Raw genomic sequence first — 72,089 nt, 5'->3', positions numbered from 1 at the left:
ATGTCTCTATTCAGTGGCCTGAGAACGCCCTTCAATGTCGTTTGCTCTACATTTTTTGAAAATTCACGATATTTAAACACATTCCGCGTGAAAGCGCTGTTACGTTGGTTGGCAATGCCCGCGCTATAATGAGCGTGTTTGCTTCAGTGTTAAAGACCCGAGAAACCTCAGCCCGAAGTAAGTTCAGTACTTGGTTAGCGAGTGAACCAGTACCATCCCGTTGTCCAATCGATAATGCGAGAGACGTTGCGAAAGTAAGTTTCTTCATTTTTTGAAAGAAAGACGGTACACCTGGTTAAACAAGCAATCGCCATAAGAATCCATGCCCGCTGCTGGTTCAAGGATAGAAGGAGCGTCAGCGGAGGAGCAATGACGCATGCGCAGAGTGCCGAAGAAGAGAGAGCAGCAGCAGACTGCCGTGCCCGAGGTTATTCGAGTACAAATCACGACGGCAGACAGATGTATGCTGACAACGTGGTCGCCATAATTCGATTTATTTGCAAGGAATGCTGTTTTGAAGATGTTGGCTCTAACTCAATTTGAGAATTGTGGCATTTGAGTTTGTGGCCACTGTAATAGTTTAAATTAAAAGATCTGAGGCCGTCTAACTGGATGTAGGCCAAAGCGAAAGGCGTCAGAATGAAGCTTGGAGCGAAGATGACTTAGCGTAGTGCAATGCACGGAGCAGTAATAGTGTGTTACTAGCGCAAAATGCCAAAAATCGAATGCTCTTTACACAGTCAGAAAAGGAATAAGCACAACTGCTTACCATGGTGTTATGTGAAACGCAGTTCTCGGTGCGAACTTGTCGTGTGTATAGGCTTGGCACCAATGTTTAATTTTGTTTTTCTTTTTTGCTGGTATTATTTTAATGATGCTGCAACTGGTGTCTTCCCAAGTAAAAGGCAATGGACACCTTTTGGCCAAGACGATCCAACCCTTCCGTACAGCAGTCCCTTGCCGACCCGACGGAAGTATATGATAGAGAGCCGGAAGGTTCACCTGGAGCATAGGAGCGTTTTGTTTGCAATAGATATGATTATATGTACCCTCGGAGGCAGCGTTGTAATGGGTTCCGCATCATTAAAGCACTTCCCCTGCGTGTTCATTCTATGTTTAATGGTTTATTTATTTTTAGGTTGATATGACGCTTTACTTTTGTTTGACTAATCTGAACACTACATTCTGTAACTTATCGATGGACTAACTCACACGATTTGTAGTAATCCGGGATGAATCGATAACAAAGACGACAAAGATGGAGACTAAGAGGAAAGGGAAGACATGGACGACAGCCATGGCAGCTAACTAGTATAATTGAAATATTGAAGACTTTTACCGTTTGGGGGAACTATATATTTGGCGCAGTCAATGACAGGATTCAGATGTGGGGGACATTCTACCTCGCAAGACGGGAAGGCCACCCCCTCGTCACGCGCTGGGCTTTAGAAAGTGAGAACTTCCATGTGGCGCCGGAAGAACCGACTACACGAGGCCTACTCGAAACCATCACAAACTAAGCCAAGGAACCGATGAGCGACGTCACCGGAACAGGTACCGTGAGAAATCGACATGGAACTGGCAGAACTTGAAACTATGAGGAAATAAATCGCAAATAAGTGTGATGCTCGAAGCGATACAGAGAAAAACAAGCTGCCGCATCTTGAAGGCATGTGAAATGCGATAGCCCGACTAACGCAAGCGCTAATGCAGCACATGGAGCAACAGCAAGCAATTTTGAATGTACTTGCCGCTGGTGCGATACGCCGAGAAGCAGTGAAGCCAGTAAACGTTTGATGGTAGCACAGCTGCAGGTGCCGCCCTCAGGCTGGATTTTTTTCAGTATGCGCATGAGCAGAACCACTGGTTAGGTGACTCCGATCGGATACTTAGCATGCGCCCATACCTATGTTGCAACGCTAAAGGCCAAGATATAGTCCGGCGTTCTCGGCGCGCCAGGCCGCGGCAGGCGAAGTCGGATACGCTGCGCTAGCGACGCCAGGGGTGCAAGAAATTTGCTTCCTCTAGAGTTCGGCGTGCGCGCGCAGCTCGAGGCTGGCGCCATCTGTGCGTCCGGGAGCGCAACTTCACCGCCGCGGCGAACAGCTGTTTACATGGCGCATGCGCGTCTCGCATATACCCTGGCCATTCGGGTATCGTGCGCGCTTCTCGTTCCGCGCGCTGTTTGTGCGCTAAAATGAAAACTTTTGCGGGATGGCGTTAACTTGTCCTGACAGCCAGAAAAAAAAAACATAAGGTTTCACGTGCGAAAAGCACTTTCTTTCTGACCTGGGGTTCTTTAACGTGTACCTAAATCTAAGCACACGGGTGTTTTTCGCATTTCGCCCCCATCGAAATGCGGCCGCCGTGCCTGACAGCCAGAACATCGCACTCATATTGCTAGTACTTCGGCTACGTCAAAAACGGAAGCGGACCATGTATGTACATGCGAAAGCTATTCGACAAGCGCCCTCAACTCGGCGACTACCACCAGCTAGTACAGGAGCTGCGAAATGCAGCTTACCTGTGGCGAGACCACACTGCTTTCGTATAGCTTCCCACGCGTTGTTCTTGCGCTCTGTGTCGCGGTAGTCCATGCGTTTCACATCGTATACACGTGGAAGGTCAAATCGCTTCAAGCAGGCGTCCTCACTCGTGCTGTCATCCCACACGGATGTTGAAAAAACCACAGCCGCACTGTCAGTACGCTCGCCGCAGGCCGCCATTCTGCCTTCTGCTCGCTGCCGCAGCAGCGCGCAGTGCATTCTGGTCTAGCGGCAGCCGCGTGAAATAGAACACGCTCTATGTCCGCGCCGGCGGCGTTGTGCTCGTCAAGCGCGCCTGGGCATGCCGGCTACGCCGTGACGCCGGACTGTAGAGTGCGCGCTTTTCACCGACGTCGCTTAACCGCGACGCGCGTGGCCGCGCGCGCGCGTTACGCCGGACTATATCTTGCCCTTAAAGCGTGGTTATTATCTGCGCATCACAGAACATACGAAAGAGACATGGGAAACGCGGACAAAAATGTTTTATTCAGGCATTTCACTTCAACCCAGTCCACTTGCGGGATAAAGCAATCTTTTACAAGCAGAGACAGCAATTTGCTGGGCTATTACTTTGAGAACAGGCGTCTACAGCGATTGGCGGATTCCAAGCTTCCAGATTCCTGTGTCGTGTCGCTAGTGATTCACGGGATGACAAAAGATTGCCAGAGAAAAGTCAAGGTAAAAGCGCCGTCTACTTCTGAGAAGCTGCTCTACTGCTAAAAATATGTGTCCTTCGAGTCCAGGCCTCAGCATGCGTCAATACGCGAGGTGCAACACAAACCGAAGAGGGAAGAAGTTTTTTTTTTTAATTAGGGGGATTTACGTTCCAAAACCACTTTTTGATTATGAGGCATGCTGTAGTGGAGGACTCCTGAAATTTTGACCACCTTGGGTTCTTTAACGTGCACCCAAATCTAAGTACACGGGTGTTTTCGCATTTTGCTTCCATCGAAATTGCGCCGCCGTGGCCGGCATTCAATCCCGCGACCTCGTGCTCAGCAAGCCGAAGAGGGAATGGACACAGAACAGAAGATTACTCCACCAACATGAGTGTAATCTAGTGAAATTCGCTAATAACGTGTTCGGAAAATCGGCGAACGTCAGGACTTATGAGACGCAAGAGACAATATTCCATGTGAAATCCAACATTTTGTTAGTCCCAGTAATCGTGAATAATACCGAGATGCCCGCCGTCATTGATACAGGTGCCTCAGTCAGTTTGACTAATGAGAAGAGCGCTGACAAATACGATATCTTTGCAGGAAGAGCTGTCATTGGTCAAGGTTACGACTGGAATTGTCGAGAGCGAGCAAAATGGACGGATGCAAAAGCCATGTCATATCAAGAGTGAAGTTCGATTTTCTTTTATCCCGGCCTGACATGAAACCATTCAAGACGAACATTCTTTAGAACGACACCATCACCGAGAATTTCAACCTCATTCAGTTACAAGATAGGTTAATCACAAGCTCTGGCGAGGTTTCGTTGAAACTTCCGGAACTTTTGTGTGTCGGCACTTATCCTCCCGCGACGACTGCAATTGAAGTGCCTTTTGAACTTCGACACAAATGTGTTGTAAGAACGCCTAAGGGCTAAGCCATGAAGAGGAAGTATGGCTTAAACAGGAGCTGCAAGGAATGTTGGATTCTCGCATCATCAGACCTTCGACCTCTCCGTTTGCTTCACTCATTACCTTAGTATCAAAAGAAGACGGATCCTATCTCTCGTGCACAGATTACCGGATTATCAGCCGACAAGCAGACTTGTTCCCTTACCCAATGCCACGAATTGATGAAATAACTGACGAGACCGGTGGACGTCAGTGTTTTCCAGAATAGATCTATTTGAAGGTTATTGGCCAGTACGACTAAAAGAGGAAACCAAGGGGTTCACTGCGTTTATTACCTCTTTCGACATGTACGAATGTAACCGGCTGCCATTTGGGTGGAAAAACTCAGGCGCATGGTTCCAGAAAATGATGAACTCTGTCCTAAAAGAATTTACTGGCATATATTGTAGAGTGCATTCCGAAGACATACTCATATATTCAAGAACAGATGATGACCACATTAGTCATCTATCAGTGGTTCTAGGTGAATTGAGCAGGGCACAGCTTAAGATCAACGTCAGAAAGAGAGAACTCTTCTGCCAGAGGGTTGTTTTTCATGGCAGAATATTTGGTGGGAGTATTAAAGAAGGAAGTGTTCAGCGCATCAAGAGCCTTCCCAATCCCTTTGATCTGCAGTCTCTTTGAGTTTTCTTAGGCCTTGCTGGCTATTTCCGTTCCTTTAATATGATTATGCAACAAAGGCAAAATGTCGTACAGCCCTTACTCAAAAACAGGCCCCGTTTGTGTGATCTGATGACTGCGAGCAGTGTTACGCAAAACTTGCTGAAATTATTTCTGGAGACCTTGTCCTGACGCTCCCAGTCTTTAGCCTGCCTGTTGAACTGTACACTGACACCCCTCATATAGTACCGGAGCCACTTTATATCAAAGATATGTCAACAAGCCTGTTGCGAAACAACGCCAAGTGTTAAGATATTTTTCTTACTCATTTACAAAGGAGCGAGGTAACTAGGATAGGACAAAAAAACGAAGCATTGGCTCTAGTCTGGCCCTCAAATATTTCAGAAGCTATCTGCAAGGAATAAGCTTCAAACATTTTACGGATAATCAAACCCTGGCTCATCTCTTGCAACTCACACAGCCAAAATGTAGAGTGTCAAGATGGATGAGTGAGATTCAACAGTACACTTTCGAGGTAGTGCATCGCCCGGACCCACCAGGACGCAGATGCTCCGTCTAGACGTCACATAACAAGAGAAGTTGCCCATGAAGAAGTCAATATGAGCAAATTGTGAGGAGGAACGCAGGATATAAAGTTACAAAATGGAAACTTAGAAGTGCCCGAAACAGCAATGGCAACATACTGCGAATCTACCACGACAGTCCGGAGTCCGGAGGCCATGATATATTCAATAAAACATGTAGAAAGCTAAGGCAAATATTCACTTGGAAAGCCATGAAGACAGATGGATCACTAAATGTATAAAGACAAGTCACAACTTCTAACTTTGCAAAGCCAAGTTCAGGCCGCGTGAAAGCAAGATGGTCATGTCGGAATATTCGAATGTAACTTTCAAAACACTACGTCTTGATTTTGCTGAAGTCAAAAAGAAGGGCGACGGGGCCAAAAACAAACAAGCATTCCTAGTTGCATTGGACGCGTGTACGCGGTTTGTTGCTACTAAAGCTGGCAGAGAAGATGTAAATTGCATAACTTCTTTTCTAGAGAGGGATATCTCCTACAATCTTAAGGTCATAGTTGCGGCCAATGGATAGGCATTCCGAAGCAAGAGGCGTCGAGATGAGTTTTCCAGCACCCTATCACCCAGAGGTGAATTCTCTTCCAGAAAGGGTTACTAAGGGCATGAATACATTTCTAGCTCTATAACCCAACTTCAAAGGCGGCTGGAAGCAGCTGGTCGTCACCATAACCGATCTCGCACTATAGCCCTTCCTTCGCCGCTTTCTAGAAATCCTGCTGGTTACTTGCGGGCAAAGAACTCGATATACTTGAAAAAATAACACTTTGCACAAAGTCACTAGATTAGAACCAGAAAGAGACGTACCGCAACAGAATGAAAACGAACTTCGGCAAACGTCACCAGTCCAAGATGCACGATATTAAACCAGGAGACATGGTGCTGGTCCGAAAGGGGCTGGTCAAAGTGCCCCTTTGTAGGCCCATATTCAGTATTGAGAACCAGGGGATTGCACCAAGGGAAAAAGCAAGTGTAAGCACCAAGGGATTCTGAAGGTCGTATATTATCAAGGCCGCCAAAGAAAAACAGAAGAGGCGTCGATCGTTAATATTATTCATTATCATCCCAGGAGAGATGATAATAGAAGCTCGGGAGGATGTAGTGATCCGGGATGAACCGATCAGAAAGACGACAAAGGTGGAGGAGAAGAGGAGGAGGAAGACATGGAGGACCGTAATGACAGCTGGCTAGTATAATTAAAGCGTTCAAGACTTTTACCGGTTGTGGGAACTTTATAAGATTGTTTAATTACTCCATGATCATACCATTCCTTCAAAGAACAGTTCCACGTGTGCTTTTATGGTAACTTCACCTGACAGACTCATCGGACAGCCCACTCCGAGATCATTTTGTATCCTGCACTGCTCAGCCATGAGTCATGCTTGTTTAAAGGGACACTGAACAAAAAACAATGATTTGCCCTGTAATATTAAACCACCCTTCCGCAATGCCAGAGGCACAACTCTAACCGCAAGAAAATGTTTTGTAGGTCAGAAAAGGTTTAAAAACTAACGAGTATAGTGGCGACGCCACCTTGAAGTTCTTGCAACAGCTCGCCATGACGTCATGGATTTTGATTGCGTCTGCTAGTGTCTAGTTAATTATTTGGCCATAAAGATCTACTACATTGTGCTTTAAAAGAGACAAGGACTGAATATGGCCATTTACGGTAATTTTTTACTAAGCCAAGGCTTCCATATGTGAAAAAAGATCACCTTGAAATTCATGACGTCACACTGACGTACCGGCGTGCGGATTTTGGCGCTAAATTAAAGGATAATGAAACTTTGACCTTCATTTTCAATTATAATAATCAACCTGTCATCGCGAAATTACAGACAACACAATTTTCAAGCGCTACTTTATCACCCTAAATTGGTTTATTTTTGCTTTAGTATTCCTTTAACGAAGGGTACCTTGTGTTGAAGAATGATGGTCTGCTGCGAGAAGAGAGAGCAAAATTCTCAGTATCAATTGATTGAGAAATTGTCCGTGTGGTTGTACGTAGATTCGCAAGAAATATTAGCCACAAACGATGAAATTATGATTCCAACCTTGCATTCCCTGTAGTTATGAAGCTGTGATCAAATTAAAATGAAGTTCTTAAATTCAAATAATTTGTTTCCATGCACGCCTATTGCGTTACTTTTCAAGAAGTTTATTGTCATTATTTGTGTTTTTCTTTCATCTCTTGTGGCCGCTTTCCTCTGGTAATTCAGAGACTAAGGTGAAATTAGTGGCAAATTTGGTGGCGCTCGCAAGTCATTCAATTACCCGCTAATTGAATTCATGAGCTTTACGTGTCAAAACCGCGATATGATTATTTGTAACGCCGTAGCAGCGGACTACATAATTTTGACCACCTGGCGTTCTTCAACGTGCAACGTACGCGACCGCTTCTCTTCCATCGTCGTCTCTCTGTCGGCGTTTCATCATCATCATGTCAGAAACGTCATCCAATAGCCGTCATTGTAATTTCATGACATCATTCCGACTTCGACGTTCCATCGTAATAATGCTGTCATCAATCAGTCACGATTATGCCGCAGTTTTCGTGCCACCGTGCTCGTACAATCGTTGTACTATTGCCGTGACGCCATCGGGGTGGCTCTATTGTCATAATTCCTGCTGCGTCATTCGATTCTCATCACGCCGTCGTCATGACGCCGTCATCGTCATGCTGTCGTCACTATGTCGTCGTCACCATTTTACAGTTGTCATCCCATTGCCATCATGCTGTAGTCGTTGCGGGTCGTCATCCTACGGTCATCGTCGCGCCTGCACGGACACACGGTTGTGTCCGACCCCGGCAATCGATTGTCATGACAAATTGGGCCGGTGCGGTGAACAGTGTACGTCACATACAATCGAAGCAAGAAAAATCTCAGAATGACTGCTACAGATTCTAAAAAAATAGGTGTCTTGCGGAATACGGTGCGTCGCTACATTGCTTGAATGCTAAACGCACCAACGTCTACAGTCATCGTGATATGGGTTCTGCCGGATTTTTTTTTCATATCAGAAGTAATTTTTCTTTTATGTATGCCGTTTAAAGAAGAAAACTGTGTGCCTGAGTCTCACATTCAAAAGTCCTTCGTCTATCTACAGGCTGTCGTGCGCGCTGAGAGCATTTTCCTCTTTACAATTTTCAGATATTTCATTTCCGTCTGCTATAACCTTTGTTGTTGAAAACGCTTGGTTGTACGACAACACATAAGACTCCCCCCCTCCACCAGAAAATGAAATAATACTGTACCAAAGCGTGCGGGAGCCTTCTGTCGCTTCACTAAATTTTTTTCTGCTCGTTTACGAGGTTTCCTTCTTTCACGGGAACCTTATGAGGAAAGGAAAACGCCTACCCAAAACTTGACTGACAAAACAAAGCATCAGAAATTCATTTCCATAAACCTCACGCACTGCTGATGTTTATGGCGAGTGTGGTGCCCACAAGAGTATCCTGTTCTGCGAGAAGAAAAGACACTATTCATTTTTTTTTCTTCTCGTTCTTTAGCTATGCACCTGCCAGCGTTTAAGCTGTGACCACCACAACGCTTACAGTGTGAAAGCACGTATCATGGCGCTCGGTGGTCTTGAATGATGCGAGTCGCATCGTTGGAAATGTGGATATCTATATGCAGGACTCCGTTGCCGCGCTAATTAAGACGAGAAAAGGCCCTCTCTTCGTGGCGCGTAGTGGCGAGCGCTTCTTTGTTCTCGGGACGGGCCTCGATAGGCCTCGCCGTATGCTGTGAGCCAGCAATGACAATGACGAAAAGCTCTCATTTTGATTACGATCCCGCGTGCGATGTCTTATTGCGCACCAATTGTTCAGACACGTCTTTGAGCTTTTGACATCGCTCGCGACATTTGGCGTGAAAAACGAAATCGCTCTTACTAAACGGCGTACGTTCCGGGGGAACGCTGTTTTTTTTTTTACTGCTTTAAACTTTATTGTCTAACGCCGGAAGTATGGTATGTGTAGTTCCTACCATGCGTGCGGGCTACTAAGAATACGCTTCTATGTCGGTATTCAATATACTGTGTGGTGCAACTTGTCCTCACTTTTCGTCCGTGTATGTTTCCTTGTCTCTGAGGCTATATGCGAGTTTCGTTTACTCTCGTTATCCAATGGTGCCTGAGACTTCCGTATGCTATGGCGCTCCTTTTTCATGTCACCCTACTTCCCCACATTTTTATTTGCATCATGTGACATACTGTAGCTCTCGACGTCATATGTGTCTAAATGTCTTGATATATTTTCGTTTCAGTTAAAAACAACAGCAGGTAAAGGTTTATATCGCTTATTTAGCAGTGTATCTCTATCTCTCATGAACAGTCATATGGTTTTGTCGCTACCACAATCTTCGAATGTCGCCTGTGAGATGTAGTGCAATTCTACTTCTTGAGCTGGATTACTCTAACGGTTGGACGTTGGCTTATGAGAAATTGAAATAAAATATAAATTGTTTATTAAATGTTTTCTAATTAACCTTTAAACGAATCGCTTCCCGGCACATACTTAGATTTAGGAATTGTAGCTAGTGTCTTCGAAATTCACATATACTTGTGACCAATTCTGGGCATGCCACCACTTTTGAGATGCCCGTTCCGAAAGTCTGCGGGGAAATGCATTGGCGTTCCAGTAATTCTGTTAGCTTCATTGTATGAAGGGGTGTTCAGTTCAAAAAAACAAAAAAAAAATAAAACAACGATGCATATTTTCTGCATGTTTTATATCGCTTTTCTTAAAATTCAGGTTATAATTAAAACATCGTTTCAAGTGGATGTGCTTTATTAAAATTTCTGGCTTCAACTTGCTGATTGGAATACGTGCGCTAATGGCACTTAGTTTAAAAGTTCATTGGCGAAATTTCGTTCATTATTAAAATATTTATTTTGATTTCCTCCGCAGCTGCACTACAAGGATTGCCGCCGGTGACCATGCACCAATCAAGAAAACTTCCATCATATCGCTATTTCTTTGAAGCACTTCCAGCGCTCCCATGTCATCAGATTTCAGCACTCTGCAAAGCGCAATGCCTTAAGCGGCCTACACGCAGCTGAGTAGCTTCACTGGAAAGCGTGCAGAGACTAGTAAAATTATCGAACAGATCATACGCAACAGAAGTATAAAAGTCTTCCTATGGCAACTCTACGCAAGACTACTAGTGTACACAAGACCAGTGGTTTGAAATGCTGGCATAATACTTCAAAAAACAAGCTCTCCCAGCCTCTCCGAGGGTTGATTCTATTGAACTATTCCTGAATACCAGGTGTAAAAAAAATGGCAAGTCCACTACAATGTGAGTAAACTATTTTACTTAAGCTTGTCCCAGAAATAAGGAGAGGCCACTAATTACTAAATAATAATGGTCAATCGGATCTTGCTGATCGTAACCCGATTGATCGTAAGGTGATTACAGACGATACTTTATCCCACAATAATGACGAAACGAAAATTCGCACCAGCGTTTCACGTCCCCCTTACCACCATCTGGTCCCTTTCTTTGAGTAAGAGATGGGACCATTCTATGAGGAAGACTAATTTATTTTTTTGGTTTATAGCGTTGTTATTCCGAGCGCAAGAGCAATTTGTACAGGACTAATGAACACTCTTGAGGCGACGATGTGATTATGCTGTGCCTAAAGCACCGCGGACATAAAAGAGCCGCCTTGATTGTCCTTTTGAGGGCACCTAATTTGTCTCCTAGGCATTCCAGACGGCAATAAAGCCATGAAATCGCTACGAAGGAACTGCGTTCATTACATTCTACCGGAGCCAGCAAAGGCGGAAGCCGCGGCAAAGGACGTGCACACGAAGAAAATGAAATGACGTTACGACTGAACGCTATATTCTCGGAGGCGGCTTTTTCTTTCTTTTTTTTAGTACCGTCCCACGACGTTTTCTTTCTGCCACGTGCCATTCGTGAAGCTTTCTTATTGCTCAGGGGTGCTCCGATGTCGGCAGTTCCTGAGCGCTGGTACGTCCTTTCATCTATCTTACGTCCCCAATATTTGCAATTATGATCGTTCGCTTTGACGAGCACGCTTTTCCTTTGTCATCTCTCAGAATATCTAGAACGATTGTGAAATGTCAAGGCCCTAAGGGAGTAACAGCACTCCTAACGCGACATTCTCGTGCCGAGGGGCCGGTGGGATTTGGATAACCCTAGCGTCTGATTATGTTGGCTATATTTGCTTACGTGTAAGTGGCACGTGGCGAAACGGCTGTCTTAGTCACAAAGAGGGCAAATGATGTGAGCTTCTTGTTTATTTCAGCATCAACGACAACATGATATTACGCTTTTTTTCGGAAATATTAGCCTTACCAGCAAATAAAACATGATTAAGACAGCTGGCCACCTGCACGGATAGCAAATTAGCAATTCGAGCGTACGTAAGGCCACGGGCAGCTTTTAAAGAAGAGAGAAAAGTTCGCGATATTGTAAAACCCCTCTCGGAAAATCGTGCATAACATTTAACTGTATTTTAACAGCACGCGTATTTATAGCAATACAAAACCAGACCGAAAAGAAAAAAATCCTTATAACGACTTTTGTAAGGGTAGTTCAAGGAGCGCCAGCGCATTGCCAAGTACAGTGCTTCGCTGCGGTGCCTTACCACGCGAATTCCAAGGCAAGGCGAAGACCGATAGGCTTTTCACAAAGCTCCGAACGAAAGAACTCATTGTGCGGACCCACTGCCTCAATTGGGTAAGTGAAACATATTCTGACATGGGCCTTTTCGTGGTCCTTCAAGGACTCTGCGAAAATGCAGAGCGTCTTTTCAAAAGTTCGATTGTTCAAGGGCTTTCCGTATTCACACAAGAGCCTCTATTATCAGTTACGTTGCAATAATGGTCGTGCGGCGGCCATCTACGATTTGCCCAAAACTCGCAACAGTGGACTGCTGCTACGACCAATTGCAGTGCTCGCTAGAGCACCTCTTCTGCGACTGTCACGTTACGTGCGGAAAGTAATTGCACCCTTAGCAGGAACAACGGAGACACACGTTCTCGACATGACTGTTTTCATCAAGGAGGTGAAGGAATTGACCCTGAACGATGAGGACGTACTCGTTTCCTTCGACGTTTGCTCGCTCTTTTTGACCGCCCATGTGATGTTTACCGTCGAAACTTTCAAAAAGCTCCTTCAGAAAGACCCAATCCTACTTGACCACGCACCGTTCCGCATGGATGAGGTTCGTGCACTCGTTCGCTTCTGTTTGACTAACGCGTACTTGACGTCTAAGGGTGACTTCTACCAGCAAATGCTCCGTACTGCTATGAGTGCATCGGTTTCTGTAAAAACGGGCAACGTAACGATGAAGAATGTCAAAAGAAGGGCCCTGGAGTCTTCCGAGCCTAGTCCAAAGCTGTTTCTTCGCTACGGAGGAGGCTGCTTGCGCGTCCTAGACAGGGAGCACGTTCAGCGTTTTCTTCAGCACCTGAACAACGTGGAAACCTCTTTACAGTTCGCAGCAGAGGTAGAGGTCGTTGGCTTTGTACCGTTCCTCAACACACTGGTGAACCGGTCTTCAAATGGTCTGTCGTTTATTGTGCCCCGAAATACCACACACGGGTGGACACATCGACTTCAAATTGATGCACCCTACATCTCACAAGCGCGCAGACGGACAGTGCAGCCGTGTTCTGAGAAAGGCACCCTAACAGTGGAACTTAAAAATATAGATGCTGACCTGAAGCAAATTGGTACCAGAAGTAGCCTATGCGGAAGCTCACGAGAACCGCCTTCAGGTTGTCAATGTCAAAGAGAAGCATCCACAAAGATGCTCTCGAAAAAGTGTGCCACCATCCCCGATATGGCACAAATACGTGAAGCACTCCTGCGAGTTTTTCAAAAACACGCAGCGTGCTTAAAGCACCCATGCCGAACAGCAAACTAGCGCAGGATCTCGTCAAAGGGAAGGACGTTCAGCCCCGATGCAAGTTTCTTAGTGTGTACGAGATACCAAGCGCAGATTGCATTTTTTTTACGTGGTTGTGACCGGAAACTTGAACAGACCTTTGAAGCAGCATCGCAACGACGTAAAGAAGGGACACACGCGGCCAAAATATTTAGCGCAGCACGTGCAAGCGTCTGGACGCAGCGTTCATGGGACGGCGCAGCCACAGCTGCTGTTGAGAGGCCGGAATGGGTCATCACGGCTTCATCTAGGATCGCTCATTATTCAAGCTACTTCGTTAACAAAATGAACATCAGTCTTCACCCCATTTATGCGAACTCACTTAGTCCCATATTCAAGCGTACATGAACTGTTCCACCGATGGCTGTTTTCCTTTTGTGTTTTGTGAACAAGGTTCCTGTAATGGCACCAAAAAAATTTCGTTGTTTGTTGGTCTGTGCATAGATTCATGATTGCTGTACTAAGACATGGTGGCGATCAGATATGGTGCAGGCTACTTCTTGGCACTTTAATAGTCGGTATATACAAGGCACAGCTACAGTATCACGCGCAAGTTAAAATAACGCCATGAGATTACAACGAAGCTGTCAAAACAATAATTTGAACCACAATATTACGTAACATGGTGACAATAGAAACACCGAAGTGAAGATACGAACCCCAATAATGCCACATTTACACAGTGACTGTTTTAATATTGAAATCTCTTATAAATGGAAGATACCTTTTCATGCGTTAATAATGAGCAACAATGCCTCTGTCTTCCAGAACTTTTTTTAATGCGAATATTGCACATCGCAATTTTGTGCCACAGGCCCAATACTTTTTTTTAACTCAGTGGGTCACTGTCTAATGTCGTTAAAGACGATTTAGGTCAGAGTCTTGGTGCGTCACTGAGGAATTTCACTGAGGCCAATCTTGTGTAAATATCTTGTGTAAAATAAATTGAGGCCCAGCCGCAATCGATGAATGAGGGTTTATTGTTTCCACCTAAATGTAATGGTATGTTGAATTTAACGTTCCATTCCACGTGTCCCTCTACACTTTGACTATTCTTTAAGCGCAAATGCTCCCAGCTAGACAGCCTATTAGGCACGAAACTTGGCCGAGTAAACGGCGCTGGATTCGTAAAATTTTCTCCAATTTCTCAATAATAATAATAATAATAATAATAATAATAATAATAATAATAATAATAATAATAATAAACTCTCAGTATTTCTATAAAACCTAATACATTCATCAGGCCTGCCAAAGCCACATTGGGCTTGACTGGCAGAGCGTGACAGGCAGCGCAACTGTTACAATATCAAGAAAAAGAGAGAAGAAAAATAAGAAATACAGGGAAACGATAAATGTATATACATACACTAATACTCACATTGTACGCATTTATAATAGGTGTACGTACATGCACATATACAGGTTTGAGAAGCACATCTGGTGCATACAAGTATCATCATGCATCATGATTACACTGTGCGGCGCAAAATGCGTAGATGATTATAAATAACAAAATGAGTCAAAACCACAAATGCTTCAATGAAAGCTGTGCAGGAACAAACTTTCTAGTCATATTTTTAATCGAAGCCACTCTGTAGGCGTAATAGAGAAGGAGGTAAGCGAGGTCTATTTCTTTACGTGTTATAGCCGCTTAAATCCGCACGTTTTAGCGCTTTCTTGAGCTTGTATTTTGATGTTGACTGCAGCGCATTACGGGGTAAATAATTAAACAACGCAGGAACGTAGTATTCGCGCATTCTCTTGCGGTATTTTGTTGCACAACGAGCTATTTGATAACGCCATTTTGGTCTAAGGCTACGGCGAGTTACATATTGACGCGTGTACTTATCTTTATCGGGCGACCACGTTTCGCCGCCTAACAAATGTAATCGCACAGCGCGGGATGCGCCTGCATGTATCCGAAGTTTCTGGAAAGTTATCGATGCTTCTATCTGGCTGTCTGTTGTCGCCGAACCCTGTCTTATCTGATTTCATCGCGTAACGCGAATGGTGTAGAACTTTGTGGAAGGCACGCGGGTCCGAACGGTTAGTCAGGAACATTCGACGACTGCAGTATAAAAGCCGACGCGCTCGACCCGCTCATCAGATTTTCGACGATCGCCGACTGTGTTCGCCGCTATCGTTGTGCTTTAAGTGTACCCTGTTTTGTGGGCACAGGTTCGCCCAATAAAAGCTAGTTTGTCTTTCACAGTACTGCTACTGTGTTCTTTAACGTCACTACCACGTGACAATATGGTACTTTATAACGATTGTGCCAGAAATGTCTCAGGGCTATTGTCTGCAGTAGAACCGAAGAAAAATCTGGCATGGATAATGCCTTAAAAATGTCGGTGTCGCCTTCAAGACACAAGTCATAACCTACAACTTTTAAAAGGGAGCCCATTAGTAAGTTAATTCTTTTTGATAACGAAGAGCACAATGTCCGTAGGCAGTAATTCCGTATCGGACAACACTGTATCACAACGCATGCGCTGTGGTTTTCCTGACTGATATGGGCATGAGGTGACGGATGTTATAAGGTAAGCAAAGCACTGAGCGAATCTTCTGACAGACATAAGAAACATGCGAATTCCATGACAGATCGCTGTCAAAACGCAAACCGACATATTTTACGGATGATGTGTAGTCGGTAGGAGCGTAAGAACATGGATTGCAATGTGGCTTATGTAATGTTACTTCCCTAGTCAAGTGTGCCCTTTTTAATGGACTTCGAAAGCAGACAAGTTGTGTTTTTCATACTTTAATGTCGATTAAATTTGTGCGTGTGTGTGTGCGTGCGTGCGTGTGTGTGTGTGTGTGTGTGTGTGAGTGTGTGTGTGTGTGTGTGTGAGTGTGTGAGTGTGTGTGTGTGTGTGTGTGTGTGTGTGTGTGTGTGTGTGTGTGTGTGTGTGTGCGCGCGCGCGCGTGCGTGTTCTTTTTTTTTGCTTCGCTTTGCTCCTTTTCGTTCATCCCTCATGAACTTAAGTAAGGCAAACCTTTTCAAGTGCTAACCTCTCTACCATTCACCCTTTCGTTACCGCACCTACAGAAATCGATCAATTTGATGGACAGTCTTTTTATGCGTTGTTAAGCACTTCCGTGTGAATTCTCCTACTAGCGACATCCTGCTCCGTCAGATATGACGACTGAACGTATCTATTTCCCAGATTTGAACATTTTTGGCAGATTGGGGGGGTCGGGAAAATTAAAATTAGGAGTGTAGGTATCGTTGGAACTAACCTCCAGTTCTTCTAGCACTTCCCGAGTAAAAAGACGCAATATTTGTGCGTTGATTTACTCGGCAACCTAATCTTTAAGTGACAACAGCAGCGAGGATACATGACAGAGCAGCAAAATCTGACGTATAGGCTGCTTTAACGATGTGACAAGCAGCAGTAGACGTTCATGACTGCATGGTATTTTTATAATTGTGCTCAACTAATATGAAGTGCCACTTTAATTTCCCTCTCGGGGTTACTTTTATCCATGAGCGCTTCGACAGCGTACGTAAAAATTATTGCGAGTAATCCTTCGCGACGTGTGGGGTTTTCACTCGCGCAAGAAAACGCAGTCGATGTCGGACCGACCTTCGACCGAAACATAAGCTATCTAAGCTGTACATAGTGTACACCGCCTCTATTACTGCCTTCGTTCATTACTGAGCAGCACAGTACGGGAACTGAACAAAGTATGCGGAGGATCCGGCGTCAGTTGAATGAACACTTGACCACTTCGCTTGCACAGCAAAGCTGATCGAACACAATAATCAAGTATTAGAAGGCTTCTGCTTGTTCTCTGAGTTGACAATCGTTGTTTCGCAAGCCTAAATAATGCAGTAAAAAAAACAATTCAGGTGCCTGCTGCAATGAGCAAGCACAAATGTTCCTTGTACAATGCGAACTTACCCGTTTTTACATTTGCGAAGCTACTTCTTTCGCGCATGATATGGGCGTCACTATGAGTAGTATTTGACGCCACTGACGCTGTGACACTATTTGATGACAACAAATCTTCATGACAATTTTTGCGTGAGGTGACTTACAAAAAGTTGAGAACTGGGAATGATTTGCATATTTGTATACTTCCAATATTTTTTTTTACTCTCAGTACTGATACTGAAAATAGGAAATTATTACTTTCATTCGTTTATGTTTAGGTGCTTCTTTCTTTGAAACAGCAGATAAGGATTCTGAACAATTGCATGAGCAATTAATACTAGTACATATTCCTCCGAACAAGCAGTCATCAGGCTATAATTTTATGTGTCGCAGTATACGTTGTGCTACTACGTCTTGAAATAGGATGCTTAAACACAAGCACACCAAAAATGAGCAACTTTTTAGCGGTTGCGAAATGCGAAAGCTATATTTATTTATTTATTTATTTATTTATTTATTTATTTATACATACTTTCAAGGGCTAGTAGGCACAACAGAAAGGAGTGGTGAAAATATACAATATTTGCAGTACAGCACATGAATGGAAAATAAGACTATAAGGCACTTTGAACAGCGATATTGAAGTTAGTGGTGTCACAAATGGAGACTGCGGTGGCAGGCAGGTGGTTCCATTGATCGGCGGTTGTTGGCGAAAAAGAATGGTACAAATTAGTTCGACAAGGTGGCACTTTAGTTTTGTGTGCAGGGTCGATGCGAGATTAGATGCAGCTGGGTGTACTGACGAGATTTTCTTTAAGAGAAGGGTTAAAGTAATATATTCCATGAAAAAGAGAGAGACGAGAGTACTTGGGAGGTAACGAGAGGTCAGGTAGATCCAGTGTATTTTTCATGGACGTGAGCTAGAATGACGTGAATAATTTGAGAGAATAAAACAGGCGGCGCGGTTCTGAATGCTCTCAGCTAAAATGGCAAAATTGGTATCAACAGGGTCCCATAAGGCACAGCATATTCTAATTATGGACGGGTGAGTGTATTGTATTGAGTAAGCTTTAGTGGGGTGGGCTGCTGATGCAAATGTTCTTCTCAAGTAGCCTAAAGCCCAGTCGGCATTACATATTCAACATGAATATTCCATTAAAGGTTTCTAGTAATATACAGGCCAAGATACTTATGGAAATCAGCAACCGACAGGGCAGTAACATTAACAGAATGCGGGAACATATCAGAAGGGATATAGCTAGAGAATACGCGCATACTTTTGCATTTAGTTGTGTTAGGATGCATTAGCCATTTGTTGCACCAGTTGGATACACTCTCCGGTTCGTCCTGTAGCTTAGCGGAATCAGAAAGGTTAGTTATTTCGCGATAGATGACACAATCGCCCTCGAACAGCCTAATGGTTATGCATTAGAGATACGGTCAGGAAGGTCAATAATGTAGATGAAAAAAAGCAAGGGACCGAGTATACGATCCTTGTGGAACACTGGATGTTAGGGAGCAAGGCTGGACGTAAATTCGTTAGCGGTTACATACTCGGTCCTGTTATAGAGGAAAGTCTTTAGCCATGCAAATAGCTTGGGGTTGCAATATTAAGGAGGGAAAATATAAAGATCAGTAAATCGTCAGAAACGGAATCGAAAGCTCGCGAGGAGTCCGGAAATACGCAGTTGCTCTCAGTTTTCTCATCTGCATTATTAAGCAAATCGTTCGTATAAGAAAGAAGCTGCGTTTAACAGGAAAATAACTTTCTAAAGCCATGCTGCGTGGTTTTAAAGAAAGAGTTGGTCTCTAGAAAATTAATAAGTTGCGAATAAATTATATGTTCCAACATTTTACTTAGTGTGTATGTTAAAGAAACTGATCGTTAATTATTAGCGGAATGGATGTGTCCTGATTGATGAACCGGAACCACCCACCTTCCAGTCTTTGGACAGCGCAGAAAGCTCTGAAGACTGGTCAGAAATCTTCGATAAAATAATAGATGAAAACAATTCAACGCATTTTAGCATTTTTTTGTTATTGGAGTCAGGGCCAAAAGACGAAGAAAATTTTAAACTGCTTATAAGTTTGCCAACGCCCACCCAGTGAGAAAAGATCCGATCGATAGGCGGAAAACTTGCGTGCGATAAAAGTGGCACAGCAGTTTCGAGCGACTGCTGAAAAAATGAGGAGAAGGTGTCATTCTAGATATCACATCACTCGTGGGGCAAAACAGGCATGTCAGATTGAATGAACTGCAGGACATTCTTTTTAGTACCTGTTTGTTTAGTTTTTTAGTACCTGTTTAGTACCTGTTTAGTTTTAGTTTAAGTTGGAGAAGTATGGGAGAGGCCTTTGCCCTGCAGTGGGCGTAACTAGGATGATGATGATGATGATGATGATGATGATGATGATGATGATGATGATGATGATGATGATGATGATGATGACAAAAGACCAAAGCTTCCGTGGGTTAGAAACCAGAGACGATGTAAGAGTATTAGTCAAAAAAGTTTGTTTGGCATTAGCTAATGCCCAACAAAATTCATCGGCAATGTGGCGATGATGGAACCAGTGATCATGATGATTTGTAACTTTGGCGTGGCGAAACACCCGCTTTTTTTGTTGTTGCTGTTGTTGTTGCTGCTCTTGCGCAGTCACTTTAGCTAATTATTAAACATCGCCGAACGGTGATTAGAAGGAAGCCTTCTTTTAGCCACGTAGCGACCAATTACAGACAGAAGTCTGTTTTTATACAGAAACCAATTTTCATCTACAGTTCCTTGTAAGAAGTTCACAAGGTAGTTTGCAATGAAAACTCAAACTCGGCACTTTTTGAACAAACATCGGCTCTGTTGTAATCTAGTATAATTTTCGAGCTTTGTTTTAGTGCTAACATGAGCCTTAAGAGTGAAGCGGATCATTAGAGAGAATAAAACAAGTTTTCAGGTAGCTATAGTCATTTAACACTTCGTAGGGTACGACACCACCTGATCATCAAATGGTCGCTTATTCCTTGCAGGAACGTTAGGAGAGAAACCAAGTTGGGTGCAGTGGTAAGAATAAGATCCAATGTGTTGGCAGAAGTCTGTGTAGATCGCGTAGGGTAGTGTGCAAGTTGGATTAGATTAAAACCGTGGCAGAGGTCTAAAAATTTTGAAAATTGCGGAGAACACTCTTTAACAGTAACGGAATCATTCGGCTACACAACATTCAGAAAATTGAAGTCCCCAAGTATAAACAAAGGCGACGTAGGGTACCTTATATTAATATTATTAATTGCGTCATGAAGTTCGTCACAAAGCCGAATAGAAGCACTAGGCGGTCTATATTAGGTACAGAAAATAAATTCACGGTTTGTAATGACCACTCGTGCACACCAAAGTTCTAATGATGAAACAAGCAGAATGTTTTGCGACACAAGAGCATCTTTGATAGCTATCAAGACTCCTTCTCCTGATCGAATGTCGTGGTCACATCGGTACAGATTATAACAGCTTTCGCAATCCAATATTTCACTGCTGTTTTCTTTCTTTTGGGAGAAAGCCACGTTTCAGTAATAATAACAATATCAGCGGAACAAGAATCAATGACCAGTCTTTCTCTCCTTCTGTCTTGGGTGTCGATAATGTGCCTCTTTCGACGGCTTGCGTATCGTACATAAGCCGTAAAATAGTGAGAACAAACCGTCCGAAAAGATCGTCCGCATCACCCGAGACTCCGCATTGGGTAAGGCATTTGCTCTCATCTTCCACCGTCTAGCCATTGTCGGGCTGTCACCATCCCCGTCATTATCGTTCTCGTTTATGCTCGCCATCACTACTCCGACTGTGGCTGTTCATACTTACACTAAGTGTGACACTAAGTGTTAACACTTAGTGTCTTACATTCCGTGAATGTTCACAATTTTTATAACTCACTCCTTGCCACATTAGTGACAATACCTCATCGTGATAAACATGGCGTGGCTTCTCCGGCATTCGTGATGATGACGCTCAAAGGTTGTTCCCAAATCGGCTTATCTTCACTACTGTAGTCCTCTGTTTCATAGCAAGTAGCCCGCGAAATATTCAAGGGCCCGAACTCCCAAAGCTTTTCGTTCGAAAGGTGTCTTTGTTATTGGCCGGCAGCCTTTGCTAGTAACACGTTCATAATCAGGGTTGGCTTGGAATTTTCTATTTGAAAACGATCCTAGTGTAAGATATTTCTGTGAATACAGTGTCCAGGTTCTCGATTATTGAAGCAATGACATTTTAATCCAAATGTAGTATCGACCGAAATTGTAAGCATCGAGTCAAATGTGCGGTGGGTTCTTGTTCGGCACAGCATAGGCGATAGTGCGCGCTGTAACAGTGGCGCGAGCACTGCAGGCGCAAAAAACATTAAGTTCAAATAGGGAAATGTAGCATGTTGCTCTGGCAAGAGAGGTTTCTTTATAGAACTCCAGGGTTTAACTCTTTCGTTGCCGGGCCTACAGAAATAGATCTATTTGACCAGCATTTTTTCTAAAGGTTTTATACATTTCTGTTTGAATTTTTCTGCCAGCAGCGCAGTACATTGTCTGAAATGACGACGAATATTTTACTATTGGTCAGATATTACCATTTTTGGCAGATTGGAGAGTCTGCGACTAGATAGATCGTCGAAACTCGCCAGATGGTCGCAGCTAAGACAGCGCATGAATAGAAAATGAATCAGGCTCATTTAAAATGTTTGCTCTCTCTCTCCCTCCAGTGCTTCTAGCCCTTCCGCTATCAAGCAATGCAAAGGTGGCGCTTTGGTCGACTCAGCCCCTTAATTTTTTTTTAAATGACACCATCACTGAAGACACAGGAGCTTCTGCCAGGCTGCCAAATTTTCCAATCCGATGTGTCAAACAAAAGTAGAACCTCATGAGTGTGCTGAGCTGGGATTGATCTGCATAATATACACTCACCACCACCGATAGCAAATGAGCTGGGAAAGAATACACAAGGTGGGGAATTATTACAAAATTGTAGGTATAATTGACCGTGTTCCTGTCAGGTCTTCTCCTTCCAAGTGCTAGGTCTTATCGGTTCTATGGCTGTCTTATCCATACGTTATCGTATTCTGAATTTGATCCAGCCTTTTCTATAGTCCCCGGGAGGTAACAATTAAAGGCCTTTCAACGATTCATTACGGACAGCAACAAGCTTCGGTACTAAACCACGATCTGATTATGAGGCACGTCGTAATGGGGGACTGCGGGTTCATTTTGACCACTTGGGATTCTTTAACGTGCCCCCACTGAACGGGACACGGGCGTTTTTGCAATTCGTCGAAATGCGGCCGCCGCGGCCGGAATTTGATCCCGCAACCTCGTGCTTAGCAGAGCAACACCGTAGCCGCTAAGCCACCGCGGCGGGTACAGAATGAGCTTGAATAAGGAAATGCGTAATTGTACATAAAATGACGTTCGGTAATTTGTCTAGCGCTGCAGCCACCCATGAACAGCGTTTAGCAACCAAAAATGAACAGCAGTCCTGCTCAACCGCAGTTAGAGGGGCCAGTTAGGGATTGCGTGCCGGCAAATTTTGAAGCGTGTGGGTTAAAATGAAAGTCGGTTAAGCCCCCAAGTTCTACCTGTTTAGGGGCGTTCAGAAAACCACTTACAAAGCTTCCTCGACACCCTGGGATTATCCAAGTCGGCAGCTGTTTTATATTTGGAAGAAACGGGCGCCATATGGATGAAGTTGAGAGTATGACGGAAGCCCGTCTGGTCGGGATGATACATACTTAAAAGGAAGAGGTCTGGACACCGACCAAAAATGGTTTAAAAGAGTTATTTACGTTTCGGCTCCCCCACGGGAGCCTTGTTCACAATGAAAGAAGCGGCAGAGCTGGCGCCCCTTTTTATGTGCGTCTCAAAACATGATTAAGGCACCTGGCATACATGGGCGGCAGATTGCCTTCGTTGCGATTAAGAGTGTGCGCCGTGGTTTGGATGATTAGGGACTCAAGATAAAGACGCGAAGAATGATTTCGCTCCTTCGCAATCACACGAGATTTCTCCCAGTTAATCTTATGTGATGTGGCTGCGCAGTGTTCGGCCAAGGCATTTGATGCAACGTGTCGTTTCTGGACGTCATTCATGTGTTGCTTAAGTCTTGTTTTGAAGTTGCCGGTTTCACCGACGTACACATATCGACAGTCCGCACACGGAATGACATACACCACGCCTGGGAACTTGTCCTTTTCCAATGGGTCTTTCACATGCACGAGCTCGTGTCTAAGTTTCCGGGAGGGCACATGCGCAGCCTGCACGTCATATGACCGCAGGACGCGTGCAAGAGTTTCGCTTATGCCGGGGACGTACGGAATCGCAGCCCGTCTTTTGGGGGGGTCCAGACTGGGTGGGTACTGTGCCAGCCAGCTGACGCCCTACCGAGTCAATGACGTACACAGGGTATCCACAAGCCATTAATTCGCTCCGCACAAGTGCATTGTCCGCCATGTGGTCTACCGCTGTTGTGCACACGTTTTTTGCCCGACGAAGAAGAGAGCCGACAACAGACCTCTTTTGCGAAGCAGGGTGCACCGATCTGTAGTTTAGGTAGCGGCCCGTGTGAGTGTGCTTCCTAAACACCTTGAATAACAGGTTCGGCCCATCTCGCTGCACAAGGGTGTCCAGGAACGGCAGTTGCCCTTCGGATTCCACTTCAACGGTGAACTTGATTGCTGCTTGTATATTGTTTGCACGCGTCCTGCGGTCATATGACGTGCAGGCTGCGCATGTGCCCTCCCGGAAACTTAGACACGAGCTCGTGCATGTGAAAGACCCATTGGAAAAGGACAAGTTCCCAGGCGTGGTGTATGTCATTCCGTGTGCGGACTGTCGATATGTGTACGTCGGTGAAACCGGCAACTTCAAAACAAGACTTAAGCAACACATGAATGACGTCCAGAAACGACACGTTGCATCAAATGCCTTGGCCGAACACTGCGCAGCCACATCACATAAGATTAACTGGGAGAAATCTCGTGTGATTGCGAAGGAGCGAAATCATTCTTCGCGTCTTTATCTTGAGTCCCTAATCATCCAAACCACGGCGCACACTCTTAATCGCAACGAAGGCAATCTGCCGCCCATGTATGCCAGGTGCCTTAATCATGTTTTGAGACGCACATAAAAAGGGGCGCCAGCTCTGCCGCTTCTTTCATTGTGAACAAGGCTCCCGTGGGGGAGCCGAAACGTAAATAACTCTTTTAAACCATTTTTGGTCGGGGTCCAGACCTCTTCCTTTTAAGTACGGGCGCCATATGTATTGCTCTTGCAGTTGTCCGAGTATATTTATTGTTGTTTTGGTTCTGGCTGTTATTGTAAACGCCCATCAGCGTGCAGACTCACGTCTGAACACTGGCACTAAACAATTATTCAAATGAGTGACTAATATTCTCAGAACGTATTATCATTATCAAGCGCGTCAAACACAACGTTCGCCTGCCTAAAAACGGAAACTACAGTAAATGCATGGGAATGAAGCATGTGGTTATATATTGCGAAATGTATAGCTGGTTCTCTGTAATGGAAAATCAAGCTACTGTGAATGGGTTCAATCATGCAGCGCTACTTATTCCCGAAAGGAACTCGAAAAACTAACTCAATTCAAACTGAATCCGATGATTTGAGTTGACCCTCAGAATCTGCTCATTTTGTATTGCGGATCGTGATCACTCGGTCGTCAGAATCGCGCGGTAAAAAAATATCAAATTTCAGCTGCTCACTGATTTTACGCGTGCGTGACAAACGGCCCTATAAGAGCGCTAGAAACTGCATACGGCCGCGAGAGCACGTTGTTTGTTTGTTCGTTTGTTTGTTTGTTTGTTTGTTTTTCTTGTTTTGTTCTTTTTTTAAAGCTTCTGCCTCGTCGTGGTTCGCTTTGCATGAATCGCTCCAATTACGCTTCAGACATGAAAGGTCCGCTGTTCTGACAGTGAGAGAGCGCGACGTTTGTACACGACACCCGATTCTCGTTTTAATAACTGCCGGGAGCAAGACAGCTCAAGAGCGTGATAATCGGCACGCGGGTATCTTGCGCTAGCTCTTTGCTCATGATGGTTCAACCCACCCACTCCTATTTTATTTTTATTTTGTGCTTTTCCCTGCGCTTTTGAAAACACCGAACAAGCAAGTGCCGCTTGAAATTTGAAATTTAAATGAGGCAGGCGAGTTCAAACTTGTTCACTGTACTATTGCTTTTGTTATCTGTTTGTTTGTTTGTTTGTTTGTTTGTTTGTTTGTTTGTTTGTTTGTTTGTTTGTTTGTTTGTTTGTTTGTTTGTTTGTTTGTTTGTTTGTTTGTTTGTTTGTTTGTTGTAATGCCTGAAGAGAGTTTCATATCGCGACCAAACGCATATAAAGCCCCAAATAAGATAGAACGAGATTGAGGGAGAGAAAAGCTTTTCTTCGTTTCCTTATTTCGTACTTTTACTTGCAGAAACAATCGCTAATTATGGTAGAGAGGATTACGTTATAGCGGATGGCTATGATTTCATACGGTAAGCCGTGTTACTTGTGCATGGTACAAACACCCACCCGCACAGAAACTCGTTTCGGAACCTGAGTGCAACGGCGTTGTAGAAGTACCACACCAAAAAGCAAATAAAACGGTATAAAGTTATTCTGATACGCTGTCGCCTTTGTTAGCTGACACTGGTTCCTTCTCGGATTCTCTTGGCCGTAATGAAATCAAAATAGGTAATAATAAGCCGAGTTCAGACATTCTTCCGACTCTGGACTCATTTACTACGACCTCAGTTACTCAACCAAGTGAATCCAAAGCTAAGAAGTTTGCGCAAGACTCTTGCAGTTCAGCGCACTGTCCCCCGTCTACATGTACAATGGCAACAGCCAGTTGATCACGACGCGGGCAGTGACGTCATGAGATGACCACTTCGATGCCGGACCCTTTTATTTCCCACATTGATACTGAACCAAACAACCCACAACGGGGGTGTTGTGAGTTAAGCGGAACTATATAGTTTATAAAATTACGCTTACGTGTTGCAGGGTCTTACTTTTTGGATTGTTTACATTTATCCCTGCTTTGAAATGTGCGAGGCTTCTGCGGTGCGACGACAATTATGCGGCTTCGCATGCATTATACCCCCACACTAGTTAAGTTTGCACTGTATTAAGGTGCATTTCGCTGTCGTATGTAGAGGTAAGCAAATTCTTCGCAAGCGTCCACCATGCAAAGAAAAAAAATGTATGCAGGGTTGACAGAAGAAGCGCGAAGAGGCAGACAAGAGGGACATCCTCAACATGTAACAGTGATAATGCGTAGTTTTATTTAAAAATATACGCCCTTTCCAAAGCCACAAACTGGAGCACAGTGAGGTGTCAGCATGATCTGGCGCGTTGTCGTGGGCAACAGTGCACAACTGGTTTCTTGCATACAAAATTATCGACAAAATTATTCTTAATCGTGGGATTATCCAGTTCCTTTTAAACCGACGAGATATCTCGGTATTTGTGTGCGGGCGTAAGTTGTTATTACGAAATGTTGGTCTTTAATTCGTGTAGTCTTCTTTAACATGCGCAAATACGAATGGTAGCTGATGGGGTAGCCTAACTTTACATTTCCTGAGGGATCCTTTCGCACAACTGTAAACCTATTGCCTCATTTGACTCCGTTTTACCTCGCCCTTCCTATTTACTACGCCGAATGAATGATTTGCGAGGTAACCTAGGCAGAGTGCAATTTAAGTATATGAGGGAAGAAGAAGGCTCTCAACTCAGTTAGAACGCAACGTAATACAAGTATCACTCTGGCGTAGAAGAAAATTTTGGTTTGGTAATTGGCAGTCAGCGCGTCCACATGAACCCAACTAAAACGGATCAAGTAAGTTTGTCGGTCTAAGACTTGCCTGGCGGATTCCTGTAACGGCTAGCCGGTCTGGCTAAGCGGGTATCGATCAGGGCTTCGCCAGCGATGTTGACTGTGCCATTGGTTCACAGCCAACAGCGATTGCATGGATGCGTTGCCTTATCTCTGACCTCAACGAAGTCTGCCGCTACACTCCCGAGCCGTCAGGAACGAGTTCATGTAAACGCTGTCAAGTCGGGGCTGTCTGAGCTCGACTTCTGACTGTAACCGCTCCTGGCCAGTTTATGCAACTACCGCCAGTGGTGCTGTTCTCGTTACCAGGCATGAGTTCTAGGTTGGTATAACACGACTGTCCTTTTGCACGATTACCTTTCGCGTTTACCATGTATTGTACATGGCCGACCGATCCTGCTTGTAAAGTAGACGGAGGGCCGCTCAAGCCACTGACGAAGCTCTAAAATTAAAGCAACTGTGATAGAACCGTTACATTATAGAGGCCCTGCTCAAACCTGATCCAGGAGAAGGTGAGTGGTGAAGTTGGATTACAATTCTTGTAAAACATCTTAACCTCAAAAAAAATAATTGCTGATCCATGACAACACAAACGACGTTTAGCGATATGGAGGCAATCCTTTTAAAGCAGCGCTATCAGGTCCTGTGTGGTTTTTCACGCGGACAGACGACAGTCTGAATACTCGTAACAACGCGAGCTTGTTCAGGGGCTGTGCTGTCATAATTATGAGGTGTAGCTTGACGCGCGATCACTCAAGATAACGCGACGCGTAGCTGTTCCCTTGGTGAATGGGCCAAGTAATCACAGGCTCCTTGGTTCAACATCTTTGGTTCAAGTTACGTGAAACACACTGTAGATTCTAACTCTTTGGACCTGCTGCAAACTTATTTTTTTCGCGCACTTTAATTTTTTCCGCCCTTTACTATTTCTACATTCTAATTAAAAACAAGTAATTTACCCTACGCTTCCCGTGGCTTCATTCTCCGTTGCCTTCATGTGATTGTGACCAACAAAATTTTGGCGCCTCGGTTTCCCTTCTTCTCGTTCATGACGGGATTTCTGAGTGGGTGTGCAATGAGATGCATGTATTTCTGTGACGTCGCACTGTAATTTTCCCGTTTTCCATTAAATAAAACCAAAATGCGTTTGTGGAGATTAGTAGAGCACAGGCGTCCGAACCAAATGACTTCAGTTTCGAGCTCACCTAAATTCGGGAAATTGTCTACCGCGCACGTGGTTTTTCGGGAGGTCACATGGAAATTCGCGTTTCACGGAAAGTACGTCATCGCCCGACTTGGCGCAACACAGGGCAACGTACATGTGTCGACTCGGTGTATACGCACAGCGTTTTGTTCACCCTTACCAGTGTGCTGGTTGCAAGCTAGCTTTTCTACGAAATTACGCAAGAAGACAAAAGAAAATATGGTGTTTTGCGTGCCGAAACCGCGACCTGATTATGAGGCACGCCATAGTGGGGGACACCGCAAATATAGACCATCAGGGTCTCTTTAACGTGCACTGAAATACAAGTAACCAGGCGTTGTCGCCCCATCGAATTCCAGCCGCAGTGGCCAGAATTCGATCCCACGACCTCGTGCTTAGCAGCCCAACATCATAAGCACTAATACAACAAATGGAACCTAAATATATTCAGTTCTACAATGTAGCACTTTTAAAGTCATCATTCCTTTATTAAACAGAATCGATTGCTTTGGCTGTTTCCGCCGTTTTATATATAATAATTTTCGTTGTCTCTTACGACCCTTGTTGTATTCGGAAGGACACTTCGATCACCGACAGCCATCTCCGAGCATTGTGGCGTCTTAAGAATAATATGCTGTGGTCCGTAGGGACACTGTGTCACTTTTCGCCGTCGCAAAATATTTTCTTGCCTATTAGGCCACGCTCTCAAAATCTACTTTTCTTTCAAGGGTTACATACACTTCAATGCCGTATGCTTTCAAACCTCTTATGAACACATATGTGCAGCCGCAGATACCATCGTAACGTATAATTTGGTTTATTAATCAAGTAGTCCTAAATATATTCTTTTTTATTGCTTGCTTGTCTCGGCGAGCGCGATCCTACGGGGCACTCCATTTACACGGAAAGCCTTATACTTAGTTCCCAACTGCTTAGCACCGTGAAGGATACGAAAGGTCAGGTGAGTACTTTACTTTTCTATCTATACACAGTGATGTTGCATACTTTATTCCTCTTTGTGTTCGGGGTAACTTAATGCACGCGTCACGCAAATCGGCTGAAGAATTTCCTGGGTACACTGAGAAGCGAAACCCTAACTAGATTCTCTTCCTCAGCAACATTCACGAGTATCAACTTGAAAGGCTATATACGTTTATTGCTGCGCGCTTTTGCAGCTTTCGCCGCTTTCAGAGCTCCAGCGGCAAATTTCCGGTGTGGTTCCAGTCATGGTAAACAAATGTTCAGATAGACGCTTAGATTGGCTGTACTTTTTCGGTTCCGGCGCAAGAAAGTGACGAAAAAAAAAAGTTACCACATGATTCAATCAACTCGACGAAAAACAACGTCCACTTAAACCGGCGCGTTTTCTTTTCCCTTCTGTGAGGAACAGATAAGCGCAAAGTAGAGCGTGTTTACCGTTCTCTTCTTTAACGTGCAGCAAGTGCATATCCGCTCTATCCGGCTGGCATGTGTTGAGGTTAATCACACAGGAAGTTCAGCTGATATGGCGAGCGTTCCCTCCTAACTTAATGGCGTTACAGAAAACAGAAAAGATCCGGGCAACAAGAAGCTGAGAATGAACAAAATGAGTTTAAAAAATAAACTTACACTGGGAAATAATTTGCCTGTGTTATCAAGCGGCTGCGGAATGGAATAGGGACACGGCGTTGATGGACTTCATTATTTTTCACAGGATACAATGTTCTTCTGTACACTGATAGTGGATGATGCCGCACACAAAAAATAAATTACAACTAAAATCAACCTCGGTTGATCCCATCCAAACAGAATAGATAGTTGGCGGCTAGAGCGTCGGCTATTCTAGGCGTCACAGGTTCAATCCCACCATCGGGCACTTTAATATTCTTTTAGGAAATGAACCGGGACAAGGACCCACCTACCGACCGAAAAGTGTCTCGGATAACATAAGCAACGATTTGCGTTCAAACCGCTTGTGCGGTAGTACTTTCAAGTCTAAGACATTGAACTGACGTAGCGGCGCTGGTAAAAGGAACGATTGTACCACGGGACAATCATGGTTTTCTTTGTAGGAAACCTAAAACAAATGAACGCGTTTATCTGATTGTTGGAGAGGCCACTTTTTCTGGGATATCTTTCAAATAACTTCAAAAACTGCTCCCCCATAGATAGCTACTGGTCGATAGCAACGAAGGCACGTCATTTGACATGATAATGTTCCTGGCCTTTCATATGTATTTGGTTGTTACGAATGGCCGATCGTCATGCAGATCTGGACGTGAAGCCAGAAAGTTATTTCCGTGAATCTGTAAGCACAATGGTTCAGGCATATACACTGCATGAACCGGAACCGAATGGGACTACTAGGTTATACAGGTTCATGTTACATGCAAAAAAAAATTGATTGATTTCTTTCTCGGCCCCATTCTGGGCTGTTATATCTCTATACTGCATATCTGTGTGAACTGAATGAAGGCGACTACCAGAAAAAGCTTTCGATCTGAAATTGATACGATAGAACTGTGAGCTTCACTTACTCTTTAATAATCAGGCTATTACTGCAGAATCAATAGCCAACTAGTCTTTGTAGACTACTTCATCATTAGTTTGGAAGAACATCTTGCTGGTCGAGTTGACGTATGGGTACGCTAGGAAGAGTTGCGCGTATGAAAGGTTGAACACAGGAAAAAAAACGAGGTAGACGGAAAGAGCGCAAGCTATCCACTGGTTTTCATTATTTCCCAAGCTGAACATATAGGCAGTGTTCACACTTGACAAAAAAGGAAGAAACATACTTCATCAGTCTAGATTGATTTAGTGCTTGTCTTTGGTGTGACGTTAAAGAGACGGTGGTCTGTGCCGCTTTGAGACACAAATCACGAGGTACACGAAATGAGAGAATGGTAACTGGTATTCATGCAACTTCTATTACGTAAAAGCAAGTCTTCAATGGCTTGCGTTTTGCAGCCTGCCGCTCAGTACGTCGACATTTACGTCATAGCCAGCAGATCCCAGCGGCGGCGTCCAATCGCAGACTGCCCTCAAAACAGACAAGTTTCCTCGGGCCCCGAGTAAATCGGGCCCCGACTCGCAGGTTGCGAGATTCCAACAGGCTGACAACAAAGGTACGTGCAAGCGTGAATTTTTTTTAAATTATCAGTTGTAATTTTCGGAACTGCTTTTGCATAAGAACGAACACCTTTTGCGGAACCTGCACTAAGGTAGACGTGCAGGCTTGTACCGTTTGTATAATGCCTTCTGGTGTACTTGCTTGTTCCTCTTCTTTTTTCTTCGTGAATATTTTCCAGCACTGTGCCACAGCGGGCAATGAAAGTTATACGCTTTTATACATTCCTTCTGATGTTGCGCATTATGTTTTAAAGTATGTGGCTGAATATAGGGTGTTCGTCTAGTCACTTACTTCTATATGATGAAAAACGACTCGTTTTATTCGAACCTACGTAAACTAACAGCGGGAAACGATCTTATCATAGTAATTGTGGCATTACGATAATCGGACGTGTAAGCCTAGATTTAACTGAACGGGCGGTGAATAAATTTAACAGTCTTGTCATTGTAATTAGCAGCATTACGAAAAGCGTACAGAAGTGCTCAAGATACACACAGGAACAAATGACGTATGTTCCAGAAGACGCATTGTTTCAAGTTCAACTCCGGTTTTCTTATCCATGTACACATAAAACATCGAAATGCTCGCATTTGGGAATCACTGGGTCGAAATGTAAATTAAGTTTGTTGCATTTCAAAAATTAAATTCTAGCAACCGCAGGAGGAAAAAATTTGAGGTCATCAATGTTTGTACAGCAACTGTCACAAATTGTCGAGTTTCAAAAAAAGATTGAAGGACCAAGTTTACAAACCCGCAGCTTTGCACCACAGACATATATCGCAGTTCTGTAAACTGCATATGTTGTTGATCTAAAGCAGGTAAATTTTATGCATACACTACAGCTTGCGAAAAGTTTTTACAATGCTTACAATGGTTTCGCAGTGTCATATAACAGAAGTTAGACAATATAGGGCTATGCTTCACAATGTTCTATAAAGCATCAATTTCTCTCCACTTAGTATGGCTGATTAGGTGTAGTTTGCTGCATTGTGAATCTTTATTTTCTACTGAGTTACAAATTCGAATACCTGTCACTTTGCTTTTAGTTTTCAATTTTACAATATTCAATCATTTTCTTTTTAAGTTGACGCCCTCAATAAAAACCTATGCTTGCTATACAGACACTATATTTAAACGTTTTTTTTTTCTTTATGTACAACAAACATCAAATTTCGTGCGGTGCGTGCCGAAAATAACGACTTTTTGGTTGCCAAGTATTTAGATAGAAGCTCCCAAGGCCTTGCTGCTAAGCTAAGAACCTGAACCGGAGGCCTCGTAATCGAATCCTCGTCTTTGCCAGACGGGTTTTTTCTCCGGCTCAGTGACTCCGTCTTGCTTGGTGCGACTGGTCAGCTGAGAACCTATTGTGTCCAGCCTTCCCTTTACCGCCTGGTTTGCTTACCACCAGCGCCAACACAATGCGAGATCATGGCGGTGTCTGGCTACGAGACAATTGAGTTTGCAGTCTGTGGGCGCCGGCCTCCATGGTTGCCGCGTTTGTGGTTGCGCAAGTATGCTTGCTCTCGACGTGCTGCCCGACCAAGCGCAAATACAATCTGATGTGGTAGAATTGAGCATTTTTCTGTGCTACTTTTTGCCTCATCTTCGTTTCATGATGCGCGCCATCGACAGCCAGTGTTTGCCTCCATGTTAACATTGTTCGGTGCTTTATGTCACCGGCTCAGCAATTGCGCCGGCTGTTGCTGCTTTTGTTGATGAATATTATTACGATTATGATGATGATAATGACAATGATGATAAATTTCTTTCAACATATAACCCGCACACGGCATTTATTGCTCTATTAAACACTATCAAGCACAGATATTCCCACCGATTTCCCAACACGCGACATTGCCAAGACGTAAATGACTGTGCCCCCCAAACATCGTTACGGAGGAACTTCAGGCATTTTTTTCTGGTTTTCGTTGCAAGTGTCATCATAAGTGCTGGTGTAGAAGTCGGTAGTACAGTGAAAATTTTCCCACCAGAAATTACTTCCCATGTGGCTGGGAAGAAATGTAATACTCGCATAAGCTCACATGAGAAAAATACATGTGGGGCAGATATATCTTCATCGTCGTCATCGCCGTGCCAATGTCCTCATCAGCACGTGGTCGTTGTTACTTCTTTGTAGCCAACTTAATTATCAAGCAAGCTGCATGAGCTTGACCTAACTTCCCAGTACGGAAAGCATGGCTGGCAGATAACTAGTAAAATTTTCTTTTTTCTTTCTTTCTTTAATTGTTTTTAATTCTTTCGGCTGCTTCCAGAAAAACTAGGTATGTGTTGCTTTAGTAACTTAAACCCCATAAATCAGGACCCTCGTCATTACACAGAGAAAAAGATAAACTTTTACTGTTGCTCCTAGATAGCTGATGAGCAAGTGGATTCAGTTGAATCCTCTTCTTTCATTCTAATAGAGTGTAGATGAGATGTACAATAGCCACCATTATATAAAAAAACGGGATTATGTTCAAAGCCGATAATTGTGCTTGCGTGTGATTGCAATAAGGAAGAGTCTCATTAACGGGATTCTGTGAGACAAAAGCAACATTAAAATTGGCAACGGGTGACCTTCTGACGGACTGTTTGAATACACATGCGACGTCCCCTCTCATATTGGCGGAGAGCGTGCACTTCCATATATATTTAGTCCTGAACTGCGGGGGCTGCAGTCATCTGAAAAGGGTTGATGATGCGAGAGGTAAGTGGCGTATAGAAGCTTAGGAGGCGAAAGCGAATGCAATCAACTATTAGACTCTGGTATTTTTATACATTCTAGTCCTACGAAGAACCCATTCGTGACAAGGAGATGGGGTTTCATATTAGCGTTGAAGCTGACAATTCTGCTGAGGCCTCAACACAGGGTGATGTTATTGATGTCACAGTTGAAAAAAAAAGCTATAGGGGAGCCCCCCCCCCCTTTTTTGTTTTGGTGACGTGTGCCAGGGAGAAATCGGAATGGTATTTTTTTTTACATATGCTCCAACCTTAAGTGCGCGATGGTAAGAGTGGCATTCCACTTATAGAAAATACAAAAAGCAACAGCAGCAGGCACAATAAAATTGTCAGATGTACAGATAGCAAACAAGGCACGATAAAATTATTTCATGAAACATCTTTAGGATAGATTACTTACTCAACTAGCCCAAAAACCTAACCAGCAGTGATCCACCGATCCCACCCGATAAACTATACTTTTGTTCAACGTTCCAAGAAAACCAGAAGCTCAGTACGCGCATGATAAAACGGGTACAGGTTTAGTCCATGACGGTGATGACTTATGTTTTGTCTGGCCGAAGTTAAATCGCGGAGGTCAGATCACCGATAGGAGAGGCTCGCAATCCCTAAGAGGAACTTCATTGATTTGGCATAACGACGACAGGAGAGTGCGGTGGTGGTGGTGGTGGTGGTGGTGGTGGTGGTGGTGGTGATGTTGAAGCAGGCGGGGTTAGCCTGGCATACATAGCCGGCAATTGTTCCGCCTGATCCTCCTTCGAGTTGAGATCAGTGGTATGTCACCAGATGTCGATGAGCCCCGTGTCTCGCAGGAAGGCTATCAGCAGTCGTTGCGCTCTCTTCCTGAATGCCGCGGGCCCTCCGGGGAAAACAACGTCTTCAAAGGTCCTGTGCGTGAGACCGCTTTGTTGTAGTTCGTCGACCATCGCTTTTCTTTCTGTGTCAAACTGCGGACATAGCCAAATGAAATGTTCGATGTCGCCAATGTCACCACAGAAAACACAGAGTGGGGAAGCGCGAAGCCCAGTTTTGAATAACCAAGCTGGGGTGTACGCGGAGTCGGTCCTGATGCGGTATAAAAGCGTCGCTTGTTCGCGTGTAATGAGTCACACAGCCATGAGTCACACAGGATTCGTGTGGATTCTTGTACATCTCTCTAAAGTGAAGGCGGATTGCACCCTTGGGGTTTCGAAAAGCTTTTGGAGCTTTCACTTTTGGGACGCGCTAGGCGTGCAAGGGCGTCAGCTTCCTCGTTTCCATCAATTCCTACGTGTGATGGAATCCACTGAAACCTTATGTTAAATCCTTTGCTGGTTAGGTCGTCGATCAGTGCCAGAGACTGCCTTGTAAATTTCTCTAGAGGTAGGCCCCGATGTAATCTCTGTAATGCTGACTTGGAATCCGTCAGCACCACGACATCTCGTGCAGAAAAGGCCCGTAGTTTCCGCAAAGCCGCGGTGATTGCGGCGCTTTCTACTGTTGTAGAGGAAACTACGCGATCCAGTCGGCCAGACCATGACACATCAAGGGATGGTATGTAGAATGCCGCTGCACAGCTATCTCTTTGTGCGCACACCGAACCGTCTGTGTACACTTGTAGATGGCTTTGAAACACAGTGCTCAAGTGGTCCAGAACAATGAACTTGACTTCGGCAGTTGAAATGGTGCCTTTCGTCGGTAGGTGGGGTACATTGAGGCTACAGGTAACGTCCGGAAAAGACCATGGCGGGTCAAGGCGACTTCGTTTAGGCCATTCCAATCCTAAAAATCGGAAGGTGTTCAGCGCCGCATGGAAATGTGAGCGAGTTCTTGCTCTTAGCCGCCGGAGAAGCGCCATGCCTGCGGTCAGTTTTAAAGAAGGTATTGCAAGGGATGGCTAGAACTTTCCCAGTTGAGTAACACATAAAACTCTGAGCGTTTTCCTTTCTTTTTTTTGCACAGATTAATTTTCAATTTTATCGCATTCCTCATACCAGCACCAGAAAACGAAAGTTGGAATCAGCTAGCGCAAGACAGGTGTACTTGAAGACCGCTGGGAGAGGCCGTCGTCCTGCAGGACCTCGCAATATGCTGCTGCTGCTGCTGCTGCCGATGATGATAATGATGATGATGATGATGATGACGACGACGACGGCGACGATCAGCCATGCGCGCAGTGAGTCGCGTAGTCAGGTGGCGTACCAGCTACGGAGAGCGCATGCGCCAAGCCGGCGGCGGCGGCGGCTAGCGCACGAGGCGGTGGCGGAGCTCGGCGCACCGGGTCACGTGATGCATTGCCAAGGCTACGGTGCAGCTGCGGTGGTGGTGGTGATAAACTTTATTGAAAGGGGGAAGGGTGAAGCGGGACGGGGCTGAGAATTAGGCTCAAGTAAGGCCCTGGGCCTGCTTGGCCTTTTCCGCCCAGTCCACCAGTTCAAGTTGTCGGTCGCCGTCCCCGGAACTGAGCCAGGCTGTCCAGTCAGTCTCGCTGCTGACGGGGGGATGAGAGAACAGTAAAACGAAGGTCAAATTGCTGGCTACGGCTAAACTCGGCTTGACTACGTTAGTAAAGCTTTCGCTTTAGAGCATTGGTGGCGATGAGTTTCGAGCCTGTGACCTTACACTAAGAAGCCGAGTGCATTACCGACTGGGCTAAATCTGCACCTCTGTTTTTTTTTTTACTTTTGATTGTATAGAATTAGGAGAAGTTTCATAGGAAAATTAGCTAAATTACCTGTATACACAAATTTTAAAAAATCCACAGATGCCACACAGTCCCCAAAATTCAAAAATCAGGCAAATAAATACAAGCGTCAAGATGCGAAATCCACTCAGGGACCCGATCAAAGGTTCCAACCACACTACGCACTGGAGCTGCCTCGTTTTGAAAAACAGACCTTGTCGCGCGAGGTAGCTCGGCATGTCTGTCAATCACGGGGCTTCTATTAATGAATAGAGTCCTAATAACACAAAACAAATCATATCGGGTATTACTTATTGTCTTTTGGAAACGAAGGAACCAGATACCGTAAAATGTGAGAGGAAGGTATTTTCTGATAGTTCTTTGTAAAATGTCCCATAAATGAAATGCGTCACAACAAAGAGTAAAGCAATGTTCTGTTGTCACAGGTTGATTTCAAGTTGCATAGGTTTACGTTTAGGTTTACGTTTACGTTCAAGTTGCATAGCTTTAGTCACTGAGTATGTGCGTATGCCAGCTCTTGGGCAATGCTCCAGATTGGGAATGTCCCACTACGATTCGTACGTATAACCTAAACATTTCGTGTTGGCTCCTTCATGCAATTAAAGTACACCGATTTGTTAATACAGATGTTAATTATATTTGACGGATTGTTTAATTTATTTATCCGACTTCGTTATTTAACCATTCGGTATTCACCGCGGGGAATGTGCCTGTTCTTGGCCAACCTTCTAGAATGCACCAACTGTGACAAAAGAGGTACATAATCCCTAAACGTTCCTCAGTACGTGTCGTACTTTTCTGTGCCTCCATACACCACTCATCCCCATACTTCCCTCAACAAGCATCATGCATCGCCTTCCTCCTTGTCACATCACTGCGTATACGTCTCACACTGTGCATTCGCCTGAATTAAAGCTTACGTTTCGGCATAGCTTGTGAGCTACGCAGAGCATAAACATAAAAAAAAAAATTCCATGACAGTAAAGTTGCAGCCTTTGTTGGGCATGAACAAAAACAATCCGTGAGATTAAACGTTGCATAGGATGAAAGAAAAAAAACATTTGTCCGCATAGCTGTTAGTCCTAAAGCATTTAATTAAGAGCTCATTTAAATAGATTCCGATATCTTCCTTAGATCTGCATAACTTTATAAATTCAACATCTGTGTTTGCCAGAAGGGGAACACATTTCCAGTGCAGGCTAAATTTGTGCCTCAAGCCACAAGACAGGAACGGTAACCTTCATAAACTTTTGTGCAACACATCTCCATGGCAAGCAGTATAGTCTTCCTGACCTAGTATTGTCATAAGAAGCCAACAAACACTGACACCAACGACAACATAAGGGAAATTACTTGTGCTTAATAAATGAAATGAAGAAACGATAAATTCATGGAGATTGAAGTGGATGAAAAAACAACTTGCCGCAGGTGGTAACCGAACCCACAAGTGGATGAAAAAACAACTTGCCGCAGGTGGGAACCGAACCCACAACGTTCGCTAGGTTGTGGGTTCCACTTTTGTGATGCCTACACTCTGTACATGAATAAATGTTAACTTTGAAAGCGCTCCTCTGTTCGAGGGATGACAGCACTACACTACATGTATCCGTCACTTGCATAGCACTCTCAGCCGAAGTGGACTGGTGGTAACAAAATGCTTATTTATGTTAGGGACCTCATTTGTAACGCAACGCTATCAGAATACTTTTTGTCCATCCGTTATGCAGTTTGAAGTTTATTGAATACTTAGTGCAGATACAAAAATATTGATATTTAGTACAGAAAAAGATCCGATAGTGTAAACACTTTAGGGGGACATTTTATAAAGTTAAAAAAAACACTAACACTATTTGACAGCAAAAAGGCAGCGAATTATAAGAATACAAAAATGCAAATACAAATGCAAATACATAATGAGGCAAAAAAATAATACCATGGAAAATATAAAACGATAGGGATAAGGCTTAAGCTGAAGTAAGAAACGAAGCAAACAGTATTAAAACGACAGAATTGAAGTTGTGTTCTAAAGGTCATATTTAATAAACGGAGATATAGGTTAAACATGAAATTGTGAAGGTGATGTTTGAATGACGATATAAAAAAGGCACATTTAATGTTAAAAGACAATGAATTCCAAAGTTTGATTAAAACAAATGCTACTCTTTGTGAACCATAGTTCGTACCTTAGGGATTATAAAATTGTGCAAAAGATAAGGTGCTGAATGATAGCATCGTGGTAAATGTTCAACATTTCTCTTTGGCACTTTGTGTTATTCAATACACATAGCGCATCATATGTTTTCATTGTAAGCACTGTTCAAATGCATGCTCAGTCCTGAGCTCATTTTGTCCCGCACTACCTGACGTAAATGAAAGACAGCTCAGGCACCCTTCAGAGAAAGAGGCAGAAAGAGATAAATTTTATTTATCCAAAGGCTGACAGAAACAGCATTCCACCTTTTATTTTACTGTTCTACATAAAGGTAGCTATTAAAATTTGACGCACGTATTTGTCAACAGAGAAGCTGCTTGAGTTGCGCACCGAAGAGTACGCGTTGTCATCCACCTTGTCTTTGTCTCTTAAAGTGCCACTCTTTTTTTTTCATTTCATCTTCTCCTTCAACTCGTTTATATTATTGAGTTCGGCCCATTGCACACTCATTGTGCTTGTGGTTCTGCGGCACAACGTACAGCTCACGTTACGAGTTTACCTAAAATCGTTTTAAACCTATGTCGCGAAGTCAAAGTAGAAGACGTGTGATGCACCCCGATGCAGTTCGTTCAAGCTTCAGAGTTACCCACGAGTACCATATTACACACAAATTTGTCATGGCGTCGCAACTCGTAACTTATTCCTAACTCGTAGCAAAAAACTCGTCCGAAACCTGTTTCTTTTGGTTCGTCGCCATTTAATCCACTTTTTGAAAAGTCGTCTCGCCCTTCTCTGTGCCGTTTTACACAGCGGCGCCATTTTCCCCCTCTAATACATCCCTAATCTAATCTTGACTGATCTCACGAGGGAAAAAGGCACTTTATTGAGAGAAAGGTGGAGAGGTTGCCCTGAGTTATGGCGTGCCTGTATCTTACGACTCAAATCTCTTCTCACGACGACATAGCACAGTGTCTTAAGACACCGTGATATCCGACGTCCTTTTTTCTCCATTCAAGCGCGCCTAATTCAGATGGCCAGACTGGCGTGGCAGCAAAAGTGGGCCCATAAAATCCGACTCTGTTCTGAGTGCGCAATACTTGACCAGTAAGACTAGCGCTTCCAATGGAGATGTGTTGCAGAACACTGTAAAATGTTACCTTCCCTGTCTTTATGAGAGGCGGTGCCACTTTTCCCGCCCTGGAAATATGTGCCCTTCTCGTAAACACAGAAGCCTTCGAAATAAGAAACTAAGCTACCCGCCTTTCAATAACTTTTAGAGAATCCCACTACGCACTGACGTGCATTCAAGGTGATCCTCAGTGAAAGTGGGGCTGACCAAAGGATTAACAAAACGAGGGCAGGGGATAAGCTTGGTGGTGGATGCCCAAGGCACACTTCTGCATCCCCCATCGAATATGTAGCACCGTTGACGCCACCACGCCGCTTACCAAAAAGCCGTCTTCTCTAAAGCCTCCCCTGCCCTTCCCTCCCCTTCCCGTAGAATAATAAACGCCGAATACCAAGCGCGATATAAACAAACGGCAGCGATAAGCACCTCAATGGGCATACGAGTCATGGCATGAAGCAGCTATCTGAAAAAAAAGCACGGTGGGCGAATGGCTGACAAAATTTTATCTCACGTGATAACGGGAATGACAACAAGAGCTGAAGATGCCTGGTAACAGTTCGAACCAGCTGTTTTCTAGGGCCTGTCTTCCCTTCCCTCCGATTTTCGGCAGGGTTGCTTGTAGGCAAATATAGGCTAGCTGACCACAGCTTTTCAAGGAAACGCTTTCTCTCTCTTTCTCTTTCTGTCCACTGAACTCGGCAGCACGTTGTTATCTCTTTTTTCATACGATCACCATGATTAAGAAGTTGACAAAACGTGACATTAGACGTTCAAATAGTATTTAGATAACGAAGAATAATTCAAAGAATAACACCCCCAGAATTCACTTCATAAAATATAACAAATTGGTAATCTATGATTTATACAATTTAAAAGTTCTGTTACATTGTCGCTGCAAATTTAGAAAAATAAAGATATATGTTATGATGTGGGTATACGTGTGGTTGTTATCGGGTACATTGCATGTTACAGTCACTGAGGTCGCATTTCGTAGCTTGTCAAGTTATATGGCAAAAGGACGAGAAGCTTACTGACTTTGTACGTGCATACTAAAACTTTGTACGTGCTTTGTACGTGCTAATACTTTGTACGTGCTAAATAACAAAGCCTGAAAAACAAAGTGCATATTAAAAAGTTTCACTTTCAACTGGTTTCATTAACGATAGCTTGACTTTTAAGTAAAGCCATTTGTCTGCATTACCGTGCGCGTTGAAGCACGAACACACCTGGACATTGTTCTCCTCCTGCCGATCAAATTTTGATTCCAAAATAAATTGAAAAAAAAATTGCGAGCAATTTTTTTATAAGAAAGAACTACGCAAAAGAGCAAACGAAGAAAAAAAGATTGCTCATTGCTCTGGCAATTTATTCGAGGCTATGGTGCTTCTTAAAAGGTCGTAACAAACGACAGAGGAACCTTTTCAGTTTGGCGACTCGTACAAATCGCTGTCCTAAAGCTGCGTTTCTTCCAAGGCGATGTATTCGGTCTAAACAACTCTGCGATATGCATAAAAAATACAGTAAAAATAAATACCATAGCATATAAGCCCAGACCTGATAAAGTATTCTTTCAAACTGAGATGCATAGTGCAAAAAAAAGATGACGCAGGGACAAGCAGAACACATAGCGCTCGTCCTGTGTTCTGCTTGTCCCTGCGTCATTTTTTTTTGCGCTATGTATCTCAGTCTGAATGTATCCCACCAACACGCCCAAACTTCTTCCCTGCTATTCTTTCAAACTCTATTTTCGTTAATTTGGCCAGCTATTTATTATTTGAATAGAACACCAAGCTGGAACCTCCTCTCTATAATTTCGTGACGAAACCAGTGGTCGGTACGTCAGCGTGGCGTCACGAATTTCGTAGTATCTCTTCCTATGTTGGGCCGATGCGGCTCCTTGAAGTTATTAAACCTTGCTAAGCTTGCTCTCTTTTATAATACAATGTGCTACCTTTTTATCGCTATAGTTGAGCTAAGCCCGGGCAGACATTGTCACAATCCATGATGAAATGGTGCGCTGGTGCGGAAAGTCAAAGCCTGCGGCGTTTCACACAAGTCTTTCGTTTTTTTCGTCTTTTTTTTGCGTCTTTACTGGCTGACCAAGGCTCTTCCCATGGTAAAAGGGTCGTCTCTCTTCGGAGTTAACTTTTTTGTACTGTGGAAGAATATTTAGTTATTCACCACAAAACAATTTTTATTCCTATAGTGTCCCGTTAAGGCTTGACGCCTGAGCCACATATATGGCCCTTCAGCAAGAATGTAAACCCCGTATTCAGAAATGCATCTCAATATGAGGCTCGTGCTTAACTTGATATAAACGACCTCTGGCGTTAACTTGCCCAAGACGCTGCACTGCATTTCCTCTGGGCGTTCACTACAAGAGTGATTTAGATCAAGTCAAGCCGCATGGGCGTCAAGTTAAGATGCATTTCTGAACACGGAGATAAGTATTGTTCATGGCGCTTTCTTCATTCAGTGGTCTCCATCCTACGGCTCACCGCTGTAGCACCCGCTTGAGTCGTGTGTCAGCTAGACAGCGAAGTAGCCATCATGTCTTCGATTTCGATGTTGCCTTCAAGAAGCTGTCTTCTGCTCCATCTGCGCCAGAATTGGAACATGGCCTAAGATGGCGTCTACCCATCGAAAACGGCAAAGTAGCTGTCTACGCCGAGATTTGCAGCACAACCAAAATCGGCACTCGCTCTGTTTCTCTGTCAAATCGTCGCTCAAGGCACTGAAACCAATAGTGAGCAAACATTATTTTCTCTTTGTTTATGTTTTATCCCGTTTCGATTTCGACTTAAACCTAATAAATAACTTTGATAAAGTTTTCCGTGCGTTGATGTATCACACCGTTCAGCGTTCAGCGTTCGCTGTGTCGTTTTCAATTCTTTTCTCCCTTCATCATTGACTCGCACAAAGGTTTGCCCCCGTTGTGGCCGGAAACGACTGGTCGATCAGATGGACGACGTGAAATGGATAGAACCGGAGGAAAGGAATCCTCACGGAATACTGCCCTTGGTGACTGCAGTCGGTGCGTCCTCGAAAATGTGAAACCACAAATTTCACAAACCTTTTGCGTGATGGCAACGGTGAACATGAATGCCCTGGTTTCGGTTGCTGCACCTGTGCCCAATAGAGTCAAACGCTTTTACAACAGACGCCTTTGTAACGAAACGATTTGTATAATGAATGATTAATTATGTCCCGCCGCAATTTCCATCTCTCGCCTGTATTTTGAACGCCTTTGCAGGGAAGGCTACTACGACGAATTTTTCTGTCCAGCGGAGGAATTCAGGCATCCCCAGCAACAGAATTGTGGCTTTACAACGTACTCCACTATAGCGGAGCCGTCACTGCATACGTTCCGCAGACAGCACAGAGCTAGCTCTGTGTTAGCAGTTACGGCAGCATCAGCGAAGCCCCTGGAGAGTGTGCCGGCGTCAGTGAGTGTTAAGCTCTTCTTAACGGCTCCAGGAATAGCTCAACTCGCAAGTCGCTAGTTGCAACTCAGTGGCGGCTGCGGCGGCTAACAAATGTGTCGCAGTTGATGACGATTTGATGGTCTAATGGTAACTGACGACCGACGACGTCTTCAAAGCCATGTATGGCGGACATGACGCGTATGTCAGTGAAAGCAGCACTGATGAAAAGCATCTAAATAAACCAAGGATTTTCGCAGCAAGGGAGGTGAAAGCGGCCATCGACGACCTGCGCCTTTATATACTTGTGCCAGATAACACGCTTCACAGCTGAGCATACACTGATTCTCGGCAAAATAAGGTGTGCTGTAGTCACACATTCCGCCAGACAATGGGCGCGCGCGCGCGCGTGCACACACACGCACGCACACACACACGCACACAAAAAGTGACTTATTTCACTAAGTCACTTTCCAATCCGATCCTTGACGTCATGCTAGTGGCCCGACTCTATAGAATCTAATGGGGATGCTCCTGAGTTGGCAACAGTGATTTTGCCGTCACCGCTTTCGTTACGCCAGCCCTGGTGATGAACATTCTGGGCCAGTAGCATGACGTAGTGAAGGGGCCTTGTGCTGTCTAGGTGTTGTTGGTTGAACTTGCTTAGAATGCTTTATTATGAGTGGTTTGGGTAAGCAATCTTCACAACGAAGTGACCCCATATAACATACTCTGGAGGTCTCGACTACATCATTAAAAGGCCATTATAAAGCCTCTCAACTGCATGATCTTCAATGCATCACCTTTCTTTCTTTTTCAAAATAAGAGCTTTCGAAACACATTCAAAGACACGTAATTTGAATTTCGTGATCGACTGCGCTCTAGGTGCTGTGTATGAGACAAAGAAGATACTTTGCTTTATGTATTGTGTTTTATTTAATATACGCTTAGTTTGTCAATGGTTAATATTTCTGTCCGTGGCTTTCTTTGAAAGCGTAAATAAAGATGGTGGAAAGTTGAATAGGCAATCGCGGTCGAGAAAGGTCAACAAGACTACCGGCTGGCAGGCGCATGTCTGGCGTATGATAAATAAATTTATTTATTTATTTATTTATGTATTTATTTAATTTTTTATTTATTTATTTATTTATTTATTTATTTATTTATTTATTTATTTATTTATTTATTTATTTATTTATTTATTTATTTATTTAGATGAAATTCTATATGTTGCAGGTACTACCTCGTTGGTTTCTCAAAAAAAATTATGAGGACGCATACGCTTCGCCTTTAAGAGTGGAACGTGACAGCAGTCAAGGATGTCTGACTCCTCACGCTGTTACGGCAGCCACCAGTACGGGGATGGGGTTTCGTATCCTTCAGCAGCGTCTACTCGTAGCTCGAACCAGGTTTACCGTAGGGGAGGGTTCGGCAGGGAAGACAAGGTGATGTGAAAAGAAATAGCAGAAGTTTAATACATCATTACGAGTGAGCGGTGCGCTCCAACACAAAAAAAATATACAGAAATTGTTCAGCGTACGTGCATTTGCACCCAAGGGCAGAGAAGATGTGTGCCCACGTGGGGGCTCGCTGATTTTCTCATACCCTCCACCATCCTGGCAACGCCATTCGTTCTTGCCCCCTGGTATACATAGAGAGCCTTGTCAGGACACCTCGGGTCAACCCACACAGACGAACACGGACAGAAACCACTCCTTGGCGTAGAGTGGATGAACATAAGAACGAGTAGAGTAGGATTTGCACATTCCGCGCATAATCCCGTCGCACACATCCGACGGACAAGTCCTTTCATGTTCACGAACGTGACGATCAGGCACGTCGTGTCTCTGGCGTTTGGCATGCGTTGCATTCATTGCCACACAAAGTGAACCATAACATCGGCAACTGCAGCTTATGTAACCGTAATGTTTACCCGGAAACGCACAGTCATCGCTTCCTTGTTCTTTTCTTCTTCCTATTCCCCCTTTCCCTCACCCTCAGTGTAAAGTAGCAAACTGGACATTTGTCTGGTTGACCACCTTCCCTTTCCTCTCTTTGCTATCTCTCTCTCCGGCGACGAACGCTTTGCACGAAGGTGTGTTTTCTGGTAGAAACGCGGCCTCTTGCGTGGGCCAATTTTGGAGGTTATGCACAGCCGCGGCAAAATGTTACATCATTTTCAGGTTTCTGTTATTGCGTCGTATTTTTAATATTCAACTCCTAGAAGATTTAACATAAAAGCCATGCGCTGTCGATGTTTAGTGGCATGACATTTGTTTGTGGACTGTCGTTCTTAATATTCTGAAAAATAACTTTGTCAAACAACGTGTGAAAAGGTGCGAGCAACTTTAGTGATATAATCGTGGGGCAATGTAACCCGCATATACCGCATGTCATAGTAAGGCATGGCATATACATATACTTAAATATATACGGGAATTTTCGCTCACGGACAACTACGGTGATGCCGACACCGGCTTTTCTGCGACACGGCGCCCTTAGCAGGTTAAAAATACTTAGAAGACTAAATGATGACAGCGTGATGCGTTATAACAGCTTTTGAACAATAATGAATGAATGAATTAACTTTATTTCCCTTTTAAGAGAGGGTAGGGGCCGAGTGGGGGGAGAGAGGGAGATCTAAATACTCCAGTCCCAGCAGGCATCCGTCACCACATTATGTGGCTAGACGTCCGTTTACCAGTCGTGGTAGGCGACCGCTACCTCCTCAGCCCACCTCAGGACTCGGTCCTGCAGGGTGGGATCGGAGCTGCTCCGAACAGTCTCCCACAGCTCATCGCTACTAATTAATGGTTTGAGCGTGCGAGTAAGGAACCGAGATTTTACCAGTTACATCTCTTGTGCCATGTATATCACGCTTGCAATGATAGAAGGGAAGCAAATGTTTCTGATACCCTATGCAAAGACATGAAGTTTGATTACTCAAGAGTATCGCAAGGCCCAATTAGCATATTTAGGCATAGATGAAACCCTAACGTTTATAAAGTAAGCAGTCGCATAAGCGCGAACATTCTTTTCAACGCCTAACTTCGCGTTCAATGGTGCTTCCTACGAAAAATGAAAAGATAGAGTGAGAACATTAAGACTAGGAGAGAAGGGAAATCCACCTCATTCGACTTTTTTACGGACCTGGATTCTTATAGCCGAAAGACAATAACAAAAAATTGAAAGAAACTTTCTCTCTTTTTTTTCTTTATTTCATGGAAGCGTTGCCCCGAGGGTTAGGGCATACCTTGGTTGGCCGCCTCGACATCCATGGAATGGCTCTATCGTTCCCAACGGAGAGCGGCGCGGTCCCGCAAATCTCGCGGGAACTGAATTAGTTCTTTTCACTTCGAATTTTCTTCCTGGCCTTTAACCTTTTTTCTTCTCTTTTCTTCCAATCTGTTGTTGTTTCTTATTTCCTGCGTGAGCATCGACTGCTACTTGACCTCACTTGATTTCGGTGTTGTTTTTCTTGGGGGGGGAGGGGGCACACCGGAACTTAGATAATGCTTCCTCTGCTGCGTGTCTTCCTCTCCACACACGCCCTGTATTTTCGTCCCCTACGCAGTGGTTTCCTTTGATCGCGTTTTTTCTTTGCGCCCCTGCTTCGGAAAACAATGTGTGGAAAGAGTGCTGATCGAACCTTTCTTCGTGTCTAATGAACTTGCACCTGTGGAAGCTGTTCGGCTCCAATTACTCGTCGTTCTGTGAGAGTTGCTAATCACTTAATCAAGCAAGCAAGCAAAGAGAACTGTGTTATATGAATAAACAAAAAATTATAGAGGTATATTTGGACCGATTGCCTAGAGGGTTAGTGGCCGTTTCAGTACAAAAATTGACTAGTAATAATGCGCAAACTGTTATTGGTAATAAATAGAGATAATTGGTAAACATAAGTACTTACTAGCAAACAGCGATATGTACATGAACAACCATATAACAATCGACATGAACAACAACAAAACAGATGAGCTGCAGTGCACTTAGCTGCAGCGCACATAATGAAAAGTACAACAGGAAAATGTCAAGACAGCGTTTGGTTAGAGAGGAAGCAGCACGCTATGTCGAAACTGGTTGCAATTCGTATTTAGAGCGGTAAGACATTCCGTACCTTAGGACTGGAAAATTCGACTGACACTTCTCCGTATGCGTTGAAGCGTTCGCAAAAGATTACGATTGCCGGTGCTCGCATGTTGTGTGTATAGCTTTGAAAAGTGAATTTATTACGAGACAGAGGTGTGTTAGTGCTGATCACCTTGGTTACTAGGGTGGAGAACTTGTAGTTCTGTAGATGAGCTTGCCTTCGACCGCGATTCCTGCTCAGTTGTTCTCTTAGCAAAACCTAACCAGACAATTACACCTTGTTTTGTCTCTACCAACAACTGGACCGCGAGTTCGATGTGTGTCAGTTGCAGTATCGCCTTTTTGTGTCATTGTAAATGGCACCAACAACTGAGGTAACGAGTAAGACTGGACACACAATCGCGTATCGCGAGTTGACAGTTTCACGTAAGCAGACACAGGGTCGTTTATATAGGCCACTGCTGCTAGGTTTTACTGCCTGCGAACACTGGAGGAAAACATCGGCAAAAATATGAATAAAACGTCAGATCACGAGTAGCAAGAAAAAAGATTACCAATGATCCCTAGCAAAAAGGTCTTAGAATACAATAAAACGCGCTCCATGTGGAGTGATAGCGCCCTAGCACTGATACCAAGTGCTGGCATGTGCTGTACGTGGAATGCTGCAGCAGATAAATAAGAAGCCCGGTTCTCTATATTGTCGCCTTTTGTTTCAGTTCTCAAATACCAGTGAATAATTTACCCAAGTCAAGCGTAAGGTTGACCGCTTAGCGTGAGCATCGGCTTCTTTGACTCTTGGCCAATCCACCCTCATAGGTAAGTGCAACGGATTTCCAGGTGATCACCATCATGACCTTGTTAGACTTCCAGAGAGAATGAGCCCAAGGAAGCACTATTATTTGCTGTTTCTAGTATATCATCGCTAAACTGTATCGGAACTTATTTCTTTCCCATGAAAACGAGGGCGTTTGTCTTTTCAGTGTCACCGTCATCGTCATGGCCGTTGTGCAATCACTATCCCTGTATTCGTGCCATGCGTATTGACATCGCGCCGTTTTACAATAGCGTGGTTCAAACGGCAATTTAAAACCACGTCTCTGTGCAGTACATGCAGAAAGAGAATATTGGCTTTTCTGTGTGTGTCTTTATGTGTGTTTCCATTCTAGGAAAGGAAGCAGGGTGGGAAGGTATAGTATAATATACAAATTAGGCCTGACGTGTGCCACTGGCCTCAATTAATAGGCTCGCACATCGAATCGAGCAAGCTGGTCGCCGGTTGCAGATAGCTATAGCCTTCAAAAACGTTTAAACTTAATTTCAGTTTCAATAAATTAGATGCCCACTTTTGCTGCTTCACTGCAGCTCCTTCTGAAAATTCTCAGGCCATCTCAGGCTCAGGACAAGAGAGTAGATCTGTGTCCATGCTACTGGGCTTGTAAAGCATTCGGAATTTGCTTAAGTACGACAGGTATTCTGAGCTTTGTAACTTACGAATGGCGGGAATACATTACGGGCCCGGGCCCAGCCAACGTGGCTAAATGGATGGGAAAATTAGACAACCTTTTCGATAATTGTATTCAGTAAATCAGTTAGCCACCGATGTTTTGTATAGGTAGAGAAGATATACGCACGAACAGAAGGCATCTGAATTAGCACAACACAACACGCGCACTTACATACTGCTGCCGCTAAGACTGAAACACCAAGACTGAGAATCATCAAACATGCGTACACAGAAGCATCTGTCGCTGCTCAATTGCACATGCCAAAAATATTCGTATTGCAATGCGTCTTATAGAGACTCATGAATCTCCGGAATACATCATGGCTTTCTCTTAGACCGCCATTTGCGCTTTCGGGAGAAAATAAGCAACGACCAAGCTGGCACGAAAGCTGTACAACTATATTGGACAATGGCGACCCTACGTTATGTGCCTGGCGGCGAAGCTACTCCGCTCAAGAGATCGCTAATGAACGGAGGTTACTGGCAAATATTCAGTCTCCACCCTGTCCCACTACTTCTCTTCAGGAGTCGGCGAGACGTACGTGAGTAGAAAAAGGCTGAGCTTCGTCGAGAGGATAGCACTTTAGAAATTGCCATGATCCGACAACCTTACTTGGCCATAGCTTCCCGCGCAAGAAACAAAAATCCCTTGTGCACCTTAGCGAGAGGGCGCTCAAGATCGGCCCTCGCACGGCAATGACAGGTATATTTAACTGCGCATGGAACTTCAGACTCATTCCTGTATAGGACATGAGGAATAAAAAGAACATGAACAGAGGCAGGAACAGAGATGGCAATAAGGACGAATCCTTGGTCTATCTGCTCCTCGAACTATTCGCGGTCCTTATTTTTATGCTAAATATGAATAGAAATCATCTTTAGTTCAACATTTTATGTGTAAGAAGTTGCACTATAGTTCAATGGACGGCGCTCTTGACCGCGTGCATTTGTTGGGATGAGGATATCTAGACGGCGTGTGTTGTTTCCTAGCCTAATTCCGTAGCGAAATGTGCCGGCGACCAGCCCATCTGCATAGCGCTAGTAGCATACGTAGCCTCTACGCCGACACAATATACAGCCAGATCATTTCTAAGTTTTACGCATGTTTTTTTTTTGTATATCGCCTGTGGCAGATCGCAGAAATCTTGCCTTTGAGCTGTATTATTCGAAGAGGCGAGCATTACTTAGGAGAGATCGAAACATATCTTCAACTAATGAAGAAAAATTCACGTATTAACCTCTTAATTCTTTACTTTACAGCATGTATTGTAATTTACGGATTGTAGCCGATGCGCTTGCTAGACGTATCCACTTAAAATGAATCTCTAGGATAACGCCAGTATGGAGATATTAATTCCAAAATTGTGGGCCGAAGTGCATTGGTGTTCCAGTTACTTCTTGTGTTCCAGTGTGTGAAACTGCATTTTGTAAAGAAATGATAGTCGGACAACTGTGCTTTCTTTTGATTTCTAAATGAATAACATAGCGTCCAACGGGCATGGGACGGCAAAATTAACGAAACTCAGACAGACTCCCTCACAAAATATATTTTTGCTTAACTCCCCAAATTTTCCTTCCGCCGTGCGCAATCGCATTCAAGCTCGCCATAATTCTACTCTCGCGTGCTCATTTCGATTCAGATCCTCCAAAATTCAACTCAGCAGAGCTCATTCTGGCGAGACTCACCATAGTTCTGCTCGGTCGGGCTCATTCCTATTCAGATCCTCCAAAAGGACGAAGGTCCTTCACTCAACCACGCTCACGGGGACTCAAGCTGACCAACTTCCACTCAGTCGAGCTCAATTGATTGCAAGAAAATTGGGTGCAATTGAGTGCAAGAAAATTTTCACTTTATGTAATGTCGCTTCCTAACTACGATTAATGACCCAAGCGAAGGCGGCTCGCAGTTTTGATTTTACGGTTGTCGGACATCGCGTTATAGGCGCTTATCATTTCTGAATTCCTCGTTCGGTCCATAGGAATCAACAGTACTTTCGTATACGGCGCTATACGTGCCGTAAGTGCCGATGCGCCGTTCCAGCAGTGCAACTGCTGACGTCCATATTTGTTGTCTATCGCGCTGAACGCGATGACCAAACACGGAGAAAAGAAAAAAAAAAGATCGGGAGGGAATGTCACGCGATCATCCTGAAGCCAAGTGATACGAGCGCAAAAGGAAATGTTCTTGTGAAATAGGTACGCCACACGTGATGCGCAAGCCGTAATTTCCAACCGAGTAGACCAGAGAGCGTTTGGCGAAGGTCAATTTTGATGAGGGCGCCACTGACATTTAGCGCTTACCGAACAGTCTTGAAAGCGACAGCCAAAGGAGTAGGACTTACAGAACCTATACAGTCTATATATACAGAATACAGAATATACAGAACCTGTACAGTCTGTTGACTATGAAACCTCCCTCTGTCTGTATGTATAATCCCCATTCGTAACCTTATTATTATGCACAATAAAGAACCGCAGGGTTGAAACTAGGCTCCGAAGAGAAGTAGAAGGTCGGCGTTAGAGGATGCCGCCTCGTCAAGGGTAGCTCCCTGTAATCATGCTCTTTATTAGATTTTGCACCTCTTTCAAAGGCACCAAAGCGTCCGCGAGATAGCTACATCCTCGATGTTCGACAGAACAACGATTCCGAGAACACTGACGAAAGTCCGGCTTATCTGCTCGTTCTCGAGGTCGCGCTGGATACTGGGCTGTCGGAAAGCCCGCAGAAGCAAAACGAATACGCCCCACTCATACATCCAAATCGCCACAAGCGCAGTTGCGTGACACAACCGGCAAGTGACCAGTGCCATGATGCCTGTCGTCAGTGGTACACACTTAAACTCAGCCAGCACGGCTTCCGCACGAAAGCACAAGCGGCGACACTCAGCCCAGTCGAAACGGGAGAGAGTCGAGCGAACGCTGAGCGGGAAGGGTAACAGAGCCGACCAAACCTACTAAACCGGATAAACTCGGCCGGTAGTGATCTCGATCTGCTCTTGAAACAGCGCAACCCACAGGTCGTAGCGTCCCGTCGCAAGGGCGGAAGGAAAAACCTTGCCGCTTTATACAGCGCATCATCTCCCACTTCCCATCCAAACCTGCCTCCAGCGTTCTGCGGAGGCGTGAACAGTAGTGAAGCTACAAACACACAAGATTCTCGGACACGGGGTGAAGTTGGGTGACAGGCTACTGTCTAGACTCAGGGGCGTCAGCATGGCCTCATTATAAGTGTGGAAAATAAGTACTGATCCCTCGCGATTTCCTATTTTTCATACGATAATATGGCGTTTGTAGTTGATTTCTCCGTGTCTTCACTGAACTAAAGATGGCATACCTTGTTTAAATTGGCCAAAATTAAGGTGAAGGTTTCCACATGCAAGCGATAAAAAGTAGAAGTGTAATGTTTCAAGAAAAACACCTATTTTATGTCACTGCCCTGAGGGAACTGTAATGACGTCCGAGATAAAATTTACTGAATGTCACAGTAGAGGGGAAGGCATAGAAAGGAGTAATTATACTCGCGGGCAACTTTTTTTGGCTATGAAGCGAAAGCTACGGGGGCGGAGCTTCTGCACATGACTGAGTTTGTACGCAATTATAGTCCGGGCGTGCTCGGCACCGGTTTCGGTTTCGCCAACCTCGCACAACCTCTCTAGTCAGTCCAGGCAGATACAATAACTCGGGCGTGAATCAATGTTTATTCACGTACGATATGTACCGAGTTCTGAACAGCCAGCATCGCAGCCTGCGTCGGAGCTCCGAGGCAGCCGTATGGCGACGCGCCACCGACGCTGCGGTCGGTAAAGCCGGCGCAGCAGTCAGCTCGCTCACTCGTTTGTACGTGCCGATAGTTGCAATTTCCAGAGGGGCTCGCTTGATTTCTGCGCAGACGCTGGACAAACTTTCTTTTTAACGCGATAGCGTTAAGGAGCTCGTGTCGCAGAAAAGCCGGTGTCGTCGGTGTCGGCGTTGGCGGCGTTGGCCGTGAGCGATAAATCCCAGCAGGCACTTCATGAATAAAAAACAACCAGCAAGATTGGCTGGGTGGGAATCGAACCAGGGTCTCCGGAGTGTGAGACGGAGACGCTACCACTGAGCCACGACTTCGATGCTTCAAAGCGGTACAAAAGCGCCTCTAGTGAATGCGGTGCTGCCTTAGAAATGAGCTGTTTCTAAGGCTCAGGCGTGCGTCGCTTGCTCAGGCGCACATTTTTGTCCATCAACAATCTTTAGTTGCTACAGTTAGTCAACAGCCTCTGAGGGGAGTTGACTAGTGGGACAGCAAGCGACGAACACTCTCCAGGAGACACGGGCGTCATTTTGCGTTTAATGAACGGGCAAAACGTGCGACGGTCACGGGTGTGCGAAAACTCGAAAGAGCAAACTAAATCTACAATAAAATACCAATATTTTACTGGTGAATGTTACGTGTTGTTTCAAATTTGGTGCTGTAAAAAGAGTATTGTTTCCTATTTCCCACGTCAGAAAACGTGAGCAGAACTGCGGGACTACTTCCAACAGCGGTGGAAGAGGCGCGCTTAGTTTCCGTAGCCTTCGCTTCGTAGCCAAGAAAAGTTGTCCGCGAGCATATGGTCAATGTCCTGGCGCATTGTGTTTGCATCAATTACTGCCGTTGTGAAAAAAAATTCTTAACAAGTGCTGGAAAGCGTGATAAGCAGGCAAGGTTTCAAAAGAAGTCATATGGGCGGCAGCGATTTCCAGCAAGGGACTTAATTACTATCAGCTGAAACTGTTCTTCCCACTACTCTGAATACATGTACAGCTTCAGTATTGATTGAGGTGGCATTCAGCAAAATCGCACTCAAGTCCGATTTTTTTTTTTTTTGCACTCCTGTGCTGTACACTGCGCGCCGCTTCACGGGGCTGCCGTTGCCGCGACGTTAACGATGTTTTAATATTTCGGTTAGCAAAATAAACAAATCTCACTCAGACACCCATTTTTTTCGCTTAGGTTTCAATCAGACTCAGACTCACCGAAATTCTCCTACGCATCGGAGTTCACTCGAACTCAACTTCTACTCAACTGCGTGCTCTACTCAAACGTCTACTCAACCGCGTGCTCATTCGAACTCAGATTCACGGAAATGTTATTAAGCCCGGCTCACTCAGACTCAGACTCACGGGTTGGTCTGAGTCTCAGTGGCCCGACTCATGAGCTAGTTTACCCACCTGCGCCTACGAGGTTGATATGCCGAACGTGCAAACAGAATGTAGCCGCACACTGTTTCACTCACGTAGCAGTAAAAGCAGCAGCAGGAGGACAGACTGCTTTCTTCGTTTCAGGTTCACTTTTGTATGCTCAAGTCAAGACCGAGAGGATGAGCTTAAATACGGCTCCTTTCCAAGTTGGTTATTGATGATGGTCGCCTCTAACGGCCCAAATTGGGCTCCAGGTGATCTGGCACACGCTCCTGTTTTCTCTCATTTTGCCCTTTCGTGCCCATCGAACGGAGCTTGATGGGCACAAAATGAGTTTTCTACACGTGGATTCTCCTTTCACTCGTGAACCATACCTTTATCTGGCGTTCCATTACTGAGACGTGGAAGTACATTTTCTGGCGGTGAAACTTGCCCACACACACAAACTTGCACAGGCTTGCAGCGAAATACAGCGGTACGCATATGCTACAGTTTGTTTTTTTCGGCTGCCAGGTTGCTTAGAGAAAAGAAAGAAACAATGGAAAATTTATTTCCGTTGGTCGCATATCGGTACTATGATATCACTTGTTTACTCCATCTCTAGGAATACTGGTATGTTAAGAGGACTGCGAATACAATGTTAGCTCTTTGAGAAGCCCTATTGCGTCGCTGCAGGAGATCGCCGTGGTCGCCCGGCTTACAAACGCGCAAGTGAGCATATTTGTCGTAGTGCTTGGGTTTTACGCATGAACGTATATGCCCCCACCACAGAGAAAGGCATTCAGCAAGAGGAGGAGGAGGAAAAACTTTATTTGCTCTAATTGGGTAGAAATTAGCGGTGACAGATGTGGTCGGCCATCTTCACGGTCTTCTTCCCCATCTGCGCAGGGTCGACGCCCCTATTCCAAGGCACCGCTGAGGGTGGCTACTCGGCGAGCCTGCCTTACTACTCCATGCTGGACTTTCGGGTCGCTGCTGGAGAGCACCCTCTCCCACTGCTCCGCACTCGGGTCTTTTATTTGAAGGAATTGACTGTAGCGCACCAAACGGATGGGATTCACACCTGAACCACACATCCGGTTTCGGTTCTGGACGCGCGCGTTTTGAGCGCTAGCTGGAACGCGTTGCGCTGGCTGCGCTGATCGGCGCGGTTTCTTTTTTTTTTTTATTCTGGTGGTGCTCAACCACGCGCGTAGTTGGTGCGGGATCGTTTTATTAATTAGTAAGAAATATTGCGAACGATCTTTACAAGCCTCCATCGAATCTGTGTGACGTGCAATTTCATGAAGTAGACCCAATGCACCTTGTAAATGAGTGCTTGCTTCTCTCTATTTAAAGGCTCTTTCTGGGATTTTTGTCCGTTCATCTAAAGTTGTGCCACCAGGTAAGCAGCAGTAGTTCCCGTACGTAGTTCCACCCGATGGTAACAGCTCAAAAAAGTAAATTACAAGCATCTGTCATTTTGGTATTTTGTACCTTATAAGAATGCTGCGGGTAGAGGCGAAACGTGCGAAAGTAGTGAATGGGTGGCATTACAAACAAAATCAATTTGCTTTTGCATGCATGGCGTAGAAAATAGCCAACTCATCCCAAACAATACCATAAAATATGAAGAAAACATCTGATTTCCAAGCATTCCCCCGTTCCTGGGCATTATTTCCTGCACTTCAAGAGCACAGATAAACTGGCGACTGCGCGTTTCCAGAATTACTTCGCCTCAGCCTACGCGATGGTGCGCTACATACACATCATCATCATCATCATCATCATCATCATCAACATCGTCGTCGTCGTCGTCGTCATCATCATCAAAAACATTTATTGGTCTCTGCAAGATGTTTTGTTGTAGTCCGTCAGGGTCTTCTTGGACGCTCTTGACTGGGTATAGCATGGGTGCCCTGCGTGCTCACTGCACGAGACCAATTTGATCCTCGCAGCGGTCGCTGGCCAGCAGTGCCTCCCATTGCCCCGCACTTGGATTTATTATTTTGGGGACGGCTGTTATAAGTTGGCATTCCCATGTGGTGTGATACAAGGTGGGCTTTTGACCGCACCCCGGGCATTTAGCTGCGTATCTGGTGGCGTACGTTTTACTCAGTAGGTTGAAGTTGCGGAAAGTTGCTGTCTGGAGCTGTCTCCAATCAGTAGCCTCCGCCCTCGTGAGGGATTTATGTGGGGGAGGATATTGTTTCCTGGTTCTCGTGTAGTGTACCAATAAAGCCGAGTATTCATTTGGCACATAAACAGAGGTGCCCAAAACAGAGGCTCTCAGCCAGACCAAGCTAGACGCTCGCAGAATGTCTTCTATGATGACGCCGTATTCCTGACGCCCCTGAACGTTATGCTCGCACTCAAGACAAATGCGATGGTAGAAAGCCTGTTTTCAGCCGTTCACAAGACGAACTATTCAATTGCTTCGTTTTTGAGCTCCTCGCGTTATCGCTTGCGCGTTCAGCCGGCGCAAGCAATACACTCGCGTGTTATCACTCTTGGCAATCGCTCGTCGCGTTTTCGACAAGCATGAGTACCGAAAGAAGGTATAAGTTGTTGCGGGGTCACACAAAGCGTCACAAACTTGTCTCACTAAGATTCAGTACATGCCACTCACTGTCACCACAGCCTAGCTGCGTTTCTACTACGGCACAATGCCAGGCGCGGCCAGCGTGCCTCAAAAGTATCCTAAAAAGTAACGAAATAAATTATAATAATGTTGGGAGTCACAGAATGCGTTACGAACTTGTCCCAGTAAGATTCAGTATACGCGTAACCGCGTCACACGGCCGAGCTACTTTTTGCTATCTGCGTCACAAAGCCGGGAACGGCGAATGTGCCCAAGAATCTACCGAAACAGGTTAAAATAATGTTGAGGATCACAGAAAGCAACGCAAACATCTCCCAGTACGAGTCATTCTCTGAATTTAACCACGAAAGGACGGCCAAGCTGATTTTCGCTAACTGCGTCATAAGTCTCGGTACCGTGCCTTAGAAGACTAAATTGATTGAAATGCCTCGCAGAGTCAAACAAAATTTCTCACCTTGCCGTAGTCCAATAGTACAGTGGTGCCGCGTGGAAGTGCAGAAGGAACGCAAAACTAGGCCAGGCTACATCCAAAGAAAGGCAGGTCGCCGAAAAGGCGAACGCTCACATGCGCAGCCGGCCTCGCTGGCTTCAGTGACATGTGTGGCGCATGACGCATGCATCTCGCGCGTCCAGAGGGCCGTTAACTTGTTGCTAGGTGACTCAAGAAAAATAAGACGCAAAGTATAAGTTCATTTGTACGCAAAACATTTTAGTTCTAGCCCGAAAGAATAAAAAAATAAAACGTTATCTGTAAGTTCATTTCACATTCTTTTTTCCGATGCTCGCGTCATCTAACGGATGGGGGGGACACTAGGCGTGAGGTGTTTCCTGCTGCCAGTTCTTGCCGAGTGCCCCCCCTTGCTGAATTCATTTCTCTATACCCGAACTTTTGAGTCTTCGCGATGCGAGCGTACGAATCTTGGCGATAAAAGTTGGCACAGCGCCAAGAATGGGGTCAGCGGCGCAGCTGTGACGGCGGGTGATGAAGGACCACGATAACAATGGACGAGCGGCGATGTGGGTGACGTTGTAGGCACAGCTGGCTCGATGCCAACTCGTACAGGCAGCGCGGCGTGGAGCGGATGACTTCAGCATCCGACGTAACTTGGCGCCAGAAGAGGCACGTATCAGTTCCGTACCGGCGTTTAGGAAGAGCAGTCGATGCTTCTTCGCTGTGAAGTGGTATGGACGCAACGGGTCCTTCTCGTGATCTTGCAGCTGAACAGCGAGCTAGAAGGAACGATATGCAATGGAAGCGCTGTCTAGAACAACGTGAGTCTACTTATCCCGAAGTCATCGCTCTGGTCGTAATTGTGCTGTTCTGAAGTGTGCCGAAAATAACAGGCTTAATTAGACAAGCAATGAGATAAGAAAGTGGATAAACAATAAGAGAATACCAAAGATAACCAGTCACGGAAAAAAATGAGAGAAAGTACAATCACGCGAATGCAAGTCCACTTCATGGAACGTGGATCACTTTTTCCAGAGCCTAGTGGTTTCGGAGGCGAAATGTCTGCCTACCAGCCTTTATCGGATCTTGTAAGTGCGCCACAATTTTAAACAAAGCTCTTCGTACGCCCTTCAATATCAGTCTACTAGCCTAAACCAATCGCTATGTATGGGCTCATTCTTTTTTACCCAAGTTTGTTCATAATATATTGATGACAGGCTGACTTTCTATATAAAGAAGAAGAAGACGACGAATCTGCTGCTAGCCTGTCTGAGTAGCTCTGCCTACATTTATCGTTATTTTCTGGTAATATTACTGGTCAGAACGGTTCAAGACGTCTGTCGACTCGAAAAGGTACCTTCCGTATCGGAGACCGACGGGTGCTGCCCCACCCGCCGCCTCACAAGGTGCTAGAAGGAACCAAGCTGGCACCGACGAGCACCCCGCCATGACCTCCCAAGGGCCGACACCGGGTCAGAAACACCAGCTGGTTTGTACAAGCCAGCCTGACTGCAAGCGACAAGACACTGGTGAGTCTGAAGACGAGTCAACTATCATCGACGACGACAACGTGGCAAACCCTTCAGACCTGGACATGGACGAGGGTGGCTTCCGACTTGTGCGCCATCGTAAAGACAGGGCGGAGGGCATTCCAGTGTTAATCACTGCAGCATCCGAAAGAGATGATTTAAGGCAAGTAAACCCTATTGTCCTGTATTCTGAGCTTGAAAGGATTCTCGGTGGAGCACCAGTGAAGAGCCACTTCACAGCACAGGGTGCATTGCTCTTAGATGTAGAGACAGAAGGACAAGCCAACGTCCTTCTAGAGACCAAGAAAATCGGCGGCATAGTCATATCTGCCCGTGTCCCACACAGTTACATGAAAAATACGTGCATTGTTAGAGGAGTCCCTAAATGGTACTCGGATGAAGAGCTACTCACCTACCTGAGACCTCAGGGCGTCTTCCATGCAAGAAGAATCATCCGTCGGGTCCAAACCTCGTCATGTGAGTGGGAGTCAAGGCGCACTAACACGGTGGTTCTCACATTTGCTCCAAATACTGAACGCCCGGAGAAGATCAACCTTGGTTTCACAAGACACGAGCTTGTCGACTACGTGGAGACACCACCACGCTGTTTTAAGTGTCAGCGCTTCGGACATATCGCTAAGTACTGTCGTGGGGAACAGAGGTGCAAGCGCTGTGGGGGACCTCATGACTTTAAGACGTGTGCTAGTAAAGACAACTTTGTGTGTGCAAATTGCGGCGGTGATCATCCTGCTAGCTACGGTCGATGCCCTGCGCGTACAGCTGCTCAGCGAAGAAATAAGTTGTTTGTTCTGGGTCCAAAGAGTGCAAGCGCGCCATCGAACACGAAGAAGACATCCAGAGCGCCACAACTTCCTGGTTTGGAAACAGAATACGCATCCCACTTCCCGCGTCTCACACCGATAAATGAAGTTACTGAGCCAACGCAAACGGTCTCAGCGGCTGAGAAACCTGTTCGAAAAGAGCCCGAAAAACGCACCTATGCGGCCGCAGTAAACCGACCTCAAGTACCACTTGGCAACAGTCAGCAGGAAAACTGCCAGCATGTGATACGCGCTTTGTTCACGGCACTACGTTCCCACGTTGCGAAGATGCCTGCTAGTTCGACGAAGGATATGCTGGAAGCAGTGCTGGCTCTTGAGTCAGTAATACTCTGCTCTACTTCCACATACACTCAATAGCATAATGGCAATGTCTCGCCCACTTGGTCCATTCCGTCGTCCAAAAGTGCCCTTAATAATGCAATGGAACTGCGCCGGTATTCTACAGCGTCTTTCTGAACTCAGCCTTTTCCTTCGAGACATACCTATACCAATTCTAGCACTCTCGGAGGCCGGTCTCCCAAATCGAAGGACGATCCCAGGGTACATCAGACATGGAAATCCGAGTATACCATCATTTGCGAATGGAAGTGCGATGATATACATCAGGCGAGAAATACCTCACGTCACCTTACCAGTGCAAGACCTTTGTTCTACCTTCTTGGAAGTCGCCGCTGTGCAAGTGTGCCTAGGAAAACGAAAACTCAGTGTGGTGTCGGTGTACATAAGTCCGCGCAGGAAGGTCTCCATGGAGGCGTTCATAAAGGACCTTTGCATTCGTTGCCCCTCTCCTATAATAATCTGTGGCGACTTTAACGCACATCATTCGCTTTGGGGAGATAAGATTGCAGATTCCCGAGGCAAGGAACTTGTCACAGCCGCGGATGCTGCTGACTTATGTATCGCGAACGATGGCAAACCGACTTTCTTCAGGCCACCAGACTCATGGAGTGCCATAGACCTCGTTATCCATTCTCCAGACCTTGTCGTATCGTCAACAACGGCCCCAGACAGGATGGGCAGTGACCACTTTCCGATCTTCACGAACATCACCGGATTTCACACTGCTGGACGACAATTCTTTGCTGTGACCCGCTGGGACACATACAGAGAAGCATTGGACGAATCCCCTGGTGAGCTGTTCGCAGATATGCTGCGGAGCAAAAGAGTGGCTACCTCAATGTTGAAACTGCCAGATCATTTCCCTACTCCTGATTTGAAACTAAAGAACCTCTGCGCAGCGCGTAGGAGAGTGGAGCGGAAACTAATGAGAAAATCAGGCAATCCATCTGCGAAAACTGAATTCAACAGGATAAACGCTGTCATCCGTCGTCACACAACAAGGTTAAGACGAGTTCAATGGGCTGCTTTCTGTGAGAGTTTATCGGCGTTTACTCCCATGACAAGGATATGGGGAGTAATGAATAGCCTATCCGGAAAGATTCGCCTGCCCAGGCCATTCGAAGCACTGGCTTTAAAGCAAGGAAAAGATTTGCAAACCCTTGCAGAAGATTTTGCAGACGTCTACACATCTGGCAGATCAGCAGGAGTATCGAACCCTCTATTGTCTGAAGCATCGCATACCATGGATACGCCGTTCACCTTTCGTGAGTTGAATTTGGCGCTTAGCAAATTAAGAAGACGCTGTGCTGTGGGTCCCGATTCGATCAGCAATCAGATGCTGACAAATCTGCCATATGAGCGAAAACAAGCACTTCTGGACATATTTAATCACGTCTGGAGCACAGGAGAGATCCCAGAAGCATGGAAGACAGCATGGGTGGTGCCAGTGCTCAAGTCGGGAAAGGATCCTGCAAACCTCACCTCATACCGGCCAGTATCGCTAACATCATGCGCATCAAAGTTGATGGAAAGACTAATATGTACGAGGTTAACATGGTATCTCGAGCAAGGAAATAGACTGCCATCATGTATGATTGGATTTCGTCCACGGATGAGTGCCCAGGACAGTGTCTTGGATCTACTGAGCCATATCGAGCACCATCGCGCAGACGGCCTTTCCACACTCGCCATCTTTATGGACGTTGCCAAGGCATACGACTGTGTGCTTCATACAGGCGTCATCAACGGACTCCGAGCCATGGGCGTCTCGGGAAATGCTCTTCGATTCGTCCATGAATTTCTCAGGGATCGATGTGTCCAAGTTAAGCTCGGAAGTATAATGAGTGACAAGCGACGAATTTCCCTCGGCGTCCCACAAGGAAGTGTCCTATCCCCCTTGCTTTTTAACGTTGCCATGGCCAGCCTTCCAAATGCCCTGAAAGTAGGTCGGATGGCAGTTAAAATGTCCATCTACGCAGATGACATCTGCATTTGGATCTCGGGGTACCAGCACAAACGTTTGGCCCGAATAGCCCAGGCAGCAATCTCCACTATCGATCGCCACTTATCGACGCTTGGCCTATCTTTATCAGCAGAAAAATCGGCCTTCATGCTTTTCCCGGGAGTGAGACGCAAGTCAACACGTCTGACGCTGAATATCAGAGGGCATTCAATTCTTCGTGCAACTCATGTTCGATTCCTGGGCGTCACCATCGACAACAAGCTGCTATGGCGTGGTGCGGTCGAAAGTGTTGTGGCTGCATCAGTGCAAAGAATCAACGCACTTCGTCGATTGGCAGGTATACGTTGGGGTAACAATCCTATATCCATGCTTAAACTGAACGCCGCACTGATAACAAGCCGCATTCTCTATCAGCTCCCTCTGATATCACCGTCATCGAGTCAATTCGAGCGCTTGGAGGCAGTGCACAGAAAGGGACTTCGCTTGGCGATGGGAGTTCCAACGGCGGCTTCAAACAAGAAAGTCACTAATGAGGCAGAGTCTCTTCCACTCCGCCTCTTGGCATCTCAGGCCTTGCTGACGCAGCTATTAAGGCTGGGCGAGTCACGGGCAGGCACGGCGCTTCTCCGGCGGCTAAGAGCAAGAACTCGCTCACATTTCCATGCGGCGCTGAACACCTTCCGATTTTTAGGATTGGAATGGCCTAAACGAAGTCGCCTTGACCCGCCATGGTCTTTTCCGGACGTTACCTGCAGCCTCAATGTACCCCACCTACCGACGAAACGCACCATTTCAACTGCCGAAGCCAAGTTCATTGTGCTGGACCACTTGAGCACTGTGTTTCAAAGCCATCTACAAGTGTACACAGACGGTTCGGTGTGCGCACAAACAGATAGCTGTGCAGCGGCATTCTGCATACCATCCCTTGATGTGTCATGGTCTGGCCGACTGGATCGCGTAGTTTCCTCTACAACAGTCGAAAGTGCCGCAATCACCGCGGCTTTGCGGAAACTACGGGCCTTTTCTGCACGAGATGTCGTGGTGCTGACGGATTCCAAGTCAGCATTGCAGAGATTACATCGGGGCCTACCTCTAGAGAAATTTACAAGGCAGTCTCTGGCACTGATCGACGACCTAACGAGCAAAGGATTTAACATAAGGTTTCAGTGGATTCCATCACACGTAGGAATTGATGGGAACGAGGAAGCTGACGCTCTGGCACGCCTAGCGCTGACATCTGTCCCAAAAGTGAAAGCTCCAAAAGCTTTTCGAAACCCTAAGGGTGCAATCCGCCTTCACTTTAGAGAGATGTTCAAGAATCCACACGAATCCTGTGTGACTCATGGATTTACACGTGAACAAGCGACGCTTTTATACCGCATCAGGACCGACTCCGCGTACACCCCAGCTTGGTTATTCAAGACTGGGCTTCGCGCTTCCCCACTCTGTGTTTTCTGTGGTGACATTGGCGACATCGAACATTTCATTTGGCTGTGCCCTCAGTTTGACACGGAACGAAAAGTAATGGTCGACAACCTACAAAAAAGCGGTCTCACGCACAGGACCTTTGAAGATGTTGTTTTCCCCGGAGGGCCCACGGCATTGAGGAAGAGAGCGCAACGACTTCTGATAGCCTTCCTGCGAGACACGGGGCTCATCGACACCTGGTGACACACCACTGATCTGAAATCGAAGGAGGATCAGGCGGAACAATTGCCGGCTATTTATGCCAGGCTAACCCCGCCTGCTTCAATATCACCACCACCACCACCATTCTATATAAAAATGGGAAAGATGACATTGGCCAACCATTTGAGAAAAGAGCGCTACATAAAGAGCTTCCTGACAGATGTTATAAATGTCAAATTTGTCAGAGGGAGAAGAAAGAGGGTTAACCGACGGGCCCACTTTTTATTAATCATATCATGAGAAGCCAACAAACAAAGACACCAAGGAAAACATAGGGGGAATTACTTGTGCTTACTAATGAAATTAAAGAAATGACAAATAAATGGAAATGAAGGTTAATGAAAAAACAACTTGCTGCAGGTGGGGAACGATCCCACGTCTTCCCATTACGCGTGCGATTTGTCAGAGGTTGTCCTGAGTCGAGATTATTGAAACAAGCGCGCCTTTTGAATTGTTTCGCTTGTATCTCTCTCTAAGCGAGGAAGTTCTGTGATAACAGTTATCTTTGTTCGAGTGCCAGTACTTTTATGTTTTTGCGTGTGCATTCCAGGGGGATAAGGGATGCTACTGACACGTGTGCTTTTTTACCCTCCCCTTAACCCTTCCGCAGTGCAGGGTAGCAAACTGGATATCAATATTCCGGTTAACCTCCCTGCCTTTCGCATCTCTTTTATCCGCATCTGTCTCTGTCTATCCTTCTCTCGGGACTGCATTTCACGCACTAAAAGCTTAAAGTTATCGCTCAGCGCAAGACGCGCCTGCATGGTTTGAATTTACTGGAATGTTACCGATGGTTCTATTCCTTGTTTGTTGCCAATGAAGCTTGTGTGATCTGTTGATTGCATGCGCGAAACGAATTGTGTAGTACTTTCTGGAAGACACGTGGGCACCAGCGAATGCTCTGGAACCTTCGATGACTCATGTATGAAAACCGACGTTCTTGAACGGCCGATCAGATTCCGACGATCACCGACTGTGTTCGCCGCCGTCGGTGTGCTCAGTGTAACTTGCTCTTGCGGGCTAGTTAAGTTATTCACATTTGTGCTCCTGCGTTCTTCCCCTTCACTGCTACGTGACACTATGGGTGGCTGTAAGCGGAGCTAGCTTTACAAATGGCTGGCACGTGCACTCTCCTCTTTCCCCGCCACCGTTTTGCTTCCATGGTGCACTTATAAAAACCGGCACTCATTACCCCTCATCATCCGCCAGCCAAGTGTCTGCCAAGAACCTAAGAAAGAGACGTAAAATCTCCGGCCGCATTACTTTCCCATGGTTCCTGTATATAAACGCCGCCAGTGTGGGTATAAAACATGTTAAAATGCGCACGGCACGCATTTCAACATCTTGTTCTTAATAGAAGCCGAACACCAAGCAGACAGCCCGCTTGTAGCAGTTCATTCTATAGTTTCCCCGACCCCAGTTTTGGTATTTCAAAGAGGGGTGCCTGTCAAAGACCTTGCCTTAATTCCATACCAAGACTGTCTAAAATTGACCTACAACTTGTAGAAGTAAGGAGCCTTGATACCCAACGGAGCACCAAGCTGTCAGAAGTGTGCTTTTCGAAAATTCTGCAGGGTTAAGGCTCTATAATCTTCCTATTCGAATCCTGCAACACTTCCCGCATACAAGACCAACGTTACTGCAGGCGTTCAGGAAAGCGCGAGCGAAGATCCACAGCCGAAGAAAGCGTTACGAAAAAAGTGCGTCTGAGAAATGGGCTTGACAAATAAATAACAATCTAATAAGCACATGCTGAAGCAACCAGTTTCGAATCTTAGACTCGTACGGCACAAGAAACAGATTGCAACGAGTACTAGAGTGTCGGCAAAAATTTTCGACAAGCGGCCACAGAATGCAAAGCAGACTTTTCCCCTGCGGTATTCTGCATACATTAGGCAAATCCTGCGAGCTGGAAACGTGAAAAGAAGGCAAAGTGAGGCAGCAACACGACTGTCCCGCGCATGTCCTGCTTATGCAAAGCACGGTGCCGTGAAAGCGCATGTGCGTGCGCACAAGGGAAATGTTGCGGGAAAAATAACATGTAACCACACAATTCGAAAGCCGGAAATAAGCAGTAGCAGAAAAAATCTAGAAAATGAAACATAAAATTGAAATGTGGAGTGAGTAGAAGATATTATTGCGTTTCGCTTCACGTGACCTTTTTTTGTACTCCTCGAAAGTTGCCCCCTGTGTTGTTATTTCTTCTTCATGAACGCAACTTCAAGGGTATTCTGTGCGGGCTTTTCTCATCTGATTCTATTCATTTACTATCATTGCCCAGTAGGCCGACCGCAACATTAGCAGGGGCGCGGTTTCGTGCGAGCCAGCAAGACTCCATATTCGCAAAGCGTTCTTACACTAGGGTTGTTTATAGTAGCAAATTCCAGCCAATCCTGATGCTGATTGAGGTCTCCTATAACGGAAACATGCCCACAACCAGAGCGATCATGGTGCCCAACGTGCATAATGAGCTGAGCAATGGTATCACAAGAGTCATGACATGGACGTGCTTCTCGCTGTAAGGTATCATCACTGGATGAACAGTGGACATCTTCGGTGCCAACGCGTCGGCATGGGGACTGTTCTTCGTCGCGGCGAAGACAAAGGCAAGGACCAAAGACAAGGATAATTTTATTCGATTCATTAATTCATTGATTGATTCGCAACTGTTATCATATGAAGCGTTCGTCTTCCTGTTTACCTGTGTCGTATTGGAATTTCGCAGGCGCATCATACATGATAAACCCCACCACGGCAACTATGCGCAGCACAAGCCTTCACTCGGTGGCTTTACATCACATTCTGGTTGTACCATGTTTACAGCTTATTAAGTTGTAAATCATCAAATACAACTAGTACGAGGCACTGTAGAGGAGGATTGGGATGATATAAGCGGGTTTTCTTCTCCAGCGCTTTCTAGTGGGTCGCTCTCTTCAACGCTCTTGCTCGGGAAATGCTGCTCGTGCAGGAACTCGTGCCCTGCCCTAATGGTTGGGGCCAAACGCCTGTGACTAATAAACGCCTTTACAAGTGGTGGAGGGTGCTTCGGCGCACAACGTCCATGCTGGAACTTGGATCCCGTGCCCTACGCTCAACCATGCCTGAAGGCGCATCCCAGCAAACACCTCCTGCTCCATCTCAGCAAATGCCTCTTCCGTCCATCATGGGCTCTAGTATGCTTTGCCACAGGGACCCTGCCATTTTCAGCGGCGCGGACGACACCAACGTGGAGGACTGGCTGAAGACATATGATAGGGTAAGTGCCCACAACAAATGGGACGACCCCGCAATACTGAGCAACGTGCTCCACTGTCACCCGAGTGTGGCCCGTCTCTGGCACAACGAGTCCGATTTTGTGACGTGATCCTTGTTCAAGACCTCTTTAGTTGCTGTGTTTGGTCGCCCGGCTGTACGCAAGCTGCGTGCGGAATCGCGTTTGTGAGAGCGTGCACAGCAACCTGGTGAATCATTTACCAGCTACATTGAGGATATTCTGGACTTGTGTAAGAGAGTCGACGCGGCGACGTGGGAATCCGACAAAATCCGGCATGTGATAAAAGGGATAGAGGACGATGCTTTCAACATGCTTCTTGCAAAGAATCCTCAGTCCGTGACCGGCATCGTCAGTCTATGTCAAAGCTACGACGAGCTACGCCGGCAGCGCTCGCTGACACGTCGCCCTTCATCGCGCGATGAACACATTGCTGATTTGGCCACCATTTCCGACTTGTCAGCGCTACTTGCAGAAATGAAAGCGTTCGTCGGGGAGGAAGTTGCACGCCAGCTCTTCTCGATCACCTTCGCTCAGCCGCCACGCATACAACAGCCTGCCTCAAATTTCATGCCTCCGCTTCACCGCGCGATCGCGCAGGAAATCGACAAGGCCTTACCAGACCAGCGCCATCATTTTTCTGCGGCTGATCCACTAAGCTACGCTGAAGTTGCGCGGACCTAACAACTATCCAAGCATGCCTTTCCTTTATGCCGACGTCGGGGCTAGGCCCCAACTGCAGCCCGCCATGTAGTCATATCAGCAGCTGCCCCGTACTACGCGTCCTGTGATATGGATGGGACCTACCCCAGGGAACCGGTGGCGTACTCCTGACAACCGGCCCATATGGTATGCGTGCAGCTACGCCGGTCACGTCGCACGTTTTCTAATCGGGTGCAGCCGCCTAGCAGCGCACCAGCCGTGACCAGCCAGCCAAACCTGCCATATAACGACCACTCGTTGGCTATATCGGTGACTTGCGCCCGACGCCAACTACCCGCCGTTCGCCCCTCTCCTCGCCGTTGCTTTTTGTCGCCGACGCGACCACGCCCCGTCACTCGGAACGAGGAAAACTAATCTTCGCAGACCATGAGGCAAGGGCTGCTGCACCGTCGAAATGTGTCAGTCCTCAACGCAGTCCCTTGAACGTAATCGACGTGTTTGTTGACGGTGTTCGTGCACGTGCACTCCTGGACACAGGAGCCGCCGTATGTGTTATGGATGCTAAGCCTTACCGTATACTTCGGAACGTCACGACGCCCCTTTCTGGGCTGTCTCTCCGCACAGCCAGTTCTCAGAATATTCACCCCTTAGCGGCTTGCACTGCTCGTGTTGTCATTGTCGACATTGTATACGCCATAGAATTCATAATCCTTTCCCCGTGCTTCCATGATGTCATCCCCGGCTGGGATTTTCTCTCGTGCCACAATGCCATTATTCATTGCGCATGGGCCGAAATGCTGAAAATGCTGAAGCCGACATCCACCACCTGCTGTGGGTTTGCCCTCCCTTGAAACCGACGAGGCTCCGGCACCAAGCAGCAGCGGGACTTTCGCCGCATAATCCGAGCTATTACACTGCGTGGACGTAGGGACCACGTTATCGATCCCTCTTGGACTTCATTAGACCCGCAAATCTTTATTCATTCGTTTAATCATCCTTCCTCACCCCCATCCCACACCCCTGTATGCCCTGATGCATTTACCCTCACATCAGAAAAAAAAAAGAACTCTCGCCGCTGTTAGATTTTCCGCTCACCGACATGTCTTCGCTTTCGAGGAAACTACTTGTCCAAGACGACTCCCATGTACGTTCCTCCGAGAGCGTCAACATTCGTGCCCATGTACTGCAGCGGAATCTGAGACGCTGTTACCCTACTGCCTCCATCTGACTGTTTTTTCACTCGGAAAGGTCTCCACCTGCCTTTTGTGACAGTGGACATCACGCAGGGCCCCAGCACTATTTTCGTTTGCAACCCGTTCCGATACCCTGTGATGCTGCTCCGAGAGGGATGTCTTGGCAATGTATAAGCGATCGAGGCCCGATGACCGTCGCTGTACTAGTTCCAGTGTGCTCAATGCTGTTTTTACGATGACCTATCGCTCTGTGATGTGTTCGGTTCTTCTACTGCAGATGAAACCGGTCCAGCAGTCTCAGCTACTGTGCCCCGTAGAATAATTTCGTTCTTCTTTCGATGTGAGGAGTCTTCCTTGGGCCGGACGTCAACCGTTAGTCAGCGGATGGACACTTACTCGCAACCGCCATTTCGGCAACGTGTGTATCGTGTATCTCCTGCAGAACGTCGTGTAATGAACGAACAAGTCGACGACATAGTTCGCCGCAAGGTGATACCACCTTCCAACAGCCCCATAGGCATCCCCTGTCATCCTTCTCACGAAAAAAGGCGGTTCTGTGTGGACTACCGGTGCCTCAACAAGACAATCCGCAATGACGTCTACCCTCCCCCGCGCATAGACGACGTGATTGGCAGTCTACAAGGCGCCGAATTCTTTTCATCTCTAGATTTTTGCTCAGGGTAATGGCAAGTACCAATGGCAGACGCCGATCGGCCTAAGACAGTATTTGTCACACCTGATGGCCTATACGAATTTTACGTAATACCTTTTTGACTTAGTAATGCACCGGCAACTTTCGAGCGCATGATGGACACAGTTCTACGCAGCTTGAAGTGGCACACGCGCTTGTGCTATCTTGACGACGTTGTAGTTTTTGCTCCTGACTTCACCATGCACCTTCAACGGCTCCGGTCTGTTTTGATGTGTTTGACAAACGCTGGCCTACAACTAAACCTGACGAAGGGCCAATTCGCAGCTCGGCAGCTGACAATTCTAGGTTACGTCGTATACCGCGAAGGAATAACCCCGATCCAGCCAAACTTCGGGCCATCGCCGAATTCCCTAAGCCTACGTCCGTCAAAGAATTGCGCAATTTCGTAGTTCTCCGTTATTACTTCAGCCGCTTCATCCGCAATTTCGCCATCATCATACCGCACTGAAGAAGCTACTCTGAAGCAACGGACCCTTCACTTCGTGGTCGTCCGAGGGCGACGAGGCGTTCACAAAGCTCCGTCGTTTGCTAACGTCTCCGCCAATTATGCACCATTACGGCCCGACAGCCCCTATGGAGATGCACATAGATGTCAGTGGTGTTAGCCTCGACGCTGGGCTTGCCCAGCGCAAACAAGGGTTTCCCCAGTATGTCGGCCTTATGCAAGTCGTACGCGTACAAAAGCTGCGACCTATTACACTGTGATGGAAAAAGAATGCCTGGTCGTCATCTAGGCTCGTACTAAGTTCCGGCCTTACTTGTATGGCCGTCCATTTGATGTAGTCGCGGACCAGCGTGCATTATGCTGGCTGTCGTCCTGGGAAGATTCCTCAGGTCGTCTTGTCCGATGGGCACTTCGCCTGCAGGACTATGATATCCGCATGTTGTACCGCAGCGGACGCCAGCATTCTGATGCCGACGCCCTCTCGCACTCTCGCTTACCTGACGACAATGTTTGCTGCTCATTATCCCAGTTTACCGTTTCTTCGCTCGACCTTACCACCATCGCTTCTGAGCTGCTCAAGGACCATTGGATTGCCTCCCTTATAGACTTGCTTTCTGGCTCATTAGCACAACCATCCACTCGCACGTTGCGTCGTCAAGCTTACCATTTCGCCATTCTCGACAACCTGCTTCATCGAGGCATTCATAACCTCGACGGGTGCCAGTGGCTGTTAGTAGTAACTCGCAGTCTGCTTTCCGAGATATGCGCAGCTTTCTACGCCAATCCACAGTGTCGTTCCATCAGCATTGTTCCCTCTAGAGGCGTCGTACTTCCCCTTTCTCCTCGTGAGGTCACTGAGTAAACGTCTCATCTCACGCTGTACATTCGCCTGATTAGGAGTTTGTATTTTGGCATAGCTTGTGAGCGTTGGAATACATAAGCATGAATATGGCACGAGAATAAAGTTGCACCTTTGTGGCGGATAAACACAAACATTGCATGAGACTGCACGTTGCATAGAATGAAAGTAAACACAATTGTTCGGGGCGCCGTTAGTTGTAAAGCGTTGACATTCTCGTTTCACTAAAGCTTTGCTTCACACACATTCCAACGTGCGCGTTGGATCTGCAGATTTCTTTTTCTTATGGTTGATAGGTAATGATGATCGTTTTGAGTACTGTTGTGCCAGAGAGTATGCGTGGCCGGTGCCAACTATAGGGACTAAGATTTCATCAAATGCAGTTAATAAAAAAGCGGTATTCAGTCCATAGTACTGAATACCGCAGGCACAGTGGAGGCGAATTGCAGTACAAGCATTAAAAAGTTCGAGAAATTCGAGCCTTAAGAGACATGTCCTATAAAAAACGTTGAGAAGAAGAAAACTAGCGCAAGTTTGCGAGTTTGCGCAAATGCTCGGCGAAGGAACATTTAAAAATATAAAGGCCCGGAACAGGTAGATATATTAGCACGAGGGGCAAGAACATGGCTGTGAGAGCATAAATCATGCAATGCGGCAGCTGCGATTTTGTTTACCTGCCAGGAAGAGGCGCCGAGAAAGATACGGTTTGCCGGGTAATTAAACCTTCCCATGGTTAAGGAAGAATAAATTAACTTTTTCATAAAAAGAACTCGAAAAAAAAGCAAATGCTTGTAGCTTTTTTCCTGTTATAGTTGCTGCTCTAGTTCAGGTCGAACCTAGGTTAGGAATAAATTTCCTACTTATTGAGCGAAAACGAGCCATTTCCCTGGAAGTAAAAAGAAGTGCTCTGTAGGAATGGAGAGAAGTTTGACTGAGACCTGTTCCGTTTGCCGGAGAAAAAAAGCCGCCGTTTCTCCCGACAGGAAAAGCATCGCTCGCGATACTAAATTAGTGGACACCTGTACGAAGTAATGATAGTACTATCGGCCGTACAAAATTGTAAACATAGGCATACTAACTAAATTAACAAGCGTAGTGTCACGCGCGTACAAGCAAGCATTAGCACATCTCACTCGATGACAGCGGAAACTCGCTTTCAAAACGCTGGACTGAGGAAGCGCGGCAGCAGCAGTGACCAAATTGACCTTCGTCATGCCTCTTGCATCTACGCGAACTAACCCGCGGAAACACAGCGCGTGGCGTACTATGACCCCGTCGCAGGTGGCTTTCAAGATACAGCCTCCCGGGTGGCCG

The 72,089-nt window shown here is 45.6% G+C and overlaps 1 protein-coding gene across 1 annotated transcript; it reads left to right on the top strand.

Moving 5' to 3' along the window:
- Positions 1 to 12,395: 12,395 nt before the first annotated feature.
- Positions 12,396 to 55,305, top strand: LOC139054229 (uncharacterized). The gene is made up of 2 exons (XM_070530934.1): positions 12,396 to 12,918; positions 55,127 to 55,305. Exons 1-2 carry the CDS (start codon positions 12,396 to 12,398, stop codon positions 55,303 to 55,305), a joined length of 702 nt encoding a protein of 233 aa, XP_070387035.1.
- The last annotated feature ends 16,784 nt before the right edge of the window (positions 55,306 to 72,089 follow it).

Source organism: Dermacentor albipictus, chromosome 1 (assembly GCF_038994185.2).
Source record: "Dermacentor albipictus isolate Rhodes 1998 colony chromosome 1, USDA_Dalb.pri_finalv2, whole genome shotgun sequence".
Classification (NCBI taxonomy): domain Eukaryota; kingdom Metazoa; phylum Arthropoda; class Arachnida; order Ixodida; family Ixodidae; genus Dermacentor; species Dermacentor albipictus.
This window is presented reverse-complemented; position numbering and strand designations above follow the sequence as displayed.

Coding starts and splice junctions, on each gene's coding strand:
- LOC139054229 (XM_070530934.1), top strand. CDS start 12,396: ATGACTGTTTTCATCAAGGAGGTGAAGGAATTGACCCTGAACGATGAG. Junction 12,919..55,126: donor GGTGAACCGGTCTTCAAATG/GTCTGTCGTTTA, acceptor CCATCTGCGCAG/GGTCGACGCCCCTATTCCAA.